Source organism: Vitis vinifera, chromosome 9 (genome assembly GCF_030704535.1).
Source record: "Vitis vinifera cultivar Pinot Noir 40024 chromosome 9, ASM3070453v1".
Taxonomy (NCBI): Eukaryota; Viridiplantae; Streptophyta; class Magnoliopsida; order Vitales; family Vitaceae; genus Vitis; species Vitis vinifera.
In genome coordinates, this window is record NC_081813.1 from 23643223 (window position 1) to 23715311 (window position 72089).

The 72089-nt window shown below is 34.2% G+C and overlaps 1 protein-coding gene and 2 pseudogenes across 1 annotated transcript; all 3 read right to left on the minus strand.

Moving 5' to 3' along the window:
* Positions 1 to 22282: 22282 nt before the first annotated feature.
* Positions 22283 to 28322, minus strand: LOC100249623 (beta-amyrin synthase 1). The gene is made up of 18 exons (XM_010656941.3): positions 27923 to 28322; positions 26184 to 26369; positions 25998 to 26087; positions 25712 to 25909; positions 25532 to 25616; positions 25018 to 25184; positions 24736 to 24924; positions 24542 to 24655; positions 24262 to 24381; positions 24041 to 24163; positions 23848 to 23946; positions 23690 to 23746; positions 23530 to 23576; positions 23302 to 23445; positions 23029 to 23206; positions 22865 to 22945; positions 22673 to 22756; positions 22283 to 22569 (listed from the first exon to the last, which is right to left on the minus strand). The coding sequence occupies exons 1-18, from the start codon at positions 28121 to 28123 to the stop codon at positions 22423 to 22425; spliced, it is 2310 nt and encodes a 769-aa protein (XP_010655243.1). The 5' UTR covers positions 28124 to 28322; the 3' UTR covers positions 22283 to 22422.
* A 6560-nt stretch (positions 28323 to 34882) lies between these two features.
* Positions 34883 to 36985, minus strand: LOC132254338 (beta-amyrin synthase-like; annotated as a pseudogene).
* A 12015-nt stretch (positions 36986 to 49000) lies between these two features.
* Positions 49001 to 54733, minus strand: LOC132254337 (beta-amyrin synthase 1-like; annotated as a pseudogene).
* Between the last annotated feature and the right edge of the window lie 17356 nt (positions 54734 to 72089).

The following is a 72089-nucleotide window of genomic DNA, read 5'->3' on the forward strand; positions in this document are numbered from 1 at the left end:
ATCAGACCAGTCAAACTAGAGATCAGATCAGAGAGATATGGATTCATAGTTAGTTACTGTTGACCAGTTTGCTGCAGCCATGGCTTCGATCCAGGAAGCTTTAGCTAGCCTTGGCTAGAGGATAGATGGGCAGCAGGCCCAATAGGTTCCAGTTCAGGAGAGTACCCAGTTTGATACTACAGTACCACCACCCTTTCCACTTAGTTAGTCAGTACCACAGGCTATACTTTTCACTCTGCATAGTTAGATTGAGGTTGCCACGCCTCCTGTCACATTGCTTATTCCGACTTCAGAGGACCCACATGCTCATATGGATAGACTTGAGTAGAGGTTGAGGCAAATAAGGACTTCAGATGGAGCTATTACTTGGGAGGATTTTGATGGAGCACTAGTGGCTAGTTTATCGGCCAAGTTTAGGATGCCTGAGATTGAGAGATACACGGGCATAAGTTGTCCTCGCATCCATTTGAGGCTTTATAGTATGGTTATGAGGGCCCACGGACTAGATGAGGCCTAGATGGTTATGCTTTTTCCCTATGTCTCTGAGTGGTGCTGTAGACTCTCCACTTTGTCCCTTTAGCACATGCCTTTAAGTTTACCTCCAGTGCTCCACAATAGTTCCTTGATGGCCCATTGCTACTCATACTACTTATATTTTCTAAGCCACTTTGGAGACTTTGGTTGAGGGGTTTATTCGGCTCCACATTATGAATTCAACTGCCCTTCAAGTTTAGATTAGGCTTCACTTAGGCCCATTTAGGACACTTAGGTTCGCCTCGGTCCACTTAGGTTTACCTAGTCTTACTTAAGGCACCTTTTAGCACATCTCGTATGTCTCACGTGGCTCGCATGACTTGCACGACTCGTTTTTGTAAAATCACATGACTTTATTTATTTATTTATCATTATATTTTTTATCATTTTATTTATTATCCTGTCTAATTCCTCATTCATTTATTTTTCTATTATCTTGTCACTTTTTTCGTAATTACTTGTCATTATTTATCTATTTTAATTCAATAATTCTGTTTAAATGTTTTATTTTTATATGTATTTGTATTTGTATTTGTATTTTTATTTTACTACAATCATTATTATTATGATGACCTACCCAATTATTTTATTCATTTTTTTTTTCATTTGCTTGAGAGTTTTCAAAAAAACCCTAGGGGAAGCCATGGTTTGTGGGTTAGAAAAGCACTGTGGGGATTTGACAACCACATCACTGCCAATCATCGCCACCGTCCAATGCCACCGCCGTCAACCACCAAGGCAATGCACCATGTCTAGAAGTGGACCAAGGTTTTCTAGAATGTGGAAGCAAGTCCTGGGCCTATACAGAGGATTCTTATGGGCAACACATCCTAAATTTCCTAAAGATCGGCGATGGATTGAATCATTCGTTTTCAATTGAATTTCGCCGCAATTCTAAGCTAGTTGATCAGAAGAATTTTCTTTACATTGAATATTTGTTTCGCCAAGGAAAACTCACTAGAAAAAGGAGATCTGTGTTCTTTAAGCTGTAAAGTTTCCGTTCTTGTCAATCTGGCGTGATTTTCTTGGTTTCTTGTTTCGATGTTTGGTCGTGACAATTTAGGGCTTCATTCATTAATTTTTGTTGATTCTTGCAGTGAATATGGTCGGTTCTTTATGGGGGTGCCTTCAATCTTGGTTTCTTGGATCCTAGAGTTCAAAGGAGGTTGGAGGATTCGCCACCTCGGCAATTAGTGAAGTAGTATGGCGTGATGAAGCCGATATTTGGTATAGAGACCGGTGCAGTGGGTCTTTTGTTGTTGCTGCTACAGTAGGTTAGTGTGTTGGGAATCTTAATATTGAAGGGTCTTATGCTTCATGGGAAGATCCATCATTTACGTACCCATCCAACTTGGCTTCACCTCTTCAAATCCTCATTGATGCTAGCAATGGCATGTCTGACTATGGGAACAAATTTGGAGAGCCCTTAATTCAGGGTTATACCAGAACTTTTGGAATGAGATTTCTAAGTGGGGAAAAACGAGAATGGTTAAAGCCAATCACGTTCAGTGCAGGGATTGGGCAAATTGATCACATCCACCTAACAAAAAGAGAGCCTAATATTGGAATACTAGTAGTTAAGATTAGAGGCCTAGCATATCGCATAAGAATGGGAGGTAGAGCTGCATCTAGTATGGTTAGTGGTCAGAATGATGCTGAGCTTGATTTTAATGTTGTACAATGTAGAGATGTAGAAATGGCACAAAAGTTGTATCATGTTGTCTGAGCTTGCATTGAAATGGGGGAAAATAACCCAATAATCAGCATACATGACTAGGGTGCTAATGGGTTGATCTCCACTGGTCACGATATCAGTGATGGTGGACTGATTGTATGTGTGTTGGAGATGGCATTAGTTGGGAATTGTTGTATTGCCTTGGATTTGACTTCACATGGGAATAGCCTCTTTGAAACGCTATTTGCAGAAGAACTTGGTTTTGTTCTAAAGGTTAGCAGGACAAACTTGGACAGTTGGAAAGCAGAGATGACACTTTTGTTACCCGTTCGAACACGACTGCATCCTTTAGGAAATCTCTAAGTGAGCCATGCATATATGCACTTCCCATATCCACATACATTAAAAAAGGAAACAAAATATTCCATAGGAATGGGCTGCCATATAGAAAATATATATATATAAGAAGAGAGGAATAAATAGAAGGGTAGAATTTTTTTCCAGAGAGGACACGCGCAGGAATTTTAGAGGAAAGTAGGGGACTGCGGACGGGGATCGGGCTGCCATTTTGACCATCAAGAGAGTATTTTTTTTTTTTTTTTGGGACACAACACAGGTTAGTTTTCGTTTTCGATAGAGCATTTTTTTTAGTTTAGATTTTAGTTCATTAGTTTAATTAATTCTTTGTGATAAATTCTTTTAAATCTCAATTCGTACAATTTTTTATTTTTCTTAAATTAGATGTCTTTTTTTTTTTTTTTTTTTTTTTTTTGTGATTGTAGTTCATTAGTCCCATGCTAGTTTATTTTAATCTATATGATAGTTTAAATAAAGTTTGTGTTTTTAATTCTAGTTTGTTTAGTTTAAATGCATTTGTTGATCTTAATTATTTAATTTAAATAATCATATCAAATAAAGTTTGTGTTTTTAATTCTAGTTTGTTTAGTTTAAATTTGTTTTTAGTTTAAATGCATTTGTTGCATTTGTTGATCTTAATTCTTTAGTTTAAATAATCATGTCAAATAAAGTTTGTGTTTTTAATTCTAGTTAGTTTAGTTATAATTTGTTTTTAGTTTAAATGCATTTATTGATCTTAATTCATTAGTTTAAATAATCGTATTAGATATAGTTTAATTTCAATTTAGTTTAATTTTAATTTATTCTATAATTTGAATGCGTTTATGATTTTAAGTCAATTGTTTGATTAATCCTCTTAGATAAATTCCATATTTTGAATTCCGATTTTAGTTTAGTTTTAATTTGATGATTTATCTATTTGTTTTAGTTTAAATGTATTTGCAATTTCAATTTGATAGTTTAGCCAATCTTATTAGATGATGTTGGTGTTTTTAATTTTAATTTTAATTTAATCTAGTATTAATTATTTTTAGTTTGAATGTGTTTGTGCATTTTGTATTTCGTTAAATTTGATTCTAATTCATTTATATCCAATTTTGTAGTTGATTATAATTTTAGTTAATTAATTTAGTTAATCACGTGTTATTATTTTCATATCTTAAGTATGGTAATTTTAATTTTGATCCATCAATATTTAGTTTTAGTTTTTTTTAGAGTTTTGGTTAATTAATTTAGTCAATCACATGTTATTATTTTTATATTTTGAGTATGACATATTTTGGTATTGATATATTAATATTTAGTTTGAGTTTTCAGGAATTTTAGATAATCAATCTAGTTAATTGCATGTTATTGTTTCATATTTTTTAAGATTGCTAAACTTTGGTTTTTGATTTATCATATTTTGTTAGAATGTTAATTTACTTTAATTAATCCCACATTATTATCTCCATATGCTAAGTTTGTTGACTTTAATCTTTGATTGGTTTTTTATTTTAGTTAATGCGTTTCCTGAAATCTAGATGTTGGTCTTGGATGATATTTTGTTAGTTTGTTTAATTTGGAAGTCATTAGTTTGATGCCTTAGTGATTGTTGGTCAAATCCATTTTTTTTTTTTTTTAAAAAAAGCCATTGGAAATCCATGAAGGTTGGCCCTACTCTCACCAGTTTAATTAGCATGATTGTCTAAATCTTTATTTTGTGATTTTCGTTTTCTTTTGTTTTGGTTGATATTTTGTTTTCTATGTTTTTTTATTTTAAAAATTAATTTCTTTTATTTCAAAACAAAACAATTTTTCTCAAAAGATCCCTTTAAAAATTAAATTCATTTAGTGTCTTTAGAATCATTTTAAAAAAATAAAATAAAATAATATGCAACCATATCTTGATCGATTCGCATCCTTCTTAGTTTTCAATAAAAATTTTGGTTTTGAACAAAACACGAAACAAAGCTTGTGGTCCTAAATAAATGAGGTAATTCTAGGCTAAATTCGTGTATATCGATTGGGGAATTAGTGAAACCCCCACATAAGAAAATCTTTTTAAAACTTATTTTTACTACCATCTTTGCTACTTATTGAAATCATGTTTATCTATTTTTTGAGAATTGTATACAAGATGTGTGTGATAATTGGTGATTTAGTATACTTCGATCTTTTTTTGTTATGTTAATTAGATAACAAGCATGTTAGGGTTTCTTCTTTTATTATTTATTATCTAACCCCTCATGTCCTGAGGAAGCGTATAATGAGTTATCTATGCTATTTAGGTATGCTCTCTATCACCCACTTTCTGAATTCTGTAAATATGACTGTCAGTATGAACTATGCCTATGTTTGATAGTGCTTGGGTGTTTGGATATTTGTTACATTGTTCGATCATTTATGATGAAACGCATGCTTGGTGATATGATATTTAAACTAACCAGTGATGTTATATAATAGTGCTTAAGAAGTGGTCCAAGTACGCACCCTAAATATTCTAAATGATTGTGATTGGTTTTCTTGTTCGGCATGCCATTCTTTTGAAATCACCTAGCCTACTTAGGTATCTATAATTAACCAATTAATTGCCACATTTCCCTTAACTTAGCCAGTAGAGACCTTTATAGGGGTTAGAGGGGTGCTACCTCCTAGAGGTACCTTCCCAATAAGTAACGTGATCCTTGGACCTAGACTCGGGTTTTTCAAAGACATGTTTTTCCAAAACTATGGAGTCACTTTTTTTAGGGTTTTCTTTCTTATTTTATTTTCCCTTTAAAATAAGAATAAAATAAGTGGCGACTCCGACTATTCCAAAATAAATAAATTTTTTCATAAATAAAAAGCGAGTCTCGCCAATCGAGTGGGGACGGGCATGAAAAATGCGGGTCCACAGGTGCGACACAACGTTGGTTCGCTTCATTGGATGTATCACGCTGTAGGACTTGGGATGATCTGACCCAAAATTTTTTGAGACAGTTTGCATTTAACACTATCATTGATGTTTCTAGGAGAGAGTTAGAGGCTTTGAGACAGAGGCTAGAGGATTCAGTCACTTCATTTATCTCCCGTTGGAGGGAGAAGATTTCATAGATTATTGATCATCCTTCAGAGAAGGATAGATTAGTATGATTTTGAGGAGCTTACAACCTAGATTTGTTAGACACTTGATGGGATTTCCCCATATAGATTTCAGATCTTTGGTACAGGCTTTGTATGGTATAGAGGAGGGCATTGCTAAAGGATTGTGGCCCGAGTCTTCCCCTACTGACTCTAAGGAGAAGAAGCCTTTATCAATTTTCTTGCATATTCGATAATGAAGGCCACTTTGATTGTTGTTAATTGGATTTTTGATGATATATTAATGACAAGTTGATGAATGGTTAATTGATCTCATGTTAATTGATGTCTATTAGAATTGAGATTAGAGTTATTTTCTTTGAAATTATTTTTACTTGATTGAGGCATTTTGATAACATATAATAGTGGCTAAGAGATCCTTTATTTGATTTTTATTGCCTTTGGTTTTATTTTTCGTTATTCGTTTTATTTATTTATTTTTTTTTTTGTGATGTTTGGATTGTTCACCTTGCTGTCATTTTGTTAGAATTATTGAACCTCTATAATTAAAAAATTGGATCAGGTTGTTTCATGTCTCTCTAAAATTTTTCTTATGATTGCATGATGTTGTAGACTTCCTAGATATATTGATAGAATTTTGTTTGAGTGTAAAATCATTTTTTAATTAAGAGATATAAACCAATATTTCAATAGGTCCGTTTTTTCACTCTATTTTGAACACTAGAAATTGTTTTGTAAAATTAAATTATTTCATGATCTCTTTAATTTGTTTTGATATTTTTCCATTAATATAAATTTTGAAATTTAATTTTAGGGCCTTGATTTGTTGAAAATTAATTCTCCAAGTATAACAAAAACATTCTTTTTCCTACACCTACTGCACTAACCCATTTTGTAGTCAAGGAAAGTTTGGCATAATTTAAAAATTAACATTTTATGATTAAGTCATGTTGTTATTTTTTATGTAAGTTAGATATATTGAAGGTATTGTACAATTTTTTTTCATGATTTTATTATGCATATAGATAGGTTAATTAAATTAGTCTTTTCATGCTATAGGATTGTTGCTCCGTTTTTTATCAATATATTTGTGATTAAATCAAGTATTAAACGAGAAACGATTGGATGATTTAGCCTTTTGGGTTGTAATCTAGACATATAAGAGATATTGTCCAAGTTCTTTTATGGTGAACTTCCATATCTAGATTTTTTTTAGGATATATTTTGAAAGTGTCTTTAATCTAAATGCATGTCGATTATTCTGTAGAGTGTCCTTGGTGTGAATTAATCTGGTATTGATCGACACGTGATTAAATGTTTTGGGATTTTGTATTGTAATCTAGACACATTCAAGATGTTATCCATTTTTTTTTTCATTATGCAATAACACCTCTGGGTATTTACTTATGATTTATTTTGAGAATGTCTATTTTCTAACCCAATGCTGAGTATTTTTCATGATTTGTTATTTTCACCACTTTTTGCACATTTTTAAATCTTTTGGACCATTGTTATATATTTTAGACATATTGTATATGATAAGTGAATTTTGTTTTGCACCATAAACCCTTATTGAACATTTTAACTAAACTCATTTTAAAATTGTATGCATACTAAAAGTGTATTGAATTTACATGACAATTGTTACTTGGTTTTTTTTTTTTTTTTTTATTCCTTTATTAGAGTAGTGGATGCATTATGTATGATGATAGATTTTTATTAAGATTTTTCATGTCTATTTTTTATTGCTTGTGAACTAACCCTCGTTGATTTTATGAAAGCACTATACATGTTATTAAGGTATGTTCCTCTCCTTCCTTTGTTTGATTTTTTTAATACATGGTTCATTTGAGTGATGCAAATTATGATTTCACCATTGTCTTGATTGTATATTACTTATTTATTTGGTATACACTAATTTACAAATCAATTGTCATAGTTGTCTCAACTCATTAGCAAAGACCTTTATTTAGGCCTTAGAAGGGTGCTATTGTATAATACATTCCCAATAGGTAACTTGACTCTTGAACATAGACTCGGGTATTCAAAGACACGTTTTTTCAAATAAAGAGTCAATCTTAGGGTTTTATTTCTTTTTTTGTTTTTCATTTTTTTAAAAATAAAATAAGTGATGACTCCACTTTTTTAAAATATCAGTTTTTCACTAAAAAAACGAGTCATCATCGAGTGAGGATGCACGTAAAAAATGTAAGTCAGCAACAAGGCTATTCCAATGGATCTTTCCTTTACCAGAATATTCATTCAAGGAGCTAATGGCTAGATTATTTTCACATAATCATTCAGTTGTTGTTTCCCTTATAAAATAGGAGAAGATTTATTCTTTCCATTTGTATCAACGTGACTCAATTGATTAGCTAAACTTAAGCAGAAGTAGTTGGCTTGTCTTTCATTTTCTACCCATTTTTGTATATATATTCTGCACAAAGATGTTAATTTAATAAGGGTATGCTATTGTTTTATTCTCTTGCACAAACTATTCTTCAAAGTACTTAACTGTATTATAGATAACCTTTCATTTACTTGACATTACTCAAAGGCCTTGATGTTACTCAACATTATCTAAGCTTTTCTCCTATAGATTAGCGTTCAAAAAATTGGCCGAGTCGTATTTGCCTCGACGTCAACTGCGATGAGTCTGATACCATATGCAGATTTATACCTAGACTCGTCCTTGAATCGGTTGGACTTGGATGACTCAGCTGATATTCTGAGTTAACTTGGCCGACTTGACAAAAAAAACCCAATTAAGAGATTTCCTCTCCTTTCCCATGACAACAAGAATTAAATTTTTTAGAGAAATAAGAGATTCCTCTACAAAAGAAAACACTCGTGAATCTATGATTCACGAACCCAATTTTTCAACCACGACATCAAATGAGAAGAAGAAAAAAAACAAGTTTGAAACAAGCCCGTGACCCTTTCAAAAGCCTTTAAAAAGAGAAATCTTTGATTTGGTAAGTCGTCGGTGCTGCAACGATGATTAGCGTTATAGGTCATGGTGTTCATGGTGTTACTCAACATTATCTAAGCTTTTCTCCTATAGATTAGCGTTCAAAAAATTGGCTGAGTCGTATTTGCCTCGACGTCAACTGCGATGAGTCTGATACCATATGCAGATTTATACCTAGACTCGTCCTTGAATCGGTTGGACTTGGATGACTCAGCTGATATTCTGAGTTAACTCGGCCGACTTGACAAAAAAAACCCAATTAAGAGATTTCCTCTCCTTTCCCATGACAACAAGAATTAAATTTTTTAGAGAAATAAGAGATTCCTCTACAAAAGAAAACACTCGTGAATCTATGATTCACGAACCCAATTTTTCAACCACGACATCAAATGAGAAGAAGAAAAAAAACAAGTTTGAAACAAGCCCGTGACCCTTTCAAAAGCCTTTAAAAAGAGAAATCTTTGATTTGGTAAGCCGTCGGTGCTGCAACGATGACTGGACCCAAGCAAGGCAACCCTTGTCTCTCCAATTGTGATTGTGTGGTACTAGTCAGTGTGTTGGACAAGGTCCGACAATCTGCAAAACGTGGTGTATTGGGTCCTTGGGGAAGACAAGCCAACAAATAAAGGTAAAATTTGATTTACCTTATTTAAATCAACACACCCACATTGCCATAGTCACACCATATTGAGATTATATTTTTAATTTATTGAATCAAATCATATAAATTGGTAAATTATATTTTACTAGTTAATTTGATTCATAATTTGAGATTAAAATAAAAAAATTACATAATTTGAATCAATTAAAAATATATTTAAAATTTGGTTTACCTTATTATGTTGAGATTATATTTTTAATTTATTAAATTATGTAATTTTTTATTTTATAATATTAAATTGATTTACATGTATTTAAATTGGTAAAATTAGGAAATTCATGTATACAGTGTAAAGTAATATTTAGATGTAATGTTATGAAATTGAAGAATTGGAAAGTAATGTTTATATGAAATTGGAGAATTCATAATGATAATATTATGATGATATTAAATATATTAATATGTAATGTTTTTATTTTATATAGAGATTATATTTTTTTTTATTAAATTATGTGATTTTTTTTATCTTATAATATTAAATTGGTTCACTAAATTATTTTTGTATGGTATAGAAATTATATTTCTTAATATAAAATAATTTATATGGTAAACTTTATATGGTATAGATATTGTATTTTTCATTTATGTTTTTATCTTATAATATTGCAAAATTAAATTATATTAGAAAATTAATAATTATTTAAAACAATTTTTTTTTCAAATAATCATAACTATAAAAGTAATGATTTAATAATACGGATTGAAGGGCATGCATTTACATCGTATAGAGAAATTAAATTTATATTTGAATCAATTTTACTTCATTATATCATGTAGATTTTTTATTTTATAATATTCTACAATTAAATTACAATAGGAAATCAATAATTATCAAAACAATAAATTGGTTCACTAAATTATTTTTCTATGGTATAGAAATTATATTTCTAAATATAAAATACATTAATATGCTAAGCTTTATATGGTATAGATATTGTATTTTTAATTTTTGTTTTTATCTTATAATATTACAAAATTAAATTACATTAGAAAATTAATAATTATTTAAAACAATTTTTTTTTCTTTCAAATAATCATAACTATAAAAGTAATGATTTAATAATATGAATTGAAGGGCATGCATTTACATGGTATAGAGAAATTACATTTATATTTGAATCAAGTTTACTTCATTATATCATGTAGATTTTTTTATTTTATAATATTCTACAATTAAATTACAATAGGAAATCAATAATTATCAAAACAATAAATTGGTTCACTAAATTATTTTTGTATGGTATAGAAATTATATTTCTTAATATAAAATACATTTATATGGTAAACTTTATATGGTATAGATATTTTATTTTTAAATTATATTTTTATCTTATAATATTGAAAAATTAAATTACATTAGAAAATTAATAATTATTTAAAGCATTTTTTTTTCAAATAATCATAACTATTAAAATAATGATTTAATAATACAAATTGAAGGGTATGCATTTACATAGTATAGAGAAATTATATTTATATTTGAATTTACTTCATTATATCATGTAGATTTTTTATTTTATAATATTCCACAATTAAATTACAATAGGAAATCAATAATTTTCAAAACAAATATTTTAAAAGAATTTTTTTTTTATAAAAATATTCATTTATTTAACTATTATTTATTTTAATTAAAAAAACATACAAATAAGTGGAAAATAAAATATGGTGAACTTAGGTGAGATTGTGTTTATTACTTTTTTAGTAGAATTTATTGTTATATGGTAACAATATGAAACATATAAATGAGTGGAAAATTGAATATTAAAATTCTTATATATATGTGTTTATATATATTTAATTTGAAAAGTAAGTTGTTTTCCTTTTATACATGGTTAGGTTAAAATTTCAAAATGACTTCAAAAACATGATATTGGTTGGGAGCATGCAGAACCTATTGGTGGTAGTAGAACTACGAAGTGTAAATATTGTGGGAAAGTTATACATGGTGGTATAACAAGATTAAAACAACACATCACACATATATCCGGACAAGTGGAAGAATGTCCACGTGTACCGGTAGAAGTGTCACAGTGCTAGACAAATATGTATGATACTTCAAAAGAAAAAACAAAGTTAGAGAAAAAAAAAAGAATGAATTTTGAGTTCCTTAAATAAAGAAAATTTCTATGAAATTGATTAGAGTGATTTTGATGATGAAATTGAGGAAGTTGCTATGGCTGATTTTGAAAGAAGACAAATGAAACAAGCGATGAAAGAAAGTTGTCGAATTTTTTAAGAAGGTAGACAAGAACAACAGAAGGGTGCTAGTTCCTCACAACCTTTTGGTGCTAGGATTAAGCACGGACTGACACACAGCTTCAGTGTAAGAGAATGAGCTAGCATACCTCCAAAAGGAATTTATCCCTACATGTTCCCATCAAAGCAGAAATCAATAAAAAAACTTGTTTTCTACCGAAGACATGAGGAAAGTGGGTAAAGCTATTTCTAAATTCTTTCTTTTTAATGCAATTGACAATGGGCCTTACTATCAATCAATGATTGATACCATAGTAGAAGCAAGTCCAAGCATCAAGGGTCCCACGGGATACCAAATTGGAAATACTTATTTGGAAGAGGAGGTGCAAGAGCTTGAGGTATATATAACAACATTGAAGGCTAAATGGCCTATATATGGGTGCACAATCCTCTGTGATGGTTGTAGTTCTAAGACTAGAAAGCCTATCATCAATTTCATGATTTTTTATGATAGAAGTATGATATACCATTCTTCAGTTGACACTACCAACATACCTAAGACAACAAACTGCATCTTTTCCCTTATGGATAAAGTTGTAAAGGAGCTTGGGGAGGAAAATGTTGTTCAAGTAGTCACTGATAATGAGGCAAGTTTTAAAGCAGTCGGTATGTTGTTGATGGAGAAGCAGAAACATTTGTTTTGGTCTCCTTGTGCAGCCCACTATATTGATTTAATGCTTGAAGATATTGCAAGCATGAAGCAGACTAAGGAGACATTAGATCAAGCAAAGATGATCATAGAATTTATTTATAATAACTTGAAAGTAGTGAATTTGATGAAAGTGTTCACCAAGGATACAAATTTGTTAAGGCCAGGAATAACCCATTTTGCCACTAAATTCATTTCACTTGAGAGTCTTATACGTTATGAGGCTGATTTGAAGAGAATGTCCACAATAAATGAGTGACGTGAATTCAATAAAGATAGGAGCAGAAAAAGTCTAAGAGATAAGGTATCCAACCTAATCTTAACTGATCGATTTTGAAATAAGGCAAAGGAAGTTCAAACCATCATGGAACCTCTCGTCAAAGTATTGAAATTGGTTGATCAAGATAAAAAGCCCACACTATCAATCATTTATGAAGCAATGGATAAAGCTAAATTGGCTATCAAGGCATTGGTCAAGCAATGGGAAAATTTTTGGGAAGTTATTGATAGAAGGTGAGAAGGTCAATTGCACAGACATTTGCATGTTGCAGGTAATAAAAAAATTCTTTATATATTTTTTATTATTTTTTTCAAGTACAAATTATTATAAATTGATCATTATTTAACTTATGGTAGCATATTTTTTAAATCCAATGTTCCAATATTCAAAGTATTTCTCCAACCATCTAGAAATTAAAATTGGATTAAAGGAGGTTATTAAGAGATTAGAGCCAAATTTGGATAGACAAGCAAAAGCTATTAACGAAGTATAATAATAGTTTGTGACCTTTATATAATACATTTTGTATATGTAATGTGCATTAATAAAAAAAATATGTTAATGATGTAGGTGAAATTATTTGTTGACGACCAAGGAGAATTTGGAAGTGCACTTACAAGGAAAGCAATAAATCAATCTCTTCCAGGTACTTAATACATTTATGTCTATTACAAATAAGAAATTATCATCATTTTTTGTTAAATATATCATAGATCAAATTATCACCGTATTGATGAGCACTTATAGAATTTGGGTATAGGATCAAGGTCATATTTTAGAGGAGCAGATGATAGATCATATCACAACTTTAGAGACCGTGATAGCTCTTCCAGTACTTTTAGTAGAAATGATTTTGATTAATTTTCAATGATGCATCCAGAGGGATATTCAAATACTGGAACATGAGCTGGTGATTCCTATGGATATGATCAATCTTCTAGTAGCAGTAGATTGCTTATCGAGGTTTTAGATACTATCAATATGGTGTTGATCCCGAACAACCTTCGAAACCATATTTTCTTGATTATGGATCATCAAGCCAATAATCTAAGCCAACATATTTAAGTTATGAACAACTCTTTCAACCATATCCTCACTATGGGAATTACCATCCTAATTTGTATACTTGTTGAAGGACTGATGATGACGATTTTGAACCCCCTCATCATTCAACATGGAATTGATTATTGTATTTTATGTTTGTTAGTAAAAATGTTATTATATTTGAAATAAAATAATTTTCTTTTATTAGCATTATCATAAATAACTTTGAGCGGATACTTTTATAACTATTTAAATAATGTTAAATGTGAGACAATTTTATTTTCTTAATTTTTTGAGCTTATTTAATTGTATATATTTTTCTGATGATTTACATAATATTTTATAATTTTTTCAATTTTCGAATTAGCTTATCTTATGTATTGTCTGATACCAAGGCGATACACCGAGACTCACACGCCTCGGGACCCTCCGAGTCAGTGACCGATACCTCAACTTTGAACCATGCTACAGGTGCTTTGACGGCATGGTAATGCAACCAACCTTAAGGTAGTGGCACCCACTTACATACTGTGCAAGAGCCCACAATGGAAAAGTATTCCTATAAGCCGCATAGTGTAACATGCAGTTCTTCATGAAGGCTCCAGTGATTTCCTGCCATAGATAATTGATGATTAAATGGTTAGACTACCACCCAGTATATATAATCAACTATGTTGCTCTTTTGTTCCGTCCACTTCAACTCCTTTTTTTTTTACACTCATTGGACTGCACTCCCCTTTCAGGTTCATGAATGGTAGTTGCGGGTTACTCCTCATGAGGAAGTGATCCACCAAAACGATGACCAACAACATGTTTTCTTTCTGATTTCTCATCAACACATTCTCCATTCTGTTCAGAGACAAATGAACTCATGTTTGTTCCTTGTTTCCCATACACTTTTATCATTATAGACTGGAAAACTACATTCCTTCTCATTGGCATTTCTTCAAACATCTTCCATGCTCCTCGACCTCCCCTTAGTGTACATACTCTGAAATGACAAATTCTGAGAAACCTCATCTCTAATCCCCACATCAACCCACAAATTTACATTACTGTAACCAAGCTTAGTAAGTGCATAAGCAGCCGACAAGCCACTTGGACAATCTTCTTTGGATCCCATATTATGATAACAGTTTCTACAGCAATGGCCAGACCAAAAGCATCAGCAGAAAACGTGGCAGCTATCAATGCCCAAACCTTGGAGTCACCCCCATATGAAGAGTTGACGACCATATGACGGGTAGGAGCAAAAGCAAAAACAAGTGTAGTGGAGAATAGAGAAAACAAGGAGATAACAAATATGCAGGATAGAAATCAGATAAAACCACATTTCATGATCTTTCAATGGGCTCAGGCTAGTGGGGAAGATCACAAACAGATTTGGGGCAAACAAGCAAGCAACCAATATCAACAAAACAATTTGTGGCATTTTTTGTCCACACCAATCAACAGTATATTAAATATTCAAAAACGAACATACAGAGAAATCGAATAAGGGTAAGAATTCCAAGAGTAACAAGAAACATACTTGGACAAACTCGGCTGCAATTGCTCATTTCTTGCTCCTTTGTGCTTTTCCCCCAAAATCTCCCCAAAAAGAAAAAAAAACTTCGTGAATCCTCTTTTTTCTTCTTCCCCTCTTTTTTTTTTCTCACTCGTTTGTTCCCTCACCTTTTTTTCCAAAATCCTTATTTTTTTGTATTTGTATCAACCTCTCAAAAACTCAATCTGCTGAAGGAATTCCACTTTCATTTCTTTTATTTCCCTTCATTTTTGAAAATTAGAATGTTTCTCCTTTCTATGTGGGATCTCCTCTTTCCATATGTATGCAACCATATTAATCCTCTTTTCCCTCCAAAAATATTTTTCTTACCTTCTTTAAGTGCACGTGCTTAGTGAGAGTTGATTAGCAACCCCCAATTCTCTTGTCAAACAATAAAAAAAGAAAATAAAAAGAATAAAACCAAAAAAAAGCTAGCAATCTTGCAACATATAAAGGAATAAAGTAAAATAAAATAAATAAATAAAGTAAAACAAAATAACAAAATAAAATAAAATAAAATAGAATGGTCAATCCTATGCGGGATATGCAAGTCATGCGGCTATGTGAATCATGCAAGTCATATAAAAAGTGAGTCTAAAAGTGCCTAAGGTGGTGCCTAATGGGTCGGGGTATGCCTATACGGGCCTAGGGTGAGACTGGGCGGGCTTAACTAAGTCTAACCTAAAGGCACCTAAGTGAAGTCTAATCTAAACTTGATGGGCAGCTAAGGTCATAATGTCGAGCTAGATAAACCCTTCAACCAAAGTCCCCAAAGTGGCTAAAAAAAAAGGTAAGCAGTATGAGTAGCAATGGGCCACCAAGGAACTATTGTGGAGCACTGGAATTGAACTTAAGGACATGTGCTAAAAGGACAAAATGGAGGGTCTAAAAATGTACCTAGGGTTCCAAAGTTTGTTCGAAGTAGGGAACGATCTCCAATCACTTCTCAAAGATCCCTAAAGGAATAAACAAACCATGGGTAATAAGATAGAGGTTTTGTTAGCTCAAGGATTGGATGTACCAAATTTTTTTAATGATGTGCCAAATTTTGTAAAGAATGTACCAAAGGGGCCAAAGTTTGTTTCGAAGAAGGGAACGACCTCTAATCATTTTCTAAGGTTGTTCAATGAAATAAATGAACCATGGGAAGGAAGTTAGGTGTCCCGTTAGCTCAAGAATTGGATGTATCAAATTTTCTTAAGAATGTACCTAGGGTTCCAAAGTCTGTTTCAAAGTAGGGAACAACCTCCAATCACTTTCCAAAGATCCTTAAAGGAATTAACGGACCATGGGTAATAAGATAGGGGTCCCGGTAGCTCAAGGATTAGATGTACCAAATTTTTGGTACAGAGATTCAACTGGTACCATTTTATAATGCAAATTGAAATTTATGTGAATGAAACAAAATATACTAGCTAGTTTCCTGTAATGAGCTAAATAAAAAAAGTAGTTAAAAATAAAAAGATAATATAAAATAAAATGATAATATAGATTTAAAATAAAAAAAATTAAATAACAATTAAAAATTTTAAAAATAATAAATATTTTAAAAAAAAAAATCTTTCAAAAAATATATGATTTTAAATCAACAAGGAATTATTTCCACTACTTATTTCATATGAACGTCAAGGGCCAACCTTTCAAGCTATCAGCATGCCTCCATTTGCCTTATTGCCCAACCCATACCTTAAAGCAAGTCATCCTAAATTCATGCCTCTGACAGAGAGTTATGTCTATTTTTTTCCTACTGCACATAGCTTAACAAAAATAAATTTTTCACCCACATTCATGCGTCTTCCATGAAGGTTGTGCTCTTAGGTTGACTAGTGCACAAAGCCTACAAATATAATGGTTTCAGTAATAGGCATGCCTCTAAAATCAAGGGTGTGCCCCTGGTTTGCATACTGCATATGGTACATGCTTCATTAAATTTGATACATCTGATCCTATTGTTTCCAGGTCCCTCATCTGAACATGGATGGTCCATGATTTCATTTTGGAACCTATAAGGAAGTGATTGGGGGCCAATCCCCACCTCGGAATGCACTTTGGAACCTTTGGTACATCCTTCACAAAATTTGGTACATCCTTCATTAAATTTAGTACATCCGATCCTATTACTTCCGGGACCCCCATCTGAACATGGATGGTCCATGATTTCATTTTGGAACCAATAAGGAAGTGGTTGGGGGCCCATCCCTACCTCGGAATGCAGTTTGGAACCCTTAGTACATCTTTCACAAAATTTGGTACATCCTTCATTAAATTTGGTACATCCGATCCTATTGCTTTCGGGTCCCCCATCTGAACATGGATGGTCCATGATTTCATTTTGGAACCCATAAGGAAGTGATTGGGGGTCGATTCCCACCTCGAAACGCAGTTTGGAACCCTTGGTACATCCTTCACAGATTTTGGTACATTTTTCACAAAATTTGGTACATTCTTCATTAAATTTGGTACATTCCAATCCTATTGCTTCTGGGTCTCCCATCTGAACATGGATAGTCCATGATTTCATTTTGGAACCCATAAAAAAGTAATTGGGGGCCGATCTCCACCTTAGAACGCAATTTGGAACCCTTGGTACATCATTCACAAAATTTGGTACATCCTTCATTAAATTTGGTACATCCGATCCTATTGCTTTCGGGTCCCCCATCTGAACATGGATGGTCCATGATTTCATTTTGAAACCCATAAGGAAGTGATTGGGGGTCGATCCCCACCTCGGAACGCAGTTTGGAACCCTTGGTACATCCTTCACAAAATTTGGTACATCCTTAATTAAATTTGGTACATCCGATCCTTTTGCTTCCAGGTCTTCCATCTGAACATGGATAGTCCATGATTTCATTTTAGAACCCATAAGTGATTGGAGATCGATCCCCACCTCCATATGCACTTTGAAACCCTTGGTACATTCTTCATTAAATGCGGTACATCTGATCTTATTGTTTTCGGAACCCCCATCTGAATATGGATGGTCCATGATTTCATTTTGGAATTCATAAGGAATTGATTGGGAGTCAATCCCCACCTCAGAACACACTTTGGAACGCTTGGTACATCCTTCACAAAATTTGGTACATCCTTTATTAATTTGGTACATTCGATCCTATTGTTTCCGGGTCCCCCATCTGAACATAGATGGTCCATGATTTCATTTTGGAACCCATAAGGAAGTGATTGGGGGTCGATCCCCACCTCAGAACGCACTTTGGAACCCTTGGTACATCCTTCACAAAATTTGGTACATCTAATCGTATTGCTTTTAGGACCCCCATCTGAACATGGATGGTCCATGATTTCATTTTGGAACCCTTGGTACATCCTTAACAAAATTTGATACATCCTTCATTAAATTTGGTACATCCAATCCTATTGCTTCTAGGTTCCCCATCTGAACATGGATGGTCCATGATATCATTTTGGAACCTATAAGAAAGTGATTGGGGGTCGATTCCCACCTCAGAACGCAGTTTGGAACCCTTGGTACATCTTTCACAAAATTTGGTACATCCGATTCTATTGTTTTCGGGACCCCCATCTGAACATGGATGGTCCATAATTTCATTTTGGAACTCATAAGGAAGTGGTTGAGGGATGATCCCCACCTCAGAATGCACTTTGGAATGCGTGGTACGTTCTTCACAAAATTTGGTACATCCGATCCTATTGTTTCTAGGTCCCCCATCTGAACATGGATGGTACATGATTTCATTTTGGAACCCATAAGGAAGTGATTGGGATCCGATCCCCACCTCGGAATGCACTTTGGAACCCTTGGTACATTCTTCACAAAATTTGGTACATCCTTCATAATGTACCAAATTTTGTGAATGATCTACCAAATTTTGTGAATGATGTACCAAATTTTGTAAAGGATGTACCAAATTTCGTAAAGGATGTACCAATGTTGCCAAAGTCTGTTATGAGGTGTGGAACGACCTTCAATAACTTCTCGAGGGTCTTCAAATGAAGAAATGGACTATGGAAATGGAGATAAGTGTCTCGTTAGCTCAAGAATTGGATGTATCAAATTTTCTCAATGGTGCACCTGGGGTTCCAAAGTCCATTTCGGAGTAGGGAATGATCTCCAATCACTTCCCAAAGATCCCTAAAGGAATAAACAGACCATGGGTAATAAGATAGAGGTTTCAATAGCTCAAGTATGTACCAAATATTTTTAAGAATGTACCAAATTTTGTAAAAGATGTACCGAGAGTGCCAAAGTTCGTTCTGATGTGGGGAATGACCTTCAATCACTACCTAAGGGTCCTCAAAGGATAATATGGACCATGGGAAAATAGATAGGGGTCTCGATAGCCCGAGGATTGGATGTACTAAATTTCTTAACGATGTACCAAATTTCCTTAAGGATGTACCTAGGGTTCCATAGTTCGTTTCGAAGTAGGGAACGACCTCTAATTACTTCCTAAAGATCCCTAAAGAAATAAACGAACTATGAGTAATAATATAGAGGTCCTAGTAGCTCATGGATTATATGTACAAATTGTTTTAAGGATGTGCCAAATTTTATGAAATATGTACCAAATTTTGTAAATGATGTACCAAATTGTCTTTAGGATGTACCTTGGGTCCCAATGTTTGTTTTAGGGTGGGGAATAACCTCTAATTCCTTCTCAAGGGTCCCCAAATGAATATATGAATCATGAAAATGAAAATATGGGTCTTAGTTCCTCTAAGAATGGATATACCTAGGATCCCAAAGTTCTTTTTGGGGTGGGCAAAGACCTCCAATTACTTATCGAGGGTCCCAAAAAGAATATATATACCATGATAAGTATGATAGTATTTCTAGTTCTCCTAAGCATTAATTTACTTTTTTTTTTTTAAGGATGTACCTATTTTTTATGAAATTAATATAAAAGGTTAAATACATTTTTTTATGAAAAATATATTTTCTTTTATATTTTATTTTAATTAAAAATTAAAGATTTTAACCAAAAAAAAGTTAGATCCACAATCAATTTAAAATCATAAGAAAAATGATAAAAGCACCATTACTTATTGTGATTTTGATATGATAAATTTAAAATGAAAATAAAAAGAAAAATAATGTAAATAATAAAATAATATTGCAATGATATTTTTACTATTACATGTGATAGAATTTACAAAATAAATGAATCTGTTGTTTAGTATTAAAATAAAAAATCTTATATCATAAACTTCTAAATAATAACATGGAATTTTTAAATTTAAACCTTAATTTATAAAATGTATTATTATAACTAATACTTAAAATCATTATTATTTGTGGGATAATATTTTCATTTTTGTCCATTATATATTTTGTTTTTATTTAATTTATTATATTAATTATTTATTATATAATATCATTTTAAGTTTAATATGTCAAAAAATAATAATTAAAATCAATAAATATAGGCAAATTAGAGAGTAAAAATAAATTAAAATTAAAGAAGTTTTATGAGAAAATGCATGAGCATATTAAAAAGAATATAAAGGAAAAAAAGAAAAATAATAATAAAAACTATAATAGGTGACAATGGATTATGGTGGCTGGAGAGGAAAAAAAAAAAGAAAAAAAAGAAAAAAGTGGAAATGTGGCAAGTGGTCAGGGAGATATATTGATGTGAGAAAAATAATAAAAATAAATTACACATGTACTTGTTAACATGTGGTATTAAATTGGTGTGTACTTTATTATTTACTTTTGAAGGTAATTGTGGAACAAATTTGAAAGCTCTATTGGAGTGCATGAATAAACAATATTTTTTTCCCATTTTACACCAAAATTAAAAAGAAAAAAGTAAAGTTCCAAAATCTCTTTTTTTTTTTAGTTGGTGTAAGGTTAGATGACTTTTCCTTTTTTTTTAATGCATGGTTCATTTGAGTGATGCAAATTATGATTTCACCATTGTCTTGATTGTGCATTACTTATTTCTTTGATATCCACTAATTTACAAATCAATTGTCATAGTTGTCTCAACTCATTAGTAGATACCTTTATTTAGGCCTTAAAGGGGTGTTATCGTATGATACATTCCTAATAGGTAACCTAGCTCTTGGACTTAAACTTGGGTTTTCAAAAACACGTTTTTTAGTCACTCTTAGGGTTTTATTTCTTATTTTGTTTTCCATTTTTTTTAAAAATAAAATAAGTGGTGACTCCACCTTTTAAAAAAAAATTAGTTTTTCACTAAAAAACGAGTCATCATTGAGTGAGGACGCACATGAAAAATATAGGTCCACAACAATGCTATTCCAAAGGATCTTTCCTCTACCAGAATATTCATTCAAGGAGCCAATGGTTGTAGGAAGAGTGTAAATGTGAAAAGTGCTTTTTTTTTGCTTGTCCCACATAGGAAAAAGAGGAACATCTTTAGTGGGTTTATTAACTAGCCCACTTTCCTTAGTCTAATGGGCTTGTGAAGAGGTGTGGGAGAGCCTCGCGTGCCCATGGGGCCCAAGCCCATTTGAGTGGGGCTTCGGGCTGGTTGGGTTAGAATTTCTTAATGCACGTCGCGTTCGCACACGCATCCTACGCGCGCGCGATCTCGGCTAATTTTTTTAAAAATTCAAAATAATTATTTTATTTTATTCTAATAGTCTTATATTTTTGGGAAGAGTCCTATTGTGATTGTGCTAGTGAAGTCCCATTCCACTTATAAGTAGAATCCCGTTCCACTTTGAGTCATGTTTTGATTACAAGTAGAGTCCCATTGGGACTGTGTTAGTGGCCTATGAAAGTAGGTCACCTTTCACTCTCTTAATACCAATTTTTTAGAGAGTTTTCAGAGAGCCTTTCATACATCTATGTAGAGGAATTTTTTTAGAACCTGAGTTGTACACGTCTCGCTTACAGAGTGCACCCAAGGCAAGATTGGGTTGTTGAATCCTGGAGGTAGACCACTGGTACCCAAGTGCACCAAGTTTGTCTTCGAGGAGAGTGGATCTATTTCAAGGACAGTGCATGTTTGTCACCCTTCAGCCGATAAGTTTTTCTTACTATTCATTATGTTCTTTGTTTGCGTCTTTTGGGCTAGTCCTTTGTTTTGATACCCTTAAACCAACAATGGCTAGATTATTTTCGCATAATCATTCAACTGTTGTTTAACATATAAAATAGGAGAAGATTTATTCTTTCCATTTGTATCAGCACGATTCAATTGATTAGCTAAACTTAAGCAGAAGTAGTTGACTTGTCTTTCATTTTCTACCCATTTTTGTATATATATTCTGCACAATGATGTTCATTTAATAAGGGTCTGCTATTGTTTTATTCTCTTGCACAAACTATTCTTCAAAGTTCTTAATTGTGGCATAGATAAACCTTTCATTTACTTGACATTACTCAAAGGCCTCGACGTTACTCAACATTGAGCTTTTCTCCTACAGATGCTTCAACGGCATGGCAATGCAACCAGCCTTAAGGCAATGGCACCCACTTACATACTGTGCAAGAGCCCACAATGGAAAAGTATTCCTATAAGTTGCATAGTGTAACATGCAATTCTTCATGAAGGCTCCAGTGATTTCCTGCCATAGATAATTGATGATTAAATGGTTAGACTACCACCCAGTATATATAGTCAGCTACAAAAGAACATCATTTTCCATTTCCCAAAACCAAGTGAGCTACCTGTTGGGGAAAATCACCATCTTCCATTTGGGAATTAATCAACAGCTTTGCAGCCTTGTGAAGAGGTGTTGGGTCTCTCTCTGCCTGTTAGAAAGGAAAGGTTAGACTCAAATATTTGGGAAGAAGCCATATTGTGAAAGTAATGTAGAAGACCAAGGTAAGCATATTGATGATGGAACTGTAAAAACTAACCTGCCCAGAAGAAAGCAGACCCATGAGAGCCCACCCGGTTTGTACCAAATTTGACCTGTTTCCTTTAAGAGGTGTATATTTCTGTATCACCAAGCACAAGGATTACTTGTTTTTGTCCATGTTTATACCAGAAAACAGAGCAGTGGGTGGCATGTAAAAATTACCTTATCCGGGCAAGAAGTACAGTTCTCTCCCCAACCACCATCATCTCTTTGTGATTTGAGTAGAAACTCAACAGCTCTACCAATAGCAAGACAATTGTGGTAAGTCTTGCCAGCAGCTGCTAGGCCCCCAAGTGCAAACCATGAGCCATAGGTAAAACATACTCCCCAATTGCCATACCTGGTGAAATGTTTCTTTGTTTAAATGGATCTGCACTGCATATATAATAAAAGATTTCCTTAGTGAAATAATAATAGTGCAGTTGAGAAACATACCATGAGCCATCAGGCATTTGCATGTCTTCAATGTACTTAGCAGCATTTGTGATGAAATTGTCTATCTCGTTCTTCCTGTGTCCTGGGTATAACTTCTTAAACAAAACTAGAGCCTGAATGGCTGATGCAGTGCACTCAACATACCTGCATCACTGTTCTGTTAGTCTCCAAGGACGTTAAAGCTATCAAAGTTAGAAAAGAAAGTTGGTCTGTTATCAAGAATCTTACTCATGCTCGATGACAATGTCTGTAAAAAATTCAGTGGGGTTAAGTAGCTGAAAAGAGAAGAGATTGGCATTGATTTAGATTCAAAGAACACAGAGAGTGAGAAAGAAAGAGAGATAATGCAAAAATATTGAAGTTACTTAAACATGTTGAAGTAATTTACCTCCAACCATTTTGAAGCTCCTGCAGGCTCCCAGGCAGCTAAACCACCATTTTTACTCTACGGTGGTTTAAAAAATGGGGGTTATTGCTACTAAGAAGTTATGACCTATTTTGTGAAGGGGATAACCATAGAAATGGCATAAGGAAGATGAGTCTCACCTGCAGCGAAAGCAGGATGTTGACAGAATCAAATAGTCGTTCAGGTTCCATCTTCATACCAACAATTTTTGGTGCCATCATTGAAAAGAGAAGACAACACTATGACAGAGAGGGGACTTCAGTAAGAAACCAAGTAACTTCAGTTAATCTGCAAGCCCTGACTTAATTGAAGTGTTTGAGCAAAAAGAGTTACCTTCAAACCTTCTGCAGTGCAATCAGAAACTTGCCAACCATGATCCTGATCTGAGAATGTCCACGATCCCTTGGAAATGTGGCGGTACATGCTTTTAAAGTCACCAGAAGGATTGTCCTTGACCTTCAAGATTTCAGGTAGTATGAAGTAAATAGACCATGAGAAACCCAAGTAGATTCTGGTTGAAGTAAAGAAATAAACTATGGAATTCAAGATCAAACCTGAGATTCCTTTATGAATTCATGTCCTTTCTTGAGTGCAAGTCCAAGTTCATCAGTCATATTGCAAGCTAGCAGTGCTTGAAGGGCAAAACTAGTGTCCCACTCTTGACTACCAAAGCTCTACAATAATCGACAATTTCAAAACCAATTAGGCAGGAAAGGGATAAAAGCAGCTTCAAACCATTTGCATACTTGAAAAATTTTAAGAAAAAGATCAACACATATTATCTAATTTTCCTACAACTGTTTAGGAGATTAGTGATTGAACTTGTCTTCTGACCTGCATCTTTATTCCATCTTCTGCAACCCATATATAATCTGGGATCCTAGCAAGGTGCTTCTTGAAATAATCCCCATTTGGATCTTCAACCCAACATGCGAGCATACACAATACCTGTTCAATTTAAGCGATATCAGTACCCCAAAGAAGTGACATATTGTCTGAATAGTCATTATCCATTACTGAAAAAATACCTTCTCCACACATCCAATGGTAATGTATCGACTGTTTTCATCTTCATAATGGATGTGTTTCATTGTTACTTCAAGAGCCTTCTTTCTCAACTTTTTGAAGGGCCAACGAGTAAGAAGAGGCTCGGTACATATGTACAAACTATCCCACATTAGATCTTGTATTAGGGGATGGGGGTAGTAGAGATCCTCCTGCAATATTAAACAATTTTAAATGTGTGTTTCATGCATGCGTAGCATATTCATAGGAAAAAGAAATTGTTTCCATAAAAAATCAAAACTTACCTTTGCACAAAGATGTCGTACTTTCTTCCAGTTGATTTCATTATAAGGTTGAAGGAAAAGCTCTTCTCTTAGTTCTAAAACAAGAGGCGTGATTGGGCCAATGAATCGTTTACCATATAAGTACGACATGGGCATGTAAACCATCCGACTGTAGCAAAACATTCTTGCTGCATTTAAGGACTCAAATGAAAAGAAGGTAGACCAAGACAAAGCAATACCAAAGAGAGGAAAATAAAATCTTTTTAGTATAAGATGTTTTGGTAGACATCGCAATGGAAGCCCTTAAGACCAATAAACCGGTCCCAGGTTGGATTTGTATGTATTCATGTGCCATCTTATCAATGTATAAAGCTCAAGTTGCTCAACTTTTCGCTTATCCTTTTTGTCCCGACTCTGTTCTGAGTCAATGTGACAAATTCCAAATTCCATGCAAGAAGATCTTAATATGTAAAATACATTAAGTGCAAAGTAGATGTTAAATTCAAGAACTTGAGTTGGTGGACATAGCATAAACCTGGATGCATAGGAAGAAAAGAAGGGAGGAGCCAAAACTCTGGGGGCATTGGGTTGCTTCCTGACCAGTCAAATAAGCCAAATAGCTGCATGGAAGAAACAATTTCATATAAGATTCAGTCCAACACACAAGAATAAATGGCATAGGATGAATATGAATTTGTGTTTAAAATGGCCATACTGAAAGCCAAGTCTTTCCCCAAGACGGAATGGATGTCACTCCACCTCGGTCATGGATCCATTTACGCCCTCTTGCACAAGCATTGTCTCTTCCACCATCTCGCCCTTCTCCAAGGATACGCATACAAATGTAGCTGAGGGTTGTACAAAACATGGTGCTTTGTCCCTCAATATGAAATCCCCACCCACCATCTTCATTCTGCAATGTTCATAAGCCATTTTCATACTTTAAAGCTCCAAGCCCATTTATGAGGTTAGAATGATGACTAGGTTCAAAATATATGTACCTGATGGCAGTATAGGTAGCGAAGAATTTCTTTAAGAAATTCTCCGGGGAATACAATGTCAAGATGCCCTGTAATGTATAGACACATGACCTGCATTTTCCATGAAATTATGCCATTGAGAATGGCTGTTAAAATGGTCTATATTCATGATTTTGATGAGGGTGAGAAGATGTTGAGTCGACTCACCAGAGGAGGAAGAAAATACAATGGGCCAGAATTTTCTGCAGGCCAATGGCCATCACTTGCCTGCAAGGCTGAAAAGAAATGTGCACTCCTTCTCAGTGCTATTGTGGCTGTCTCATATGTAATTGCTTCACCATCCCCAACCTTCACTTGTGGTATTGTTTGTTTGAAATTCTTCTCTCTCAAAAACTGCAGGTTTTTTTTTTTTTTGGCCAAATGAAATGGGAGTTAGTGAAGAACAAGTTTAAAAGAAAAGAAAAGGTAAATTAACCTCAATAGTAAACATCTATTTGTACAATTATTCCAAGCTAGGTGGGACTATTAGAGTGAAGATAGGTGTAACAATCGTTAATGTGCATAATATTTATTATGAGTCCAAATCCTTTAAACTTAAGTTTTTAAGAAATTGATTGTTCAACATGATATCAAAACTCGATTTTACAATAGGTCTTACTCTCATTATTGAACTATCTGGTTGATGGTCTCTCAACCTAGGGCAAGACCCAAAATCACCTACTTGTAGTCATGGTTTGAAACGTGGCAAGCTTACCAGGAATCGAACCCAAGCCGAAATGTTTGGATTGAAATTTGGCTACCACTGGGCCAAGCTCACTTTTGTTAATATATATTTAATTTAAATATGTTAAAGTTTATTATTAAAAAAATCTAATTATTTTATTTTAAATTTTATTTAATTTATTATAAAAGTATAAAAACCAACATTATAATTTTCTTAACAAGACTTTTTTATATCATTGATATGATAATTAAATATAAAAAATATATATATTAAACAAATCATATATGCGTCATCATTTATTTTACATTATTAAATGCATTTGAATTAAATAAATTATAATTTTAATATTAAATATATTATCATGTATCTCATTAATCATATTTTAAAAAATTAATTACTATCACTTTACTTTTAAATTTTTTATATTTATCATTTTAATTTTGAATCTTTTTATTTTAAAATATTAAAAATATAAATTTATTAAAAAAAATACAAAAATATAAAAAAATAATGAAGTTCTAATATTTTATTAATTTAAATTAATTTGATAAGTTAAATAATAAATTATATATTAAGACTCATATATCCTCATTCACTAATATTTTTCTCTTTAACCATACATGTGTTAATTACATTTACAAAATAACTTTAACATGTATATTTTTATTTATTTTATAATTTTTTTTGGAGTTTTTCCAAATATTTTCATGAATTTCGAATAATTTTCATCTCATCAATATTTCTGTCAAACTATCCACTGATATTTCTTTAATATTTTCGATATATCCATGAAATCCAAGTATTAATATATCTGTATTTATTGATATTTTAAACCATGCTTATAGTATCCGTAATATATCTTTTTTTTTTTTTCTCCTTTATGATATCATAGCCTCATTTGCTAGGAGCTGAACCTCATATGGTCTTCTTATGTGGTCATCTCATTTGATGGGAGGTCAAGTGTTCACCAACATGTTCTTTTCCCAATTTATTAAAAAGTCTACGTGTAAGCCAAAAATAGGAGGCTACACATGCTGAGGAGCAGTAGAGCTAGGAAATGAAGTGAAGGGGGGCAAAATATGAGAATATATGTATATATATATATATCAGGGAGCAAAAATGAATAAAGTTAACAATAAGAAAAGCTATGTAGCATGTATGCATGGAAGACATGTATAGTCAGTGAAAAACTGCAATCTTGAGATAGATGGGATCAAATCACCTGCATCCGCCAAAGGAGGTCGCTGCTGGGCTTAACCTGATATCGGTTTTTCCAGAAGTTCTCACGAGCTGCTTCGACCTCATTTCGCTCTTCTGGGGTTCCATAGTCAGGATCAAACTCCCATATCTGTCTTCCCACGAAGTTGTTGGTGCTGTAGATGTAGGGATCATTGCCCCCATCTGCAACCTTGAGCCTCCACATTTCTAACTCACCAAACTGAAGAGATATATCTCTATATATATCTAAGTTTACAAATATGTGTGTCTATCTTCCGAAAACACCTGCTGATCATCCAATCATCATAAAGGTAAAACAGACTTTTCTTCGCAATAAAATTAAATTAAAATGATACAGACCAAAGACAGAGAGACAGGTGCTGGGTGGGCAGAGAAGAGAGAAACTTCAGAACCTTGGAATGGTGAGTTGCAGGTGGAATCATTCATTCATATAGAAGCACAACACGAAGTCAGTCACTAACCCCCGTCACTTCTATTAATTCTTTTTTCACCCACTTCAGTTTGTGGAAATTAGTGTAGAGTGAACATTTTTGGACTTTCAAGTATTTTATAATTGATATATTTTTAAAAACGGTTAGACCATTAAAGAATTCAATGCATTAGGTCTCATATCATTTTAGGTCACTTTCTACTATCAATGAATAGACCAAACACATTAAATTTTCTTTACTCTGAAGTCGTTTAACACATGGAGAAAGTTAATAAACTCGATCGGTGTGGGAGGTTTATTTTCTATTAACTTCTATAACAAATAAATAAATAAAGTACATCCCTTTTTTTTCAAAATTCATAGATGATTTTATCCCTTAAGACTCCCAAAGCACAACTTTGATAAGAAATATTTGATTTTTTGTACAATTTATAATTAAAATATTAATTTTTAATTTATTCTTATCTATATATATTTATGTCTAATATATTTAATTAGTTTCTAATATATTCCGCAGTCCATTATTTAGGTCATACAATCAATCCTAAAATTAATATATTTTAAGACGTACTTAAAGAAATGATACATCAATTAGGTATATAACATTTAAATTAGATTGTAGTTATGATTAAGCCACGTTTTTCCCTTACACATCCCACTAAAGCCGAAAAAACAAAAAGGGAAATAAATGACCTTTTGTGTTGTTGCCATCAGTTATAATTAGGGTGAACATGGAGCAGATGTGTTGTTGGACCTCCTTATTCCTAATTTCCAATTATAACTAGGCTTTTGATCAAATAATTCATTCTAAGAATGCATATGATAATATTTCTATTCAAAGTAGAAATATTGTAAGTAATTTTTTAACTTTTTAAAAGTGCTTTATAAATTTTATCAAACAATGCAAAAATCATATCCTTTCTTTCCTTCTTCTCTCTTTCTATCCATTGTAACTTATGCAGAAACTTCGAATTTTAAAAAAAAAAAAAAACAACCAAAAACAATTCTCTCTTTTATTCTTCAAATTTGCAAATTCATTATGGCATCAGAACTTGTCAATTAAAGAATTCAAACTCTGCATTCAATCCTTCAAATTCATCAATGCTCAAACCCAATTTCCATTTAGTCGTCCACCACAAACTTTCTCCTCTAGAAGACTCAAATGAGACATAAGGTAGCTAGTAGAAATAAATTGCTACATATGTATTCTTATTAGTGCAACTATGAAGGACCCCCACTAAAAGATTTAATTTTTTATTTAGTTGTAGTTAAGAGTTGGCCGAAACTATAGGCTCTCATTTGATTTTTCTTTTTTAGGAATTATCGAATACAAACTGATTTTCAAAAAAATAAAATTCTATGAATACCTCTAACAATAATAATACTCATTAGCATTGAGAATAGAGAAGAATTTGTTGTATTCCAAATAAAATATTTTCATAATAATTTTGATGGATAATACCATGATGTTACAATTTATGGTTTAAACTACCAAACAAAAAAATAACACAATCCTCGCTACGAGTTCATACTAACACATTAAGCCTTTCTTTCTTCAACTTTGTTGGAGCGATGATAAACGAGACGTTTATGAAGTAATCGAAATAGGGATGTAGAGTGAGACTGGAAGAAACGGCTGAGAATGAAATCTAAACTCTTTTGGGGTGAGGATGAAATGCTTACAATGTTGAATATAACATCTGGCATGTAAGGAACTCTACCATAGTCAACTACTGATTCTCCCATTGGACTTGGTAGACTCTGGCAAAGCTATGGAACAAACAATTTCAGTACTTGACACTTGAATAAAAATTTCTAAGGAAACGCTTCCCAACAAAAGATAACTTTTTATAGCAAACTTTTGTTCCTCTCGCTTCTTCTTCTTCGACCAGTGTTTTGATTCATGGGCTGCAACAGAGAAGGTTTAGCTTTGTAGTTAAGATATTTTGGTCAGAAGCGCAGTAGGGACAAGCCCTTCAGCAAAATCTATGAATTGAAGCATGGGGGGCTTCTTTGAATAAAATCTACTTTTATTCCCGCACAAAAAAATAGTTCTATAAATGAAACTCCCAGACTGAAAAATTTTGATTTGCAATGTTAACTACAATTTAATTAATTTAGGGTTAGAATCTTACCTAAACTTCAAACTCTGAACCTCTAACCCTCGAGCCCTAAGATCTCTAATTCTCTAATTTTGGTTGATAGGGTTTTCTGAATAAAGAAGGTAAGAGGAAGATCTAATTTATACCTAGGATTATTAATTGTAAAAGGACTCTTTCACCCTTAATGAGTTTAATTAATGAATTAATTACTTGTAATTTACTATTTTGCCCTTAAAGTAAATTTTGGGGTGTTACATCCTCCTCTCCTTAACAAAAGTTTAGTCCTCTAAACTTGACATAACTGGGTCTTGAAAAAGACATGGGTGCTTTTCTCTCATCTCCTTTTCTAATTCCAAAGTGGCTTCTCAAATACTATGATTGCTCCATTGGATCTTTACTAACTTGACAACAGCATGATGTAGTACGTACCTTGTCCATCACATCCACAATCTGAATTGGTACTTCTTCATAAGTCAAGTCTTCAGAAATCTAAATAGGCTCCAACTCCATCAAATTTGAAATGTGGAATATATTATGAATCTTAGACAAGCTTGGGGGCAAGGCCACTTTATATGCCAAAGTGCCTACTCTTTCTAATATCTCGAATGGACCCACAAATCGAGGACTAAGCTTTCCCTTTCTCCCAAATCTCATCATAGATTTCATAGGCAATACTTTTAAGAAAACATTATCACCTACCTTAAACTCCAAATTTCGCCTGCGATTGTCAGTATAACTTTTCTGTCTACTTTGAGCTGTCTTTAATCTTTTTTTAATTAAGGCAAATATTTCAACTGTTAACTGAACAAGTTTAGGCCCCAAAAGTTTTCTTTCTCCAACATCATCCCAACAAACAGGAGATCGACATTTCCTACCATATAGCCCCTCAAAAGGTGTCATCCCAATGCTAACTTGAAAGTTATTATTATAGGCAAACTCTACTAAAGATAAGTAATCATCCCAATTACCTTTTAAGTCTAAAGTACAAGCTCTCAACAAATCTTCCAAAACTTGAATTACCCTTTCTAATTGACCATCAATCCGAGGATGGAAAGCAGTACTAAAACTCAACTTAGTACCCAAAGCTTTCTATAGATTATGACAAAATTTAGAAGTAAAATGAGGATCTTTATCAGATACTGTTAGGAATTTGAGGCTAATCCAACCTATGATAATCACCCTAAAGGGGGGGTGAATAGGGTGATGGTCTCTTTTTCAAATTTAAACTAAGTAAAAATAAGAGACAATTTATATGCAAGTATATGATAAGCAAAATAAAGACAATTGCATATAAATTAAAAGAGTTAGGGAAGAGAGAGAGCAAACACGAGAGTTTATAGTGGTTCGGCGCAACCCGGCCTACATCCACTCTCCTCAATCTCCTAACCGAGTGAGGGTTCCACTAGCTTGAAGCTTCAACCAAGCTTCCAATCTTCTTACAATTGGATTATGGTTCCAATTGACCCTCTTGGACTTTTGGCTCCAAGCACCCTTTACAATTCTCAAGAGATGTCCCTCTCTTGAAACTTCCTCTCAAGGTTTACAAATAATGATCTCAAAGGTTTACAAAAATCCTAGCACAAGAATTTTAAGCTCATATGATACAAGAAAAGCTAGGATTGAATGGTGCACTAAAGATATGCAAGTTATGAAACAATGGTGCACTCAAAAACACTCTTCCAAGGCTCAAATATAATCAAGAATGACTTGGGAAGGTTAAGCTTTTTAAACAATGAAGATTGGAGCCTTTTTATAGAAGAAAAAAGCCAAACTAGCCGTTTGGGGTTCGACCGGTCGAGCTGGGGGTCGACCGGTTGACTAGCCGTTAGCATTTAATGCTTGGCAGGAGACCGTTGGGCCTCGACAGGGTCTCGACCGGACCTTGACCGGACCTCGACCGGACGAGGTTCGACCTTGACCGGTTGAACAACCGTTCTGGAAGAAAGAGAAAATTTTTACATTTTTCGAACGGTCGACCGGGGTACTGTTCATCCGGTTCAACCGGTTGAGCTGGGGGTCAACCGGTTACTGTTCATCCGGTTCACCCGATTTAGCCAATTGAGTCGTTTTTTGCCCAACAACCAACTTTTCCAACTTATAACCTTTTAAACAAGTTTGAAACAACATTTAACACAAGGTTTTAGTTGAAAACATGAAATCATCCAATTTTAAAAATATTTAAAACTAAATAACTCTTGGATGATTTAGGTGCATAAGTAAGGAAAATAATGCATGGAAATCCTAGTGCACCAACAACCTTACAAAGAGACTTAAGAAGCTTTGGTCTTGAAAAACTCTTCTCTTTGAGGTGGTCTTCTTCTTCATGATTTCTCCTTGGCTTGATTTGTCTTTGGATTGCCACTTTAGAAGTCATCTTGCCTAATCACACTTAAAATGTAGTCATTAGTTCTAAACCTTGTTTTGTTATCATCAAAATCAAGATTAACCAAACCTTGGTTTCACAGATACTATGGAAACAAGTACACCATGCATTCTCACAATCTCCCTGACATATAAAGAAGCTAGATGGTCCATAGAGAAGTTGATTTTCATAGGCAAGAAGTGAGCAGACTTTGTCAATCGATCAACAATCACCCGAATAGTATTATTGCCCCCTAAGGTCCTTGGTAACCCTATCACAAAATCCATAGTAATATGTTCCCACTTCCACTCAGGAATAGAAAGTGGTTGCAAAGACCCTGCTAGTCGTTGATGCTCATCTTTCACTTGTTGACACACTAAACACTAAGCGACAAATTGTGTAATATCTCACTTCATACTTGACCACCAATAATTTTGTCTCAAATCTTTGTACATCTTTGTTCCTCTTGGGTGGATCGCAAGCCTAGAACAATGAGCTTCCTCCAAAAGCTCCCTCCTTAAGTCTCCATCATTTGGGACACAAAGTCTAGTCCTAAACCTCAAAATCCCATCATTTGATAAAACAAAGTTAGGCTTACTGTCCTTTTTAACCTTTTCCATAAGTTGCACTAATTTCAAATCATTCTTTTGTAGGGCCTTAATTCTCCCAACTAAGTTTGGTTGCACTCTAAAATTCGCCACAAGTGCTCCTGATTCTAGAAATCTAATATGGACATGTAAACTCCTCAAATCCTCTACTAATCGCCTTTGACAACCTTTAATAGCTACTAGGGAACCAACTGATTTCCTACTTAAGGCATTAGCTACAACATTCACCTTCCCTAGATGATATTGAATAAAACAATCATAGTTCTTGAGTAGTTCTATCCATCTTCTTTGTCTCATGTTCAATTCCTTTTGGGAAAACAAATACTTCAAGCTCTTATGATCAGTGAATATTTCACAAGTTTTACCAAAAAGAAAATGTCTCCAAATCTTAAGTGCAAAAATCACTACAGCTAACTCCAGATCATGAGTGGGGTAATTTCCCTCATAAGACTTCAACTGTCTAGAAGCATAAGCCACAACTTTTCCATGTTGCATAAGGACACAACCCAAACCCTGATGAGAGGCATCACTATACACTACAAATCCTCTTGAACTTGAAGGGATAGTTAAAATAGGAGTCGTCACTAATCTATTCTTTAACTCCTGAAAGCTATGTTCACAGTCATCAAACCACTAAAACTTAACCCCTTTCTATGTCAACTTAGTCAAAGTAGGGCGATCTTAGAGAAACCCTCAATAAATCGTCTATAGTAACCAGCTAGTCCCAAGAAACTTCGGATTTCAGTCACAGTATTAGGTCTCCTCCAATTTGCTATAGTGTCTATATTTCCAGGCTCAACTGAGATGCCATCCTTAATTACCACATGCCCAAGAAAAGAGACTTTATCTAACCAAAACTCACATTTTTTCAATTTAGCATACAATTGCTTATCTCTTAGAGTCTACAATACAATACTCAAATGGCGCTCATGCTCTTCTCCACTCCTTGAGTACACCAAAATGTCATCTATAAAAACCACCACAAACTAATCTAGATATGGTTTGAATACCTTATTCATTAAATCCATAAAAGCAGTAGGTGAATTAGTCAAACCAAAAGGCATAACCAAAAACTCATAATGCCCATACCTAGTTCGAAAAGCAGTTTTGCATCCTCACCTCTAACCCTTAGCTAATGATATCTAGACTGAAGATCAATCTTAGAGAATACAGAAGCACCCTAAAGCTGATAAAACAAATAGTCAATTAGAGGAAGAGGAAATTTATTCCTCTCAACCATGTAGATATTATCTGCTTTGGACCCAAAAGGGCCTTCACGGCTTTAAAACGCGTTTACAAGGTTAAGAGAAGTCTATACTTATATAGCACCAGGAACTTTCCCCCCTATCTAATGTGGGATGTCACACATCAGATTCTTCAAAGGATTGTGGCATGCATAAAAGATATCACAACTTACCTTGTCTAAGCATGAAAGGTAGCTTTATCCCCAACCACCATCATCTAGTTGTAACTTGAGTAGAAAATCAGTTGTTTTGCGAACAGCAAGACAATTTTGGTACGCCTTGCCGATAGCTGCTAGCCCTCTCAGTGCAAACCATGTGCCATAGGTGAAGTAAAACCATGTGCCATAGGTGAAGTAGAGTCCCTATTTTCCATACTTATGTAAATGTTTCCTCATGTAAATCGAATATTCAATAACTCATACAAAAAAAAAAAAAAAATTGTGCAAATTCTTGAGCAAATCTAATAGTTGAGTTTAGAAACATATATACCATGAGCCATCAGGCATTTGTATTTCTTCAATGTACTGTACAACATTTTTTATGAAAATTTCTATCTCTTGCTTCTTGTGTCCCGGGTATAACTTCTTAAACAAAACTAAATCGTGGATTGCTGATGCAGTGCACTCAACATGCTTGGACCATTCTTCTGTTAATCTTGAAGGAATTTAAAGCATGAAGAGTCACAAAAGAAATCAACATGCCTGAATAGAATCTTGCTCATGTGCAAAGACCACATCTTCAAACATTTTAGTAGGATTTAGTGACTGAAAGCATTCAAGGATTCTATTGATTTAGATAGATAGATATACAAAGACAGAGAGAGAGATTCCATCAACAAAGTTTAAAGTTACTTCAATATGTTGAGGTAATTACCTCCAACCATTTGGAAGCTCCTGCAGACTCCCAGGCTAATAAACCACCATTTTTACTCTATAAAGGTATATAGAAAATGGGGTTTATTGATACCGGAGAAATAATTCTGAGAAAGGTAAATCCAAAGGAGGAAATATAAGAAAGCTTCCTACAATTCTAAAATCACAAAAGCCATGATTTGTTTAGTAATTGAGACCGTAGATATAATACAAGAAAGATCATCCTCACCTGTTGGGAAAGCAGGAGATTGACAGAATCATATAACCATTCAAGTTCAATTTTTTCCCCAACAATTTCCAGCAGCATTACTGAGAGAAGGAGACAACACTGTAACAGAGATGAGAATTCAATTAATGGAAAACCATGCGACAAGTATATGAAGTGTTTGAACAAAATTTAGTTACCTTCAAACTTTCTGTAGTGCAATCAGAAACTTGCCAACCATGATCCCGATCTGAGAATGTCCAAGATTCCTTAGAAATGTGTATGTACATGCTTCAAAAATCACCAAAAGGATTGTCCCTAACCTACAAGCTTAATTAGCTTTCAAATGGCATCAAGAAATAATGATGATTCATAAGAAGAGATGATCTGAGAAATTCAAGACAACACCTAAGATTTCTTTATGAAGCCATGTCCTTTCATGAGCGTGGCTCCAATTTCATCTTTGAGATTACAAGCTATCAGCTCTTGAATGGCAAGACTGGTGTCCCACTACTAACTACCAATGGTCTACATATCTCAATGAAAATTATCAAAGTTAGGACTTTGAATGAAGTTCAATCTCAAATACGAAACAAACTCTAAAAAATATATATATATATCGGATCTAACCTACATCTTAATTCCATCTTCTGCAATCCATATATAATCTAGGGGCCTAGCAAGGTGAATCTTGAAAGAATCCCCATATGGATCTTCTACCCAACAAGCAAGCATACACAATACCTGCTCAATTTAAGAGACATTCTTCCATTAGAGTTTCTTTTTCCTTTTAAACATTTCATAATACGGACAATCGTGTTACCTTCTCCACACATGCCATGGTAATATACCGACTATTTTTATCTTCATAATGAATGTTTTTCATTGTTGTTTCAAGAACCTTTTCTCTCAACTTGTTGAAAGGCAAAATATTTGCCACATCAAATCCTGTATTAACAAATGGGGATAGTAGAGATCCTCCTGCAATATAAAATTTTCCAGAATGTTTCATGTAAGCATGAAATATTTGGACAGATGGTTCTAGTATAACTAAAACTTACCTTTGCACAATGATGTCGTACTTTCTTCCAATCGATTTCATTATAATGTTGAAGGAAGAGCTCTTCTCTTAGTTCTAGAAAAAGAGGGGTAATTGGGCCAACGAATCGTTTACCATATAAGTATGACATGTTCATGTTAACCATCCAAGAATAGCACCACATTTTTGCTGCATTTATGAAGCAATTTTTTTTTTTTAAGAAACCTCTATACAAGAGAAAAGAGAAATCAGTTTTAGCACAAGATGGTTAAAGTAGACATGGAAGTGGCATTCTGAATATCAACCAAACAACATGCCAAAGCTTAGGTTTCTAACTCAGTATGTGTGACCTGATAATAGAATAAGACTGAAGGTGACATGGCTCGACTTGCCTCTTGTCTGTTTTTTAGGCATTATTATTGATTCTATAATGACCCATTCACAACTATATAAAAATGATCCATTCTAGGCCTAATGTAAGAGGGAGAGAGAGATTATGGTTGTTTGGTGGTGAAAACATGATTCTAAAGAGGACCCCATATCTCTTATAGAAGGATGTAGGGATCATTGCCTCCATCTGCAACCTTGAGCCTCCACATTTTCTAACTCACCAAACAGTCGAGATATCTCTCTCTCTCTCTCTCTCTCTCTCTCTCTCTCTCTCTCTCTCTATATATATATATATATATATATATCTAAGTTTACAAATATGTGTGTCTCCCTTCCAAAAACACCTGCTGGTCATGCAATCACTATCCTTATATCAAAGGTAAGACAAGCTTTTCTTTGCAATAAATTAAGCTAAAATGATACAGACCAAGGACAGAGAGATGGGTGCTGGGTGGGCAGAGAAGAGAGAAACTTCAGAAACTTGGAATGGCGAGTTCCAGGTGGGAATCACTCATTCATATAGAAGCACAACACCAAGTCAGTCACCAACCCCCATCACTTCTAATAAATAAAAATATATATATAATTATCATTTTAGGCCACTTTCAAGTTTCAATCCGTCAATCGACCCAACACATTAAATTTTACACATGGAGAAAGTCAACTTCTACAATAAAAAAATAAAAATAAAAATGATATAATTTGTTTTTTTTTTTAAAATTCTTAGATGATTTTATTCTTCAAAATACTGTCCCAACATAACTTTGAAAAGAAATATTTGATTTTTTTTACATTTATGAATGAAAATATTAATTTTTAATTTATTCTTATTTATTTATGTCAAAGATATTAAATTGATTTCTAATTCAATTATGAATTTTGTAACATAAATTTATATTTTTTCAGAAAATATATCAATCATTCAATCCTAAAATTAATATACTTTAAAACATACATGAAGAAATGACACATCAACTAACATTCTAATTAGGTATATAGCATTCAAATTATAAATTCAAGTTTGTAAACACATCAATTAAAGTCTCAATCAACTAACATGTGAAAGATTCCATTTTTGCAAACCCCCCAAAAAATGGAAAGGAAATAAATGACCTTCTGTGTTGTTGCCATCAGTTATAATTATGGTTCTTGTGGTTGTTATTTGAACATAGAGTAGATGTTAATCATGTGACTGCTGCATTTTTTTTTAAAAGCTGTGGGGCCTCCTTAATAGTACTATAATTTATGAACAACAGGCTTTGAGAGAGATGGCTACGTCTTGTATGTTGGCCCTTGTTTTTCTTTTCTGCTTATCATAATACCATGTCTTATCTTTTCCTGTTCTTGAAAAATGGCCTTAATGGAGATCATGGCCCATGCATGCTAAATAGGTGGCCCTGATGCTTTATACGCTACATGTTCTAAAAGAAAATCCCGAGACGTCCTCAAAGTGGCAGCTTGTTGTCATCTTCTTTGCATGGTATGGTTGCCCTCCAAATTTCATCAAAACGTGTGGATGCCTTTCACAAAATCCGGTGGTGCCATATTCTTAAAGTGGCAGCCTTCTTTTTTTTTTTTTTTTTACAAAAAATAAACTGATGTGTAGTGGAGGTTCAAAGTGGCAACCTTATTCTCATCCTAGTAGTGCGTGGTGGATACCTCTCACAAAATCTGGTGGTGCAAAAATCTGTGCGTGGAGGGGCTTTTTGAGTGGCAGCCTGCTGTGTAAAATCCACAGATGCAGCCTTGATGGAGATCTCTAGGTGCGTCAGTTAAAGCTCCAATGCATAATCAGTCCGGTGCGTCTTAAGGAAGATTTGGACATTCAATGCATGCAGCTCCCTATTCTCTCCGAGTAACAAGGACTGTTTAAGCTTTAACTCAGCAAAAGTATAGCCTGAAAATTAGATATCAATGATTATGGTGCATTCTGTTGCTTCAATTGATAGAAGCATTGCTGCCCGACCATATGTCGTGCCACTGAATTTAAATTCTGAAGATTTTATAAAAAAGGACTGTTTCAGTTCTGACAATCCCCATCTTCTCATTCCATTTTCCAGTAGATTTTATGTGGAGATCCAACCACATGAATTAAGAGTAAGAAGCTCAGCTATTACAGGTATGACGGGCATGCCTAAACAATAATTTCAAGTTTCTAAGAGCAGTAGATCCCTTCACATCTTCAGATTTTAGAAACAAGGCGAAAAAAATACTCAGACTTCTCCACCCCGCAACCATTCCATTGCAATTGTAAATATGCAGTAAGTATAACCAGTCCAGTCTTGAAGGCCACTTCTTGTGCCACTGTATTGGCTTTCATTTTGGGAGCAAATAATCACCAGTAGGTCTCGAAATCGAAAAAAGTTAGTGGCTCCCTCATCTTATGTAGCTTTGTACATATCTGTCTAGTTAACTCTAGGCTTCATTATAGATATTACAGTGTTGCGAGCCACGAAAATGATATATAGCTCCCATGTCAAACAATGCCGCATCTCCATCCTCAGAGGTTTTACCATTTAGAGCTACTGTGTGCCACTTTCCCCGCAGCTTGTTCACTTCAAGAATGCTAAAGTTTCTCCAGAGACATCCGCAACAATCATAAACAGAGGAGCTCTCAGTGATCTTTTCTAACAAAAGAATTATGCTCTTTATCATTGAAATCTTCTTATTTGTGTTGAACACTCTTGCATTCTCAAGTTCAACAATCAGTTTCTCAGGGTATGTAACAAACTATGGGGAGATATATCTTCTGTCAATATTTGTTCCTTCTTCAACATCAGCAATTATTTCAAGAAAGAATGATGACTCAACAAATAAGAGACCGTTTGGCTCAACCTAATCAATTGCATCAACGATCTTGAACCCAATGAACTGTTTATTTCCCACAGACACAGAAGCAATATCTTTGATATCAATATTGACTTCAACAAGTTGAGCTTACGTCTCCAACTCCTTCACTAACTCACGTACAGTTTTGTAGTTCCCTTTTTCTATGAAAACTAGATTTGGACCAGATTTAACACTTGGCAGGCCCAAGGGCGTGAACCAGAAGTAGATGAAAGCAACAAAAACAAGGCACGAATGGGTAAAACAAAATGGACTAACAAAAGCCACATTTCATGCCTAAACAACAGATCAAGAACAAGTAATACAAACTAAGAGCAGCAATATGATTATCAAATGCCAAACCTAAAGATAAATCCAACTATTTACAAGGGGAAATCAAAGAATCCAAAATGTGACCAGAACAGAGCATGCATGCAGACAATTAGATTCAGTCAAAGCAACCAAATAACTCCTGATGTCCACACCAAATCAACAAGATAATGCTCATAAATCTAAAGAAAATGAAATAAAACAGTATTGAAAACAAAGAAGAAATGAAACTCATAGTGATCTTACTTGAAAGGCTCCACCCAAGTAAGGTGTGTTCGCCTTCCACTCATCAGGAAATGACCGCTCTTTAATACTGGTGATGTTGCTGATCTCTCAACATGCCACCATTTTTCTAAATTTCCAATTCCCCAAATTATGTGTCTTCTATTCTCCAACTCACGTGCCTTCTCAAAAGAACCTGGAGATCCTCCTCCAAAGCAGTGTTAGCTTGACTTCAAGTGAGACCTACCTCAAAATTTGGCAAAGCCAATCAAGCTTTCTCTCTTCTGCTCCTCTACCTCTAGTTTTTCTCTCCATTTTGAACTGGAGAATCCATTTTTCTTCCTTCAAACATCTTCTTCCTCTCTGTCCAAGAAAAAATCTTGTGCCTTTCTTCCTCTCAAACGTCTCCTCAATGTCCCATCCTATTCTTTTACAACTCTTATATCCCTCCTGTCTCTACTCTGCTCCACTCCAAAAAAAAACTTTTGAATATCCTCTCGTAATCCACCAACTTCTCATTCCTGATGGCCCTTTTCCACTTTCCCACCAAAACTCTTTAATTCTCCCAAAAATTCAACCTATGTCTCCTTCCCCCATGGTCTCTTTTTCACTTTCCCACCAAATTTTTTTTTAGCCTAAATAAATGAGTAAATAAAATAAAAACAAATAAAAAGGAATTTTGGAAAAAAAAAAATATAATAATAATAATAATACTATTAATATCAATAAAATAATAATAATCTTAATAGTAATAATGATAATAGAAACAATGGTGACAAAAACAATTCTAATGATAATAATTAAAAAAATAAAATAAAATGACAATAATAATAATAAAAATATACAATGGCTATATATATATATAAGTAGATATGAAAATGAACAAATAAATAAATAAATAACTAGATATGAGTACGCAACATGTATTTATAAACAAAACATGCAAGCTACGTAGGTCATGCAAGCCACGTAGGCCATGCAAGCCATGTAGGCCATGCAAGCCATGTAGGCCATGCAAGCCATGTTAACCATGCAAATGACTTACGAGTGATGGGATAAGCCTAAGTGGGCTAGGTGCCTAATGGGCCTAAATATGTCTCAGCAAACTGTCATAAAAGTGTACCTAATATCCAAAATGGCTCAAAGAAGCAAGTTATATGAGTAGCAATGGGCCAATAAAAACTACTGTGGAATAATGAAAGGGCACTTAATTAGGGCATTCCAAGGAGACAAAATGGAGGGTCTACACACTCAAAAGACAAGATAAAAAGTCGTATACATTCAATCAATGAAAAATTAATCATGTACTAAAATATTAAAATTCAATTATGCAATCACAAATAAAAAATCAATTATAAACTCAAAATTAATGTCACATATAATCACAAGTAATAATCAAATAGGAACTCAAAATTAAAATCAAATATTCAAGATTCAAATGTGAACTCAAAATTAAAATCACTCATGCACTAAAAATTAATCATGCAATAAAATCAATCACATGCACTCAAAATATCAAAAATCATTCATGTACTTAAAATATAAAAAATCAATCACACACTAAAAATCAAATAACAAACCAAAGCTCATCTAACCTAAAAACATGCAATCAAAATCAAAATCAGACCTAATGCACTCAAAAAATAGTAACTAAACAATAGAAGGACTCACTAGAAAATAAACTCCTAAACTATAACCAGAGCCACTAAAAAAAACCACACTAAGGATCCATATAATCCTCCAAGATATATATCCAAAAAAGGTCCAAAAACAATGATAAGGTGAATAGTAGTAGACCACCAATGGAGACACAATAAAAACTAAAAAATAGATTCTAAGTGCGCAATGAAGGATCATGATATGAAGGAAGACAACTACTAGATAAAATGTGCCAAGATGACAAAATTGAGGGTCTACAAATATGCCCATCTTCGATAGAGATCAAGAGTGTAATGAATAGATCACTGATACACGAGAGATGAGTGAAACGAAGTGTCCCAAATTCCTAATTAGTATAGATTCTTTTTTTCTTTTTTTTTTAAAGAATATTATATAGAATATTTCTAGGTTGATATATTATTGTAATATTAGACTTTCTTATAGAATAAGGAAGGTTGTTGGAAATATCCCTATAAATATTCTAGGTCATGAGGAGAAAAAGTTATGAGATGAAGATGGGCTTGTAAAGACTATGCAAGGTGGATAAAGATGTAAAGAAGAACGGGAGGTACCCGATGGAGTTAAAAGGCTCGTGGTAGGGTAGGGATACGAAGAGTGGGGAAACACAAGATGTTTCGAGAACCCAATAATTGTATCTGGTTATGTCCTTTGTAATTGTTAACCCAAGGGTTCTCCTAATTGAGTTTTGATGATAACCAACCATGGTTAAGTGACTAATTCGTTTAATGGTTAAGAATCTCAGGCATAAACTCGAAAATTCATCAAATGACCAAATGGATACAAGATCGAGACTTTTGGAAGACTTGTGATCATAGAAAACAAATGTAAGATGAATACATGGGTGCACTTAAGTTTTTCATACTATTTCATGCATTTTTGAAAACTCGGTTTATCATTTAAACTTTCAATTTCATTAAAACCTAAGTTTTATCAAATATACCTTAGGCAAAATGTTTTAAAATTGGCATAATAATTCACCTAAAGACCTTGCCTAAGAGTTAGAAAATAAAGGAATTGAAAAAGATAGGTTTTTGGGGCCAAATGGCTCAACTGATCGAGGCTATGGTCAATCGGCTCAACTAGTTGGGGAACCGGTTAACCGGTTTCCCTTGTCCGGTCGAGGATGCCCAAAATCTTCTCTTTCTCCCAATAGCCTTTTCTTCCCGATCGAGGTTCGGTCAAGGCAGCAGTAACCTGTCAAAACATTAAATGCTCCAAAGGCTAGTGATATGGTCGACCCCTAGCTCGACCGGTCGAGGTTACCTTTTACTGTTTTTGGCTCCCGAGATTAGAAACCTATAAGTTGAGAGCTCCACTTCATTTATGAACAAGAGAACACTTGCAATCAATTGTCTACCTACCTGTTCTTGACCAAAAAGCTCTCATTTCTTTCTTAGTGCATTAAATCATCACTTGCATATCCTTTAGTGCACTCTTATATGTCATCCTAGCTTTATCTTGTATTTGAGCTATCCTTAAGCTAGGTTGAGGGATTCATTCTTGTAAAAATTGAGTGTTAAAGCCTTCAAGAGGTTTGAATCTTGAGGAGATTGTGTAAGAGCCCATTAGAGCCAGAATCTAAGTGTAAAAAGATTGAAAGTTTGGTTGAAGCTTCAAGTTAGTGGAACCCTCACTCGGTTAGGAGATTGAGGAGAGTGGACATAGGTAAGGAAGTGTCGAACCACTATAAAACCCGAGTTTGAATTCTCTAACTCTATCTCTTTATTTTTGTTTATATTGTGCTTGAACTTGTTGTGTTTAATTAATTTTTAAAAAACCCAATGCTCTGGTTTTGTCCTCTATAATGTTCTTTATTGTAGAGTGAAATAATTTTCTCTCATTCGTGGATGTTGCCATGGTTGGCCGAACCACGTTAAAACCCCGTGTACCATTGTGTTGATTATTTTATCTTTGTGTTCTTGATTAACGATGATTGCGTCAAAACTTCCGCCATCGCAACATGAAGTGAACTATACCAAAGAATAAAAAAGAGCCTGAAATTTTGTCCTGACACATGACATGATAAACTCAAGGATTGACCACACATGGGGGAAAATGTACTCTCGATAAGGGACATTAAAGAAATCTTATGCGATGAAATGATGGAAACAATGAATATGATAAAATAATGAGAACAAGGACTATAAAACTGCCATCTCTGAACATTAAGAAACTATGACCTTGATCGCCAAAGAGAGAAAAAAAATTGCTTTAAACGTCAAATAAAAAATAATGGCTCTGAACACTAAACCTAAGAAGAATGGATCTAAACGCCAACACTAGGAAAACAAATGGCTTTGAACGCCAATACTAAAAACAATGGCTGTGAATGCCAAACTAAAAATGATGACTCTAAATGGTAAATAAAAAAATAATAGCTCTAAAAGCTAAACCAAAGAGGTGGTTTGTACCTTTCCTAAGAAAAGTATACTAGAGATCTTTAGAAAGCACATATGCTAGATTGTTCTGCCATAGCCACGCTTACATCTATTAAAGATTCACTAATTATAGATTATTTACAACCTTTGAATTTGAGTATGACACCTTGGTTGGTACCCTCAAAACCAAATATCACTCACGCAGTTAACAAAGTGTGCCAAGACCTCCAACAACCAAGGCAAATCTTAAGGATGTGAAACAAATCCTATGTTGTTTAAAAAGTACCTTAGATTACAACATTCACTTATTGGCTTAAAGCTCAATATCATTATATGATTTTGTTGATTCTAATCGTGCAGGTTATCCGATAACAATGAGTAGCACCATTGATTTTGTGTTTATCTTGGCAGCAATTGTATTTCTCAGTCTTCTAAGAAACAAGAGTCAATAGTATGCCCTTGAATAGGGGCAAAGCACCACTCCAAGATTGCAACTTTTGCAAAATTAACTTGGCCTATATTTCTTTTATGTGACATTAGCTTACCACTTCCCCAATTTCCATTTCTCTTTTGTGATAACATAAGTGCATTACACATGGCCAAAAATCTGGTGTTTGATGCACAAACAAAGCACATTGAATTAGATTACCATTTTGCCTGTGAAAAGTTGTTGTGGGACACCTTTATGCTAAATATGTTCCTAGTTATCTTCAAATATCTAACATTCTTGCTAAGACTCTAGCTAGAAAGGCTTTTAGTATGTTTAGCTTCAAGTTAGGAGCTCAATGCATGACCGCACTAGCTTGAGGGGGTTAAACCTCCTTTACATTTATCTCCACAACCAAACAAATCAACAGGTCACCTTTTGAGACAAATATGACAATATGCAAGTGTAGACCCTCCATCTTATCCTAGTAGCATATGTTATTCAATATATTTTCCTTCACTTCTCATTGCCTTATAGTCGTCCCATGGTGGTTTATTTGTCGCTCATTTGGTACTATTTTTTAAGCCACCTTCAAAGATTCATTGTTGATGGATTTATTTATTTATTTATTATTTTTTATGGATCCCAATTGTGACCTTAGTTGCATGCTTAGTCTAACTCACTTAGTTTACTTAGTTGCATTTTAGGTTTAGTTCACTTAGTCACATGCTTAGTCTAGCTCACCTAGTTCACTTAGTTGCATTTTAGGTTTAGTTCACTTAGTTGCATGCTTAGTCTAGCTCAGTTAGTTTACTTAGTTGCATTCTAGATTCAACTTACTTAGATGCATTTTAGGTTTAGCTCACTTAGATGCACTTTGGTTTAGTTCCCTTAGATGCACTTTAGTCTAGCTCCCTTGGGTTCATGCATGAGGGGATTTTTAGGAAGGAAGAGACCTTTTTTTTTTTTTTAGGAAGACACAATTGCACATTGCATGAGGAGAAGAGATTCATGCATAGGAAAACTTTTATTTGGAATATATGGGCTATCATTGAGAGGTACACTACTATTAGAGACTAATTTTGGAAAAAGGAGTTAGAGCTGACACTAATTGATCTTGAAGAAAAAATGAAGCATCTTGAGAATAAAAGTCGAAGTTTTGAAGATCAAGAAGGCAAGACTCAGTGCAGGGAAACAAAGAAAGAAGTAAGCTTGCAATCTTTTGGAGGAAAGGTATGATTTTTTTTTTCTTGCATATCTCGATTATGGTTATCTCTTTATTTATTTTTTTTTTCCCATCATGTTTGAGTGTAGGAATTCTCTTTGTTTGGGGTAGATAATGAAGGCCACTTTGATTGTTGTTAATTGGATTGTTGATGACATATTAATGAGAAGTTGATGAATGGTTAATTGATCTCATGTTGATTAATGCTTATTAGAATTGAGATTAGAGTTATTTTCTTTGGAATTATTTTCAATTGATTGAGGCCTTTTGATAACATACAATAGGTGGCTAAGAGATCCTTTATTTGATTTTTTTATGCCTTAGGTTTTATTTTTGGTTATTCATTTTTTATTATGATGTTTGGAGTGTTCACCTTGCTGTTGTTTTGTTAGAATTATTGAACCTTTGTAATTAAAAAATTGAATCAGGTTATTTTACGTCTCTCTAAAATTTTTCATATGATTGCATGATGTTGTAGACTTCCCAAATATATTGATAGAAGTTTGTTTGAGTCTAAAATCATTTTTCAATTAAGAGATATAAACCAATTTTTCAATAGGTTCATTTTTTCACTCTATTTTGCACACCCAAAATTGTTTTTTAAAATTAAATTATTTCATGATCTCTATAATTTTTTTTTTTATATTTTTCCATTATTATAAATTCTTAAGTTTAATTTTAGGACCCTGATTTGTTGAAAATCGATTCTCTAAGTAGAAGAAAAAAACTCTTTTTCCTACACCTATTGCACTAACCCCTTTTTGTAGTCAAGGGAAGTTTGGCTTAATTTAAAAATTCACATTGTATTATTAAGTCATGTTGTTATTTTTTCTGTAAGTTAGATATATTGAAGGTATTGTACAATTTTTTTTTCATAATTTTGTCATGCTTATAAATAGATTAATTAAATTAGTATTTTCATGCTATAGGATTTTGCTCTATTTCTAATCAATATATTTGTGATTAAATCAAGTATTAAACGAGATATGATTTGATGATGAAGCCTTTTGGGTTGTAATCTAGACACATAGGGGATGTTGTCCAAGTATTTTCATGGTGAAATTTCATCTGTAGATATTTGTTTAGGATATATTTTGCAAGTGTCTTTGTTCTAGATGCATGTTGAATATTGTTCTGTAAAGTGTCCTTAATTAAATGTTTTGGGATTTTGCATTGTAATATAGAGACATTGAAGATGTTACCAATAAAGTAGTGATTTTGCCACTGCAAGGCTCTTCAATTTCTTTCTTAATTTTTCAATTTGCACGACTGTGGAAACTTTTACACATCAATCATTTGCTACAATAATAATCATGTAAATTTGGTCCACTTTTCCCATTCTCTATAATTGATTAGCTTAGGAGCTGTATGGAGAGGAAAATGACATGGGTCGGTGTTTGACAATAATATATAGGAGACCTCTGATGCAGGCTCTTGGCATTAAAATGAGCTAAAGATGGGTTTGGAAACCACTTTCAAATGAAAATTGACATGCATAATTTTTGGTGTATTTGTCACATGCAATAAAAATTACTTAAATAGGAGTGACTTTGTCACATGGCTTCAGATGGAATTACAGCACAGTATTGGAATTAGTATTCAAATGGCTGCCCTATGGAGAGTTTTTTAGGCCTCAATCCTAACAGTATAGGTTGACCACTCGGAAATTAGGACCACAAACTAGCCTAGGCTTGATCCAGGCACTGCTTATGGACACATTTCACTTAACTTCTTTGATCTGTTACTTGTATTTATTGTGACACTTGTTCCTTCTTGTTTATCTGATCCAGGAAGCTTGTTTTATCAAAGAAGCAAGACCTTTCGATGTTTATGGATGAATTCCTCTTGTCAGCATTGGTTCTTTAATATTCACCAAAAAGTGAACAAGCTTGGAGCCTTAGGTAGATATTTTACAAAGCCTTCTGTACTGTTATCTTATGCTAAGTACTGAATATAAATGTTGTTGAGGGTACCACCAGTGACATGCAGATGCAATGTTTATTATGAGAACACCAACGGCATAGTGCATCAACGGATATTTGAGTTTTCCGAGAAGGAGGCCTTTACATCATCGACCAGATCAGGATTATTTGATTTTAGTAAGGTCCTGCTATTGTTTTATTCTCTTGCACAAACTATTCTTCAAAATATGATTAGATAATCTAAAGTCAGATCAATGCATTTTACTGAATCACGGGATACATCCATGGACTCACTACCATATGCAAATTCTTTACATACAAGTAGGTAATAAACAATAACACGCCAAGAATTTCTACAATTGGACTAAATCGTGACCGTAAAGTTTGAGATACGAAAGATATAAAAACGAAACAATAAAATCTTGTAGAATGAAAAGGTCCCAATCACGCCAAGCATTGCTCGCCTAATTGGATATTAAAAGAGGTGTCATTCACGTCTCACAACCAATCTGGCACGTTAATTAGAAGACGTTCCGTAACTGAAGGGAACTTTCATCTGTGTGCAGTCACCAGGGTTTCTATAAACCGTAAGCCGTCGAATCGGGGCGCGAATTTTTCCTTATCAGCTGATGAGGATGTATGGGAAATCTGAGTGTTATTTTTCCCCAAAGACAGTGGCAAGCCCTAAAGAGAATAAGACACGAGTGTAAGAGATCGTGAAACTCTGAATAAATAGGAAAGAAAGAAGTTTTACAAATGCAAAGCCCTAACCTCAATCATAAGTAGTAGAAAAAGGTGATCAAACTTTTCATTTGCTTAACATTGTTCAAAGGGTTTGACATTGCTCAACATTATCTGAGCTTTTCTCCTACAGATGCTTCTTTGGCATGGCAATGCAACCAGACTTAAGGCGATGGCACTCACTTACATACTCTGCAAGAGCCCACAATGGAAAAATATTCCTGTAATCTGCATAGTGTAACATGCAGTTCTTCATGAAGGCTCCAGTGATTTCCTGCCATAGATAATTGATGATCAAATGGTTAGACTACCACCCAGTATATATAGTCAGCTACAAAAGAACATCATTTTCCATTTCCCAAAACCATGTTAAAATGTTACTCCTTTGGTTTTTTATTCATGTTCAAGTGAGCTACCTGTTGGGGAAAATCACCATCTTCCATTTGGGAATTAATCAACAGCTTTGCAGCCCTGTGAAGGGGTGTTGGGTCTCTCTCCGCCTGTTATAAAGGAAGGTTAGACTCAGATGTTTGGGGATAAGCCATATTGTGAAAATAATGTAGAAGACCAAGTTAAGCTTATTGATGGTGAAACTGTATAAACTGACCTGCCCGGAAGAAAGCAGCCCCATCAGAGCCCACCCGGTTTGTACCAGATTTGACTTGTTTCCTTCAAGAGGTGTAAGGTTCTGTATCACCAAGCACAAGGATTACTTATTTTTGTGCATGTATCTACCAGAAAACAGAGCAGTGGGTGGCAAGTAAGAATTACCTTGTCCTGGCAAGAAATATAGCTCTCTCCCCAACCACCATCATCTCCTTGTGATTTGAGTAGAAACTCAACAGCTCTACCAATAGCAAGACAGTTGTGGTAAGTCCTGCTAGCAGCTGCTAGGCCCCCAAGTGCAAACCATGAGCCATAGGTGAAACATACTCCCCAATTGCCATACCTGGTGAAATGCTTCCTTGTTTAAATGGATCTGCACTGCATATATAAAAAGAGATTTCCCTAGTGAAATAGTAATAGTGGAGTTGAGAAACATACCATGAGCCATCAGGCATTTGTTGGTCTTCAATGTACTTGGTAGCATTTGTGATGAAATTGTCTATCTCCTTCGTCCTGTGTTGGGGGTATAACTTCTTAAACAAAACCAGAGCCTGAATTGCTGATGCAGTGCACTCGACATACCTGGATCATCATTTTGTTAGTCTCCAAGGAAGTTAAAAGCTAGTAGAGTTAGAAAAAAAAGCTGGTCTATTATCAAGAATTTTACTCATGCTCGATGACAATGTCTTCAAAAATTTCAGAGGGGTTGAGCAGCTGAAAAGAGAAGGGATTGACATTGATTTAGATTCAAAGAATACAGAGAGAGAGAGAGAGAGAGATAAAACAGAAACATTGAACTTACTTAAACAAGTTGAAGTAATTTACCTCCAACCATTCTGAAGCTCCTGCAGGCTCCCAGACTGCTAAACCACCATTTTTACTCTGCAATGGCTTTGAAAACAAGGGTTATTGATACTAAGAAGTTATAACCTGTTTTGTGATGGGGAAAACCATGGAAATGGCCCAAGGAAGATGATTCTCACCTGTAAGGAAAGCAGGATGTTGACAGAATCAAATAGTCGTTCGGGTTCCATCGTCATACCAACAATTTCTGGTGCCATCATTGAAAAGAGGAGACAACACTGTAACAGAGGGTACTTCAGTGAGAAACCAAGTGACTTTAGTTCATCTGCAAGCCCTGACTCAATTAAGTGTTTGAACAGAAAAAGTTACCTTCAAACCTTCTGCAGTGCAATCAGAAACTTGCCAACCATGATCCTGATCTGAGAATGTCCACGATCCTTTGGAAATGTGGCGATACATGCTTTTAAAGTCACCAGAAGGATTGTCCTTGACCTTCAAGATTTCAAGCAATATGAAGCAAATGGACCATGAGAAACCCAAGTAGATTCTGGTTAAAGTCAAGACACAAACCTGAGATTCCTTTATGAATTCATGTCCTTTCTTGAGTGTAGGTCCAATTTCATTTGTCATATTGCAAGCTAGCAGGGCTTGAAGGGCAAAACCAGTGTCCCACTCTTGACTACCAAAGGTCTACAACAATCGACAATTTCAAAACCAATTTAGGCAGGAGAGGATAAAAGCATAGCTTCAAACCAGTTGCACACGTGAAATATTTTAAGAAAAAGATGAATAGATATTATCTAATTTTCCTACAACTGTTTGGGAGATTAGGGATTGAATTAACTTGTCTTCTGACCTGCATCTTTATTCCATCTTCTGCAACCCATATAAAATCTTTGATCCTAGCAAGGTGCTTCTTGAAATAATCCCCATTTGGATCTTCAACCCAACATGTGAGCATACACAATGCCTGTTCAACTTAAGCGATATTAGTATCCTAAAGAAGTGACATATTGTCTAAATAGACGTTATACACTGCAGAAAAATACCTTCTGTCTCAACTTGTTGAAGGGCCAACGAGTAAGAAGAGGCTCGGTACATATGTACAAACTATCCCACATCAGATCTTGTATTAGGGGATGGGGGTAGTAGAGATCCTCCTGCAATAAACATATTTGAATGTGTGTTTCATGCATGCGTAGCATATTCATCGGAAAAGGAAAAGTGTTCCATACAAAATCAAAACTTACCTTTGCACAAAGATGCCGTACTTTTTTCCAATTGATTTCATTATATGCTTGAAGGAAGAGCTCTTCTCTTAGTTCTAGAACAAGAGGCGTGATTGTGCCAACGAATCGTTTACCATATAGGTATGACATGGGCATGTAAACCAACCGACTGTAGCACCACATTTTTGCTGCATTTATGGACCCAAATTACAAGAAGCTCGACCAACGATAGGAAAATGAAAGTTAGACCAAAGTAGACATGGGAATGTCATTTCTTGAGACTAATAAACCATCCCCAGGTTGAATTTTTAAGTATTCATGCGTGATCTTATAATTGTATAAGGCTAAAGTTACACAGCTTTTGGCTTAAACATTTCGAGTCCGTGTGACCAATTCCAAGTTTTATGTAAGAAGACCCTAGGATGTAAAATGCATTAAGTGCAGAAGTAGATGTGAAATTCAAGCACTTGAGTAGATGACTACAGCACAAACCTGGATGCATAGGAAGACGAGAAGGGAAAAGCCAAAACTCTGGGGGCATTGGGTTGCTTCCTGACCAGTCAAACAAGCCAAAAATCTACACGGAAGAAGCAATATCATATAAGATTCAGTCCATCACACAAGAATGCATTGTATAGGATGAATGTGAACTTGTGTTTCAAGTGGCCATACTGAAAGCCAAGTCTTTCCCCAAGAGGGAATGGATGTCACTCCACCACGATCGAGGATCCATTTACGCCCTCTTGCACAAGCATTGTCTCTACCACCATCGCGCCCTTCTCCAAGGATACGCATACAAATGTAGCTGAGTGTTGTACAAAACATTGTGCTGTGTCCCTCAATATGCAATCCCCACCCACCATCTTCATTCTGCCATGTACATAAGCCATTTTCATACTTCAAAGCTCCAAGCCCATTTATGAGGTTAGGATGATGATTAGGTTCAAAATATATATACCTGATGACAGTATAGGTAGCGAAGAATTTCTTTATGATATTCTCCAGGGAATATAGTGTCAAGATGCCCTGTAATGTATAGACACATGACCTGCATTTTCCATGAAATTATTCCATTGAGAATGGCTGTTAAAATGGTCCATATACATGATTTTAAGGAGGGTGAGAGGGTGTTGAGTAGACTCACCAGGGGAGGAAGGAAATACAATGGGCCAGCATTTTCAGCAGGCCAATGGCCATCACTAGCCTGCAAAGCTGAAAAGAAATGTGCACCCCTTCTCACTGCTGTTGTGGCTGTCTCATATGTAATTTCTTCACCATCCCCAACCTTCGCTTGTGGTATTGTTTGTTTGAAATTTTTCTCTCTCAAAAACTGCAGTTCATTTTTTTTTTTTTTGTGGCCAAATGAAATGGGAGTTAGTGAAGAACAAGTTTAAAAGAAAAGGTAAATTAACCTCAATAATAAGCATCTATTTATACAATTGTTCGAAGCTAAGAGAATCAAGATAGAGTTGCAATTGTTAAAGAGCATAATATGTATTTTGGGTCCAAATGCTACAAACTTAACCTTTTAGGAAATTAGTTGTTCATCATGGTATCAAAGCTCGATTTTGGAATGGGTCTTACCTTTCATTGTCCGACAATCTGATTGATGGTGTCTCAACCAGCTCAAAAGAAAAGAAAAGAAAAGGTAAATTAAGCTCAATAGTAAGCATCTATTTATACAGTTGTTCCAAGCTAAGAGAATCAAGATAGAGCTCACAATTGTTAAAGCACATAATATATATTTTGGGTTCAAATCCTACAAACTCAACCTTTTAGGAAATTAGTTGTTCAATATGATATCAAAACTTGGTTTTGGAATTGGTCTCACCTCTCATTATCTAGCAATTTGGTCGATGGTCTCTTAACCTAGGGCCTGGTGTATGAGGGGAATATTGTTGGGTTTTCCCATATCTCTTATAGAAGGAATTGGGTGACTCCTTATCAGTGTGAGGGAAAATATCTCCCTTTAAGTTAATTTTTAGGGTTATAAGGCCCAAAATCACCCAATAGTAGTATCCCTAATATATCCTCTTTTTTTTTTTTTTTTGGTTTTACTTTATGATATCTTAACCTCATTAGGTGGGAGGTGAGCCTCATATGGTGGCACACTATGGGCACCTTGTTTGATGAAGTCAAGTGGTATCAATACATGTTTTTTTTTTCCCAATTCATTAAGTTCACGTGTAAGCCCGAAAATAGAAGCTAGGCATGTATGAGGGAGAGGAAGGGTGTTATAGAGAGAGAGAGAGAGAGAGAGAAATGGGAGGTGAGCCTCATATGGTGGCCCACTATGGTCACCTTGATCGATGAAGTCAAGTGGTAGAGAGAGAGAGGTGGGAGGTGAGCCTCATATGGTGGCCCACTATAGTCACCTTGATCGATGAAGTCAAGTGGTAGAGAGAGAGAGAGAGAGATGGGAGGTGAGCCTCATATGGTGGCCCACTATGGTCACCTTGATCGATGAAGTCAAGTGGTATCAATACATGTTTCTTTTCCCAATTTATTAAGTTCTGTAAGCCCGAAAATAGAAGCTACACATGTACGAGGGAGTGGGAGGGTGTTAGAGAGAGAGAGAGAGTAATCAAACATATGGAAACGAATTAAATAAGAAAGCTAGCTATGTAGCTAGACTACGTAAAAGAAGAAGTATGTATGCATGGAAGACATGTACGTTCATTTAAAAACGGGAATCTAGGATGCAGATGACAGATAAATATCTGTTGTGATATCAAGACTAGAGATAGATGGGATCAAACCACCTGCATCCGCCAAAGGAGGTCGCTGCTGGGCTTAACCTGAAACCGGTTTTTCCAGAAATTCTCACGAGCTGATTCGACCTCAGCTCGCTCTTCTGTGGTTCCATAGTCAGGATCAAACTCCCATATCTGTCTTCCCACGAAGTTGTTGGTGCTGTAGATGTAGGGATCATTGCCTCCATCTGCAACCTTGAGCCTCCACATTTTCTAACGCACCAAACAGACGAGATATATCTCTATGTATATCTAAGTTTACAAATATGTGCGTCTCCCTTCCGAAAACACCTGCTGATCATGAAATCACCAGAAAGGTAAGACAAGCTTTTCTTTGCAGTAAAATTAAGTTAAAATGATACAGACCAAGGACAGAGAGAGAGGTGCTGGGTGGGCAGAGAAGAGAGAGACTTCAGAAACTTGGAATGGCGAGTTTTTTCAGGTGGGAATCACTCATTCATATAAAAACACAACACCAAGTTTCAGGTGGGAATCACCAACCCATCACTTCTATCAATTCCTTTTTCACCCACTTCGAGTATTTTATGGAATTTTTCACCAACCCCCACCAAGTTTGTGGAATTGTTTTGACTTTCAAGTATTTTTTATTGATATATTTTATTTCAAAGAAAAGCTTGTCTTACCTTTATGGAGCCTCTGATATAAGGATGGTGTCTTTGCAATAAAATTTTATGGAATTGATATATTTTTTAATTAAAGAATCCCATGCATTAATTTTATTTAAATAAAGTTTATTTACTTAATAAAAATATATAATTATGTGCTAATCATAATTTTATATTTTCTAATTAATTTCATTTTCTACAAATCAATGGTAATCTAATGAGGGCCTACTATAATTTCATTTTCTTGTATAAAGTATTACCATTAGAGGACAATCCTCTAATTGTTGAAAAAAGACAAACATTTCAATACCAATTCCTCCTCCTATCATTCTTGACACATAGTCTACAGTTACTATCACTACACTTTCCATCATGGAAGCACCTTTTCCTTTTCACAAAGTCCGTTTCACACTCCACACTAGATTTAATAAACCAATTATTTATTAATCTTCCAATTGCCCCAACTTCTCTATCAACACAACCTATGCCTAACGATATATCCCTCTCCTTCACCAAAACAACCCACACAACTTCCCACTTGCATTAACACTTATGGCTAGTCACCTATCCAAAAATGAGACAAAAACGTTATTTGCCTCTCCATGCTAGCCATTCTACTCATATTGAACCTAGAACTCTTAAATCAAAACTTAAACAACCTCATTAGGTGGTTCATGTGGAGGAAGAAATAAACAACTAGAGGTTAAAAATGTCTTCTTAATTGATCATCTCAAGGAAATGACCCTAATTTTCCTTCACACGTTTGTTTAAGCATTTATCACAAGCTCTTATTCAACTTGGTTTCTTGAATACCAAGACTGACTCATCAGTATTTATTTTGCATACAAGTTCTCTAATTGTTTTAATCTTAGTTTATGTGGATGACCTCGAACTCTTAAGTCAAAACTTAAACAACCTCATTAGGTGGTTGATATGGAGGAAGAAATAAACAACTAGAGGTTAAAAATGTCTTCTTAACTGACCACCTCAAGGAAATGACACTAATTTTCCTTCACACGTTTGTCTTCTTAAATGTTCCCTAAATGGACCGAAGCAAGCCTCTTAAGTTTGGTTTAAGCATTTATCACAAGCTCTTATTCAACTTGGTTTCTTTAATACCAAGACTGACTCATCATTATTTATTTTGCATACAAGTTCTCTAATTGTTTTATTCTTAGTTTATGCGTATGATGTTATTGTAACAAGTAGAAACCCTTGCTGTATGATCCAATAGATTATCACTAGTTTCAACTCTAGATTTGCTTTAAAGACCTTGGCTACCTAAAATATTTCTTGGAAATTGAAGTCAAATATTTTCCAGTTGGTTTCTTATAGACCTGCATTTTTCACAAGCGTTCCTACTCGATGGCGTGACTCGTTTTTTAGTGAAAAAATAATTTTAAAAAAGTTGGAGTCACCATTTATTTTTGTTTATTTTTTCAAGGGAAAATAAAATATAAAATAAAACTTTAAAAATGATTCTTTATTTGGAAAAATATGTATTTGAAAATCAAATCCAAATCCGGGGGTCAAGTTACATATCGAGAAGATATCATAAGGTAGCATTACTCTAAGCCCTAAATAAAGGTCTCTACTAATTAAATTGAGGTAACTATAATTGATTTGTAAATCAATGGATGCTAAGAATCACCAAATATATAACAAAATAATAATGAAAGCATAATTAAAGATCACTCAAACAAGCCATGCACACTCAAAGAAGCACATAAACAAGGAAAGAACGGAATGTACCTTATATCATGCTAAGTGTTCTTATAAAATAACATAATGTTAACAAATAAAGCATATCAAGGAAGCATTCAAAACAATACATGCATACCCAAAGAATCAAACAAAGGAAAAAAAGAGGAAGTGTACCTTGATAGCTAGCAAAGCACTTTCATAAAATCACTGAGGTTTAGTTCATAAGTAATAATAATAACAGATATAAAATCATAGGTAAGACTTGACAATAGATACAACATATGCATATCTCAAATCATGAAATAAAGAGAAGATAAGGTATGAACAAGATGAAACAAAATACAATAAACATGATTAAAAATTCAAAATTGGCTAACAAGTATTCACTCACAAAAATTAATCTAAATAAAATATCAAATAAGGAATTCCAATCCAAAGAAAGGTTCAGATAATGTGTATAATATGTTAACAATGTAAATCAATAATCGAAGGAGCTCAAAAGCATGCATAAAGGGGATCGAATTATAAACAACATATAGACTATCATCAACAAGGCAAAACAAGGGTATTTACAAAATAAATCTTAAATAAAAACCTAAAATTGTTATTTCATCAAAATAAAAAATGGAGAACATCTTCAATATGTCTAGATCATAATAAAAAATTCCAAATTGTTTGTTTGAAATTTTTCTCTCTCAAAAACTGCAGTTTTTTTTTTTTTTTTTTTTTTGGGCCAAATGAAATGGGAGTTAGTAAAGAACAAGTTTAAAAGAAAAGGTAAATTAACCTCAATAGTAAGTATCTATTTATACAATTGTTCCAAGCTAAGAGAATCAAGATAGAGCTTACAATTGTTAAAGCACATAATATATATTTTAGGTTCAAATCCTACAAACTCAACCTTTTAGGAAATTAGTTGTTCAATATGATATCAAAACTTGGTTTTGGAATTGGTCTCACCTCTCATTATCCGACAATTTGGTCAATGGTCTCTTAACCTAGGGCCTGGTGTATGAGGGGAATATTGTTGGGTTTTCCCATATCTCTTATAGAAGGAATGGGGTGACTCCTTATTAGTGTGAGGGAAAATGTCACCCTTTAAGTTAATTTTTGGGGTGAAAAGGCACAAAATCACCCAATAGTAGTATTCCCAATATATCTTTTTTTTTTTTTTTTTTTTAACTTTATGATATCTTAACCTCATTTGGTGGGAGGTGAGCCTCATATGGTGGCCCACTATGGTCAGCTTGTTTGATGAAGTCAAGTGGTATCAATACATGTTTTTTTTTTCCCAATTCATTAAGTTCACGTGTAAGCCCGAAAATAGAAGCTAGGCATGTATGAGGGAGAGGGAGGGTGTTAGAGAGAGAGAGAGAGAGGTGGGAGGTGAGCCTCATATGGTGGCCCACTATGGTCACCTTGTTTGATGAAGTCAAGTGGTATCAATACATGTTTTTTTTCCCAATTTATTAAGTTCACATGTAAGCCCGAAAATAGAAGCTACACATGTACGAGGGAGTGGGAGGGTGTTAGAGAGAGAGAGAGAGTAATCAAACATATGGAAACGAATTAAATAAGAAAGCTAGCTATGTATCCATGGAAGACATGTACGTTCATTTAAAAAGGGGAATCTAGGATGCAGATGACAGATAAATATCTGTTGTGATATCAAGACTAGAGATAGATGGGATCAAACCACCTGCATCCGCCAAAGGAGGTCGCTGCTGGGCTTAACCTGAAACCGGTTTTTCCAGAAATTCTCACGAGCTGCTTCGACCTCAGCTCGCTCTTCTGTGGTTCCATAGTCAGGATCAAACTCCCATATCTGTCTTCCCACGAAGTTGTTGGTGCTGTAGATGTAGGGATCATTGCCTCCATCTGCAACCTTGAGCCTCCACATTTTCTAACGCACCAAACAGACGAGATATATCTCTATGTATATCTAAGTTTACAAATATGTGCGTCTCCCTTCCGAAAACACCTGCTGATCATGAAATCACCAGAAAGGTAAGACAAGCTTTTCTTTGCAGTAAAATTAAGTTAAAATGATACAGACCAAGGACAGAGAGATAGGTGCTGGGTGGGCAGAGAAGAGAGAGACTTCAGAAACTTGGAATGGCGAGTTCCAGGTGGGAATCACTCATTCATATAGAAGCACAACACCAAGTCAGTCACCAACCCCCATCACTTCTATTAATTCTTTTTTCACCCACTTCAAGTATTTTATGGAATTTTTCACCTACCCCCACCCAGTTTGTGGAATTTTTTGACTTTCAAGTATTTTTTATTGATATATTTTATTTCAAAGAAAAGCTTGTCTTACCTTTATGGAGCCTCTGATATAAGGATGGTGTCTTTACAATAAAATTTTATGGAATTGATATATTTTTTAATTAAAGAATCCCATGCATTAATTTTATTTAAATAAAGTTTATTTACTCAATAAAAATATATAATTATGTGCTAATCATAATTATATATTTTCTAATTAATTTCATTTTCTACAAATCAATACTAATCTAATGAGGGCCTACTATAATTTCATTTTCTTGTATAAAATATTCTTCAAACTTCTTATGGTATTAGAGAAACATGGCCAAGAATTCTACCTCACAATTCAATCTTTTCACCAATGCGCAAGCTTGGTATTTGTGAAGCTATTTTTTTTTATCAATTTACCTTTAATCAAGAGTCTTTATCTTGAAAATCACCTTACAAATGTGTGGGCTCCACTAGAAGAAATAGAAAATGAAGATGGCAAGAAGGAAGTGAATCCAAGCTACACAATCATATAGGGTTGATAAAAAAATATAAAGTATTACCATTAGAGGACAATCCTCTAATTGTTGAAAGAAGACAAACATTTCAATACCAATTCCTCCTCCTATCATTCTTGACACATAGTCTACAGTTACTATCACTACACTTTCCATCATGGAAGCACCTTTTTCTTTTCACAAAGTCCATTTCAACCACCTTTACACCTGCTCCTTCCTCTCCACCATCTCTACACTCCACACTATATTTAATAAACCAATTATTTATCAATCTTCCAATTGCCCCAACTTCTCTATCAACACAACCTATGCCTAACGATACATCCCTCTCCTTCACCAAAACAACCCACACAACTTCCCACTTGCATTAACACTCATGGCTAGTCACCTATCCAAAATTGAGACAAATACGTTATTTGGCTCTCCATGTTAGCCATTCAACTCATATTGAACCTAGAACTCTTAAATAAAAACTTAAACAACCTCATTAGGTGGTTGGTATGGAGGACGAAATAAACAACTAGAGGTTAAAAATGTCTTCTTAATTGACCATCTCAAGGAAATGACCCTAATTTTCCTTCACACGTTTATCTTCTTAAATGTTCCCTAAATGGACTAAAGCAAGCCTCTTAAGTTTTGTTTAAGCGTTTATCACAAGCTCTTATTCAACTTGGTTTCTTTAATACCAACACTGACTCATCATTATTTATTTTGCATACAAGTTCTCTAATTGTTTTAATCTTAGTTTATGCGGATGATGTTATTGTAACAAGTAGCAACCCTTGCTATATGATCCAATAGATTATCACTAGTTTCAACTCTAGATTTGCTTTAAAGACCTTGGTTACCTAAAATATTTCTTGGAAATTGATCAAGTCAAATATTTTCAAGTTGGTTTCTTATGGACTTGCATTTTTCACAAGCATTCCTACTCAATGGCGAGACTTGTTTTTTTAGTGAAAAACTAATTTTGAAAAAGTTAGTCACCCTTTATTTTTGTTTATTTTTTCAAAGGAAAATAAAATATAAAATAAAACTCTAAAAATGACTCTTTATTTGGAAAAATATGTATTTGAAAACCAAATCCAAATCCTGGGGTCAAGTTACATATCGAGAAGGTATCATAAGGTACCACTACTCTAAGCCCTAAATAAATGTCTCTACTAATTAAATTGAGGTAACTATAATTGATTTGTAAATCAATGGATGCTAAGAATCATGAAATATATAACAAAGTAATAATGAAAGCATAATTAAAGATCACTCAAACAAGCCATGCACACTCAAAGAAGCACTTAAAGAAGGAAAGAAAGGAACGTACCTCACAACATGCTAAGTGTTCTTATAAAATAACATAATGTTAACAAATAAAGCATATCAAGGAAGCATTCAAAACAATACATGCATACCCAAAGAATCAAACAAAGGAAAAAGAGAGGAAGTGTACTTTGATAGCTAGCAAAGCACTTTTATAAAATCACTGAGGTTTAGTTCATAAGTAATAAAAAATATAGATATAAAATCATAGGTAAGACTTCACAATAGATACAACATATTCATATCTCAAATCATGAAATAAAGAGATGATAAGGTATGAACAAGATGAAACAAAATACAATAAACATGCTTAAAAATTAAGAATTGGCTAACAAGTATTCACTCACAAAAATTAATCGAAATAAAATATCAAATAAGGAATTCCAATCCAAAGAAAGGTTCAAATAATGTGCATAATATGTTAACAATGTAAATCAATAATCAAAGGAGCTCAAAAGCATGCATAAAGGGGATCGAATTATAAAAAAACATATAGGCTATCATCAACAGGGCAGAACAAGGGTATTTACAAAATAAATCTAAAATAAAAAACCTAAAATTGTTATTTTATCAAAATAAAAAATGGAGAACATCTTCAATATGTATCTAGATCATAATAAAAAATTCCAAATTATTTAATTATATGCTATTCAATACCAAATTAAATCAAACTAAGGACACTACATAGAACATTCAACATATGATCAAAACAGAGATTTTTATGAAATATATCCTAAAAAAAAATCAAGAAATGGAATTTCATCACAAAAAAAATAAAATAAAATGGACAATATCTCCTATTTCTTCTATATTAAAACCCAAAAGATCAAATTGTTTAATCATGTGCCATTCAATACCACATTTCATCACAATTCATTTTAGTAAAAAAAAACAGGACAAATATCAAAGCATACAAGAATTAATTTATTTGGTGAATTTAGAAGTGTGGTAAAATCACACAAAAAGTTATACAATTTCTTCAATATGATTACATTACATGAAAAATAACAGCAAGATTAAATCATACAAGAACTTAGTGAAATTCAACCAAACAGTCCTTAACTATAGAATAGAGCTAGTTTAGTGGGTGTAGAAATGAAAAATTATTTCTCCTACTTGGGAGGTCAATTTTGAGTGTCACAAGGGTCCAAATTATAATTTATGAAGTCTAGATTAAGGAAAAAACATCAAAATAAATTAATGAAATCACCAAATAATTTAATTTTACAAAAATTTTGGGTGTCCTATTTTGTACTGAAATTGGACCTACTGGAAGACTAATTTAAATGCCTTGCTTGGAGAAACGTTTCAAGCTCAAAAAATAAAAAAATAAAAAAATAAATATTTCACATATTTAAGAAGTTTAGAACAATAACCAAGCATTGGAAACTTCAAAGGTGTAGTAGACTAACAACAATGGCAATAAAGAACCAATTTTTGGAAAACTTTGAATGTAGGGATTCACTAGGGCCCTTTTTAATTTTTATGAATTTATCTATGCTTCCTTAACCTCATGCAAGCATGAATAAGCTTACTAAGGCTAGGAATGACTCCATTGATTGGAGCTTTGAATTTAATTCATGTATGAGAAAAATAAAAAATAAATGAAAACCTTTTCAAATATGCATACCAAATGAACAAGGTAGCATTATTTTTAAAAATATACTTCTCTTCACCCAATTGATCTAAGATGACCTTTGAGGATACACTTTATTTTAGAAACAATTAAAAATACTTTCAAAATCATTAAAACACTTAAAATCATAAATCACTAAAAAGGCACCTAAAGACAATTGTGTGTGTATCAAAAAATGAGTATTCAAAGTGAAGTGAATAGTGAACTATTTGTGCATCTTAAAAATGACTTAAAAAAATGACCTTAAAGTGTGTCAAAATTAAGCCTCTAAAGTGTCCTAAACAAGCATATAAAATTCACTTAAAAGTGAAATGAAAAAGTGATACCAAAAATAGAGATACATAGTGAAATCAACTAATGACTTGTGTGAGTGATTTGTGATGAAAGATTATAAAGGTCAACTAACCTAAAAATAAAAACTAAGAGACATGAATCAATGCAAAAACAGTAACATTCAAAAACAGTAACGAAAATGAGAAGAAATAGGAAGAGAAAAAGAAGATATAGAAGAAATCAAAACTAAAATTCAAATTCAGTAACTTACCTCAAACTTTCCCTTCAAAATTCGGTGGTGTCCTCTTCACTTTTCACAAATTTGATCTATGCAGCTGCATGTGTTCTCAATGGCTGATGTGTGCCTTCTTCTCCAACATTCTGCTACTATATCTCTTAAGGATCAACGTTGTTGCATGTTTTCTTGCTCCTTCACCGGATGCTGCTACATGTCATGCTTTCATCTTCCCTTAAAAAATTCTACCGTAACTTTCACTTAAAGACATGCAGTAATAGCTCCATAATCAACCCACTCTAATCATCAACTGTGTACAGCCAGCTCAAGTAAAACATGAATAGCGTTTTTCCCTCTCTATTTTCATTTTAAAAAATTATTCCTTCTCTAGAAACTTCCCTCAAATTATGGCATGCACTCAAAAAAACAAGATAAAAAATCACATGCAATCAATCGAAAAAAATTAATCATGTACTAAAATATTAAAAATCAATCATGCAATCACAAATCAAAAATCAATTATGGGCTTAAAATTAAAGTCACATGCAATCACAATCAATAATCAAAGATGAACTTAAAATTAAAATCAAGCATACATTCCAAATCAAGATTCAAATGTGAACTCAAAATTAAAATCACTCATACACTAAAAATTAATCATGCAATAAAATCAATCACATGCACTCAAAATATAAAAAATCATTCATGCACTTATAATATCACAAATCAATCATGCACTCAAAATATCAAAAATCAATCACACACTAAAAATCAAATAACAAATCAAAGTTCATCTAACTTAAAAACTTGCAATAAAAGTCAAAATCAAACCTAATGCACTAAAAAAACTTAAACTAAACAATAGAAGGATGCATTAGAAAACAAACTCCTAATCTAGAATTAGAGCAACTAAAAAAATCACACTTCGTATCCATATAATACTCCAAGATATATCTCCAAAAGAGGTCCAAAAATGGTCATTAGGTGGGTAACAGTGACCACCAATTGATTACTACTCAAAAAGTACTCTTTTATAGCTTGAAACTAACTGTTTTAAACACTTTTGAGTAGTAGTTAATACATTTTAACTCAATTGGCACATTAAGGAACCTAGCAAGGGTTACTAATCAGTTTTTGGCTAGTTTTCGTGTTTTTGGTAGCTATTTGATTATTGAAACAAGCCAAGAATGAGGGAGAATTTTGTGAAATCCATGGCAATGCAAGTTGAAGCTCAAATACATGAAGAATCCGAGCTTTGGAGCACTTCATAGCTCTTTTCCAAACTTGGCAATAGGTTGCCAAGCCAATCAGAGATGCAAAGAAGAAAACCAGAGGAAAAAATCCAACCACCAGCATTTTTCGCATGGCTATGCAAAAATTTCGCATAACATGCGAAATCAAGAAGAGGAGTAGCTGCAGGACTAAGAGCAGGACTGAGTGAAAGACAATTTCGCACACTGTGTGAAATTTCGCACACCATGCGAAACCACAAGAAGCAGCCAAAGAATTTCGCACACCATGCGAAATTTTCATGTGCACCTACTCCATTAGATTTTTATCACTAGATATTTTGTGTAATTTACTATTTTATCCTTGTAATCAACCAATTATAGGATTTCATGGTTAGGAACTATAAAGGGGGGTTGGAAAGACCTCTCTATATAGATCTCTCTTTGTAGAACCTCAAGAAAGAGAGGAGGTATTGATTAAACACTTGTAAATTCCCGCAGTAAGAAATATACAGAGCTTTTGTTCTGCCTTTCCTTCTCATTTTGTTTCCGCTTTTCTTTCTAGCCAAACAACCTTTGAGGATGATTTCTCAAGCGATGAGTGGCTAGGTTTTACGTTTCTTGGAGTGAGAGAAGCTAGGTGAAGGACCCGAATGCAAAGATGGAAGTTGTCCTTGCTTTAAATGAAAGTAGTTGTTAACCATTAATGGTTTTTATTTTAAGGTTTAGCTTTAAATCCCTTAAAAGCACCTTGAATGGCCAATACTTGGTAAGCTTTTCGGATTCTATGGATGCTTATTGCTAGATCCATGGATGTCTATTAGTTATCATTTACGAGCCATTGGAAGGTGGTTCAAGGTTTAGTGTTTGAAGCCATTAATGGGAAGTAACTACCATTTTTCATGAACCCTTTGGATCAAATCTTAATTGCTAAATACAAAACCGGTTCGGGAGATAACCATCATTTATGTTATTGTCCCCAACGCGAGGAGAAGATCCGGAATCCTCCCCCCTTGCCTAAGGAACCCGATCCTAGTGACCTAAAGCTCCAAGAGACCTTTTCTTTGTAGTTAACTTCACTTATTATTTTTTCTTAACTTAAAATCAATCTTTGCAACCACAATTCCATTTTCTTTAAAAGCTAATTTTCATAAGGAAAAGCACCATGTTATTTCCTAAAGTCAACTGTACGATGAAAACCCATCCCTGTGGACAATCCTAGAGCCACTATACTATGTTAGCTATGCTACCCTAGTGTAAGGTGATTTAGGTTTTATAAATTTTGTTGATAACACCCGTCTAGGCTAGAATCAAATGGTACAACTGCAATGGGGACGAATCACCAATGGAGACACAATAAAATCTCATAAATGGATCCTAAGTATGCAATGAGGGGTCATAATATGAAGGAAGACGAACACTGGATAAAATGTGCCAAGAAGACAAAATTGAGGGTCTACAAATATGTCTCTCTTCGGTAGAGATCACGAGTGTAATGAATAGATCACGAATACACGAGAGATGAATGAAGTGAAGTGAACTATACCAAAGAATATAAAAGAGCCAAAAATTTTATCCTAGCACATGATATGATGAAATCAAGGATCAACCACACAAGGAGAAATGGGTACTTCGGATAATGCAAATAAAGTAAAGCTCATACGATATAGATGGAAATAATGAATATGGCGAAATGATGAGGACAAGGAGTGTAAACCTACCATCTTTGAACACTAAGAAACTACGACCCTAATTGCCAAAGAGAAAAAAATAGCTTTGAAATCAAACAGAAAATAATGGCTCTGCTCTAAATGCCAAAACTAAGAAGAATTGCTCTGAACACCAACACTAGGAAAACAAATGGCTCTGAACGCCGACAGTGAAAGCAATGGTTCTAAATGCCAAATTGAAAAATAATGACTCTGAATGCCAAAGCAAAAAATAATGGCCCTAAATGCCAAACTGAAAATGTGGAATGTACTCTTCCTAAGCAAAGTATACTAGAGACTTTCCTCATAAAGCACATATGCTAGATTGTTCTACCAAAGCCACACTTACATCTATCAAAGTTTCACTAACTATAGATGATTTACAACCTTCCAATCTGAGTATCACACCTTGGTTGGTACCCTCTAATGTTTGACATTCATTAGACCAAGTATCACTCACATAGTTAACAAAGTGTGGCAAGACCTCCAACAACCAAGGCAAATCTTAAGGTTGTGAAACAAATCCTATGTTGTTTAAAAGGCACCCTAGATTACAATATTTTCTTATTGGCTTAAAGCTCAATATTATTATATGCTTTTGTTGATTCTAACTATGTAGGTTATCCGATAATAGTGAGAAACACTATTGATTATGTGTTTATCTTGGCACCAATTGTATTTTCTAGTCTTCTAAGAAACAATGGTCAATAGCATGCTCTTTTGTAGAGGCAAAGTACCACTCCATGATTGCAACTACTTCAAAATTAACTTGGCTTATCTTTCTCTTATGTGACATTAGCCTACCACTTTCCAATCTCCATTTCTCTTTTGTGATATCATAAGTTCATTAGATATGGCAAAAAATCCGGTGTTTCATGCACTAACAAAGCACATGGAATTAGATTGCCATTTTTCCCATGAAAAAGTTGTAATGGGGCACCTTTACGCTAAATATGTTCCTAGTCATCTTCAAATAGCTAACATTCTTACCAAGACTCTAGCTAGAAAGGCTTTTAGCGTGTTTGGCTTCAAGCTGGGAGTTCAATGCATGACCCTTACCTACTTGAGGGGGTTAAACCTCCTCTACATTCATCTCCATAACCAAACAAATCTACAGGTCACATTTTAAGACATATGTGACAATATGCAAGTATAGACCCTCTATTTTGTCCTAGTAGCACATTTTATTCTATATATTTTCCTTCTCTTCTCATTGCCTTGTAGTCATTCCATTGTGTTCCATTTGTTGCTCATTTGGTACTATTTTTTTAGCCAACTTCAAAGATTCGTTGTTGAGGGAATTTTTTTTTTATGGGTCTTAATTATGACCTTAGTTGCATGCTTATTTTAGTTTACTTAGTTCACTTAGTTGCATTTTAGGTTTAGTTCACTTAGTTGCATGCTTAGTTCGACTCACTTAGTTCACTTAGTTACATTCTAGGTTCAACTAGCTTAGATGCATTCTAGGTTCAGCTCATTTAAATACACTTTAGTTTTGCTCCCTTAGATACACTTTAGTTTAGCTCCCTTGGGTTCACACATGAGGGGATTTTTAGGAAGATATTCTTTTAAGTAGACATGACTACATATTGCATGAGAGGAAAAGATTCACACATTTTATTTGGAAGATATGGGCTACCATTGAGAGGTACATGACTATTGAAGACTAATTTTGAAAAAGAAAAATTGGAGACTTGGAGATTTCAGAGAAATCAAGAGAGATTCACGTGATGAATGTTTAGAAAGGTGAGACTGTCGTTTGCCATAAGGATTAGAACAACTTTGTAATTATTTTAGGGAAAGAGATCAAGAAAATTATGTCATTGGAGAGGGCTCACACACATAGGACTCTCTTTGGATTGATGGATTAAAGAGATTAAGAGAGAGTAGGAGAGCTTTCCTGTCATATGTTGAACAAAATTTAGTAATTTGGGCATAAATTTTGTTATAGATACCCAAATGAGTTTATTCTTACAGCTATGGAAAGCTAATAGAAAGGACAAAACTTCATCTGTTGATAAATTTTTCTCAATCAATCGTTATCAAGGAGCAAATTTTCTGACAAGGTTCGGTGAGCTTTCCCATCATATGTTGAACAAGTTTTAGTACTTTCAGCATAACATTAACTAAAGATATCCAATTGAGTTGACTCTTGAAGTTATAGAAAGCTAAAAGAAAGGGTTACACTTCATTTATTGACAACTTTTCTTGAATCAATTTTTATCAAGGAGTAAATTTCACAACAAATTTTAGGTGTAGGATTAGCCTAAAGAGAGAATCACATCATTGAAAAAAAGGTGGGGTATTGAGAGCTTTCTGGAGGAAGAAGGAGCCATCCACATCTTGTCCATTGAGAGAGGGACCTAGGGTTGCCACCAATTGATCTTGAAGAAACAATGAAGTACCCTGAGAAGAAAAGTTGGAGTTTTGAAAATCAAGAAGGCGAAACTCAATGTAGGGAGACAAGAAAGTAGTAAGCTTGCAATCTTTGAGAAGAAAAGTATGATTTTTTTTTTCTTTCATATCTTAATTATGATTATCTCTATTTTAATTTCTTTTTTCTTTCATCATGTTTAAGTATAGGAATTCTCTTAGTTTGGGGTAGATAATGAAGGCCACTTTGATTGTTGTTGATGACATATTAATGAGAAGTTGATGAACAGTTAATTGATCTCATGTTGATTGATGCCTATTAGAATTGAGATTAGGGTTATTTTCTTTGGAATTATTTTCACTTGATTAAGGCACTTTGATAATATATGATAGATGGCTAAGAGATCCTCTATTTGATTTTTATTGCCTTTGTTTTATTTTTTGGCTATTTGTTTTTTATTGTGATGTTTGGATTGTTCACTTTGTTGTCATTTTATTAGAATTACTGAACCTTTGTAATGAAAATTTGATTCAGGTTATTTAAATTCTTTCTAAAATGTTTCTTATAATTGTATGATGTTTTAGACTTCTCAAAGATGTTGACAAAATTTTATTTGAGTCCAAAATCATTTTTCAATTACGAGATATAAAACAATCTTTCAAAAAGTCTACTTTTCACTCTATTTTGGATATCCGAATTTGTTGTGTAAAATTAAATTATTTATGTCATCTTTAATTTGTTTTGATAAATTTTTTCCTTAATATAGACTTCTTAAATTTAATTTTAGGATCCTGATATGTTGAAATCCAATTCCTAAGTAGGATAAAAAAAAAATTTAAAAATCATTTTTCCTACACTATAGACCCTTCATTTTGTCCTTATAGCACATGACTTTAAATGCTCTTTCAGTACTCCACAGTAGTTTCTTGGTGGCCCATGGCTACTCATACTACTTATATTTTCTGATCCACTTTGGGGATTTTGGTTGAGGGGTTTATCCGGCTCCACATTATGACTTTGGTTGCCCATCGAGTTTAGATTAGGCTTCATTTAGGTACACTTTAGGTTAGACTTAGTTAGGCCCACCTAGTCTCACTATATGCCCGTATAGGTATACCCGACCCATTAGGCACCACCTTAGGCCCATTTAGACACTTAGACTCACTAGGCCCATCTAGGCACTTTTAGACTCACTTTTTATATGACTTGCATGATTGCATGACCTACATGATTTGTGTGGCTTGTATGACTTTCTTTATTATTTTTATTTTATTATAAGTTTTCTAAATCATATTTCTTATCTTTTTGGGCATGAGGAAATGGGCTGCCATTTATTTGGAAGGAGGATCACTAGAATCTTGGAGACAGGAAAGTGGCAGATTTTTTTTTGGTAGAAGAAATGAGAGTTTCCTTTTAAAAAGAAAACAGAGACAACAAAAAAGGAAAAAAAAGAAAAGAAGAAAGGAGGAGATTTTCCTCAGTAGATTTGGGGTTCTTTTTTAGGGCTGATATATATAGGTACAAAAAAGTATGTTGTGGAGAAGAGGATTTTTTTTTTTTGTCTTCGTGGGGAAGAGAAAAAAACAGGTGATTCACTGGTTTTGAAAGGATTTTGGGAGAAGAACGATAGCCGGAAGCCAAGAGATTACTATCAAGACTGTCTAGGTACGCTTCTTGTTACTCTCGGCGTTCTTACCCATGTGCGATTCCTCCATTTGGTTGTTTCGGAATGTTCAATTTTGCTGATTGGTGTGGACGTTACGGGCCACAAGTTGTTTTGCTGAGATTGGTCGTTTACTTCTTTGCCCTATTTTGATTTTGATTCTTTTATGTGTCATTGATGTCTTCTGAAATTTATGACTCCATGCTTGAATTTGATCATGCTCTGTTTTCGTTTAAATTCCATTCTGCATTGTTCTCTCTGTTCTTAGCCCACGGATTGATATTTGAAGTGGAGCTATTTATGTTTACTGATCAACATCTTTCGCTCTCTTCTTCTCCGAGTTTTATTTCGTTTTTATTCGTTCTCTATCCTTTTTCTTGCATGGTGTTCGAATCCTTGTTGTTGCATTTGGGCGTACATTGAGGAATGACGGAAGTGTTGATATGAGGGATGAAGTGTACAGAAACCTCACTCAAATATTAGATAGTTGAATCCGAGGTATTGTAGTGAACTGGAGAAACTGGAGGGCCATATGCTCTTCCTAAGTTTGATTTTGGTGACAGCCACCAGGGGTATCTAAGGATTGATAGTTTGGTTGAAATTGAGGTTTTTCTTGGCATTGAAGTCAAGAAGACAACCAGTAGATTGAGGATTTCTCTCGGGAAATAGTGGGATGGAGTTTAGTTCAAGTGCTGCAGAATTTTGCTCATATCCAGGCGGAACAATGTTTAGTCTGAGGCCGCATCCTCAAAATCTGTTGAAATGCTATTAAAATCTATTGGGCAGGAAGAAATTGTTCCAGGTCAAACTACTGTCAAGGACTCAGGTGTCTATGATGAGTTGGGTCAGGGCATGCTATATATTGAAGTCAGCAACAGGGGTGCAAAAAATTGTGCCATATTAGAGCAGAGAATGGACTCTCATGTGTGCCTGATTTATGGAAAGAGCAGTTTTGTGAAGAAAAAGGACGATTTGATGGAAAGTGGGAGCCAATCAAATAGTGAGATTTCAACCAGTCACTTGAACACTTCTTTGTTATCTATGAAACCAGTACACTTTCTGAAAGTGATTGTGGTGGAAGTGGAAGCCATCACAAGGGAGATGTTTCTAGTAAGCTTGTGGTATCCTCTTCAGCTGAATTGCGTGGGGAATCACATACAACTGAAAATGTAGAATGTGCAATTGGAGTTCATAGAAAAGATATAAATGCTAGAGACCATGTTCTAATTTCCACTCCATCTGAGTCTACTCAAATACACATTCTAAATGCAGTCTCTAGGCAGAGTGGTGTTAATAACTTTGATTCAGATGTTTCTGTTGTTGAGGTGCGGAATGTGAAGTTGAGTACCGATTTGAGTAATATGGAACATGAGATTGATGGGTCCTTGCTTATGGGTGAATGTAGCAGAGAAAATGAGGATGAAAGTGCTAGCTTTGGATTGATTGCTGTGGCAGTGGATTCTTCTTCTGAACATGATACAGTTGGCTTTTATATTAAATGAAGGCAAGGTAAAAGAATTAACTTCACGGTTGTTTGAAGAAGCGAATAAGCAGTTAACTACAGGAGCCTGAATTGTCTCTCAGTATTGATACATCAGAGTCTGAATTTGATGATGTTCCCAATCGTTTTATAGCAATGAAACTCCCTTTAAATCCAAACCATGATTCTGAAGCAAGAAGTAACATGGAACAATTGCCTAAAGGTTAGAAACTTGGGAAGAAACCAGCTTTTATAGTGCTTGTGCACGAATTGAAACTTGCAGCCGAACTTGAACCACTTAATCTCCATTAACACATATTTTCAGAGGATAGAGATAGCCAATTTAGATATATGTCCTTCTCATTGATGGATCAAACATCATATGTGTTTCTGATGTTTAGCAAAAGTCAATTTAGTCATGTGGTTCACTTCAGTATGAATGTGAAGAAGTCTTGTGCAGAACAACTCAATTCTGATCTTGTCCATGACTAGAGTCATTCAACTGAAACCAATCCTTGTTCAGATTCCTCAAAAGTGATTGATGCATGGAAAAATGTGGTCCTTGTTGCTGAAGCTTTAAAGGAACAGACGAAAAATCTTCGCATTTCTCTAAAGGATGCCTTTTGTAACAAGAGGTTGGAAGTTAGAACTGTGGATTTGAATAGATTATCTTCTCTAGTGCCATGCTTTCAAGGGTTTAGGTGAGGCCTTGCATCTGCCATGGCCATGAGA

Excerpts from the sequence above, each read along its gene's own strand:
- LOC100249623 (XM_010656941.3), bottom strand. The coding sequence starts at position 28,123 with ATGTGGAGGCTCAAGGTTGCAGATGGGGGCAATGATCCCTACATCTAC. Across the intron at positions 24,656-24,735 it reads CCATTGGATGTGTGGAGAAG|GTATTGTGTATGCTCGCATG; the intron begins GTATTTTTTCAG and ends TAAATTGAACAG. Across the intron at positions 23,446-23,529 it reads GACATTGTCATCGAGCATGA|GTATGTTGAGTGCACTGCAT; the intron begins GTAAGATTCTTG and ends ACAGTGATGCAG.